Source organism: Camellia sinensis, chromosome 1 (genome assembly GCF_055761805.1).
Source record: "Camellia sinensis isolate YWXY chromosome 1, ASM5576180v1, whole genome shotgun sequence".
NCBI classification, from domain to species: Eukaryota; Viridiplantae; Streptophyta; class Magnoliopsida; order Ericales; family Theaceae; genus Camellia; species Camellia sinensis.
This window is the reverse complement of record NC_138961.1, coordinates 194,013,735-194,085,823: the sequence shown is the minus strand read 5'-3', so window position 1 is coordinate 194,085,823 and position 72,089 is coordinate 194,013,735.

The window sequence follows — 72,089 nt, the reverse complement described above, 5'->3', positions numbered from 1 at the left end:
AAAATGGAAGACCAGCCGCTTCCTTAGGCTTAAACCAGTCCAAAATCTCCAAGAACAAGCCCCTTATGCCTCAGCAACTAAGGTATGGTGTAATGGTAGGTGTTTGTGTGCAAAACTAAGACTAAACACACACACAACACTCAAGAGAGAGAGAGATATGGAGATAGAGTATGAACAAACCCTAACCTTAAAACTCAAAGCTCCGAAAAAATTTTCTAACCCTAATGGAGGGAGAAGAGGCTCCCTCTTATAGACATTCCCTCTTGTAAAGCTTTCCAAACAAACTAGTCAAGAGGAAGATCCCTCCATACACGTGTATGAAGGGAAGCAAAGTGTATGTTAGTTAGCACAGCTGGTATAAAAATATCTGCAAAAGTAGATGAACAGTGGTCGGCCAGCAAAAAATGCAATTTGACCAAAATAGATGGCCAGTTGACTATCTAGAGTGTCGGTCGGCCAAATATTTGGCCGATGGCAACAAAACACAGCCAGTGGCCTCAATCCATGGTCGGTGGGGTGTGGGAATGGCCAACGAGCCATTCCCTGCCTTCCAAGGCAAAAACACAAGTGTTTGGTGCAAAACCAAACACAAAACAGTTGAGTCGAGAGATCCTAAGGCAAGGCGCGTAGTCGAGACCTCCGGGAACTCAAGACAAACACAAACAAGGATGATCACCGAGTGTTCAAACGGTGACGTCCAAGTCTTGAGGACGGTCAAAAATAGGGTGTCTACACTATTTCATCAATTACAAGCATGATTACATCATGCAGTTCCTTAGCTCCAATCAATGTTGAATTCCAAACTTTTTACCGTGTGAATATATATGTGTATAATTGCATTAAATAAATATAAATTTAAGTTAATAAGTGATTTAATTAATTAATATAGGATTAAATTAAGACTATGTGTATAACAGAAGAGAGATAAATAGTCTTTTTGGACCAGGGTACAACAGTCTTTTGATGGATAAAGTTAATAGATGTTATAGAGTGCTGCTATTAGTACCTGCCAAAATTCTTTGGACCCCCCATTTTATAATTTTTTTTTATTACAATTATACCCTAAAGTACAATTACATTAAAAGACATTATTAAATGGAACATTCACCTATCAATAAGAACTAATACTCTATAATATTGGACACCCACCCCCAACTCCAACTCCAACTCTAACTATACGTATTCCATGTTTGTAAACCCTAAACCTATTACTTTTCATAACCAATTAACATAAACCCAAAATCTATTATTTTTCATATCATCTTAAATCCTGAATGTGTCATTTCAATCACCATCATCAACGCTATTGAACTTGAAAGTTTTGCTTCAAGTATAACGTATACTTCATCACTTATTTCACTGTGTAAAGTAATGGCGGACATGGACAACAATTCTAGTGAGACCGGCGTTCCATTGGTAAGTTTATCTGTCTTGTATTAACATTCTCGGTCGTTTTCGGTCGTTCTTGTTTCGTTCGAGCTGTTTGGTACTGGTTTGCTGACTGTTAGAATTATGTTTGGTAATACAGTACTGAACATAATCCTTTCGTTCAATACATAGGTTCCGAACATTAATGCAGATAGTCAGTACTGTTGAACCGAATATCATCATTATTTTTGTTACTGTTGAACTGAACAAAACCATTAGTTTCGGGACAGTTGAAATGAACATCATTTTCTCAATTTTGAAATGAACATCATTTTTTTTTTTGTAGCTCATTTTGGAGCCTGGTCATCTTATTCCACCCATAGCAACTAACTGGCGGAGGTACCATGACCCTTGTGTAGTAGGCTGAGAGGTTGCATACAGTTCCAGAGTGCAACATTTCAAATCACTCATCAGTCTAGACGTAGCCACAATCGAAACAGTAGACCTGGATGAGGACTAATGTTGTATGAGTGAGATAGGAAATAGAATTAGAACGGATTTCAATTATGTAGTTTTTTTGGTTAAACTAACTTAGAATGGAAAAGAGTGAATTGGAATGGATTTAAGTTATGTATTTTGAATGGATTTAATTCATGTTATTTTAAGTTGTGAATTGGAATGGATTCAAGTTACACAGTGATGAACAAATTTTGTTCGGACATACAATGCTGGCAGGATCATTATTGTTCGACAAAATAGTTCCGAACAAAATACATTTTTTCAGCTACACAATGGTGAACAAATTGTTTTGGGCTATATTCAGAATTCTGATGGCGATTCAGACAATGATTCTGTTTTTCCTCATCTTGTAAACGGTTATGCAAATCCCGTAGAAATTGGAGTATCTTCGATCGATCTCAACGATGACGAAGATACAAAAAGAAACGAAGAAGATGATGATGGAAGGATGAGAGAGGTTACTGATTCGGCGATACGGAGAGCATTTAGAAAAGATGAGAGTCGTCGGAATGCTCCGTTGACGGTCGAGATAGCGATGTGAGTGATGGAGGGTTGGGGTCCAAGAATTCTATACTGGACCAAAGCTCCAAACTCTGAAGATTGAGTGAGTCAGGGAAGGAGAGGGATGAAAAATTAGGTGGGTGTGCATTTTATTGTGAAAATATTATGAATATGGGTAGATTTGGTAATAAGTGGGGTGCCCAAAAAAATATTATTAAAATTTAGGATTTAGGGTTGGGGTTCGAAGAAATGGGAGGTCCAAAAAATTTTGATAGGTGCTAATAGCAGCACTCATGTTATATTGTAATTTGGTCTAAAACACGGAAAAACATGTGGAGATTCTCACAAAGAAAGTCCCATATTCTCACTCCAAACACCAGATTATCCTCACTCGCTTTCCATCAACAACAAAACCAAGACTTGGTCGATGAAATCACCACCATACTCAAGCGCAACAAATGGATCCACCTCTTGGATTTATCAGAAATACCCAAGAAGTTAAACCCAGATGTGGTTCGAACCGTTCTTCACCAAACCAGGTGGGTCTTGATTCCACACACATCCTCAATTTCTTCCGCTGGTACAAACACGAACTGGGTTCAATCAAAGATTTAGATACCATGTCAATTCTAGTCATTAATCTCTGTAACTCTCACTGTTATGGAGCTTCTTGTGGTGTAATTGACCGAATGATTAGGTCTTGTTCTACTTCTTCTTCACAATCCTCGACTTCTCACTCATTGTTTGTATGGTTAAGGTTTGGGCATGAGAGGCGATGGCCGGCGGGAAGTGGCTGGTGAGATGGTAGTGGATGAGATGTGTATGGAAAAATTGTGAGATGTGTGAGTGAGGTGGTGGTAGGTGAGATGGTAATTTTGTTAAAGGATAAAATTATGATTCTGAAAAAATTCATTAAGTGTGTGGAGTAAGGAAACTTGATGTGTGAAAATAGAATTTCCCAAAACGCAGGAAACTCTCTACCTATATTCAAATTGTAAGGGGTAAAGTGTTTCGAGCCTAAACCACAAGGGAGTAAAGTAAATTTTGAGCAAAAATTAAAAAGTCATTATAAGTTATTAAATTATTTTTTCTATTTTTTACACGTATTTTTATAAAATGTCAAAAAATTCTAAACCTTAACCCCCAACACAACTATGATTCTTTTTTGATGATGCATTGTGTTCACGAAAATCAACTCTATAATATCCTTCATGTTATCTATAGATTCCTTTAGTTGTGGTAGCTTTTCGTGAGAAATCTTACATTGGTTTGGATTATTATCGAAAGAGTATCAGCCTTGACAGATTGTTACAAAAAAAAAAAAAAAACTTTATTCTACCATCCTTATCATATCTTTTGCATTAATATATTATTATTTTATATTTTTATATCATCTGTGTTAACTTTAATTATTTTAAATTTGTTAAAAGAATAATTAATGTAATTATATTAAAATGTGATTTTTATCTGATGATACTGCGTGTTCCAGATGGAACGGGTTGGACTGATCCATGCTTCCCAAACTAGGGTCTGAATGACCAAGCCCACAGAGAAACCTGCACAAGAGTTCAACGGGGAACGGGGAGTCCCCCACCAAATCCTCCGACGAGCAAGTTAGAAAGAGAGGTGGAATATAGAAATAGAAAGCTTAACCTTCTTCTTGTCTTCGACGTCTGCTTATATCCTCTGGTAATCATTTCATTGTCCCTTTCGACCTGTCATCTTGGCTGAAAGTCTATGCTCTAGCTTGCCTTGTTCATGGTGAGGCCATTCTGTCTCGACGGGGAGGGGTTATCGTAATAAATGCTGTAAGGGACTTCATTAATGGCTGATGTACAGTGCAATAACTTTTCAGGACCTTTGTCTGCTTAAGTGGCTTGTCCTTCTCTTGTCACGTGTTTAGATGTCATTGTTTCTTAATGCTATGTTGAGCTCTAGCAACGTTGGGCTTTAGTATTTGAATTATGTATTGGGCCCTAAGTGGTGGGCTTGGGTTGTTCATGGCGGGCTATAGCCTTTATGGGCTTACCCATGTCAGTAGTCCCCCATTCTCGAGTGTAGATTTAGTCCAAGGAAGGGAATAATGAAGAAAACGATGGTTGTTAGAGACCAGCGGGGCGAAGACCGACCGAGAGGTGGGCTGACGGTGACGAGTGGCCGAGCGGAGGGGCCGACCATGATGAGGGGTGACCGAGTGGAGGGGCCGACCACGAGGAGGGCCAACCGCGAAGGGTGAGTAAGTGGAGGGACCGACCATGAGGAGGGCCCGACCGCGAAGGGTGAGTAAGTAGAGGGACCGACCATGAGGAGGGCCGACCGTGAAGGGTGACCGAGTGGAGGGGCCGACCATGAGGAGGGCCGACCGCAAAGGTTGACCGAGTGGAGGAGCCGACCATGAAAAGGGCCGACTGCGAAGGGTGACCAAGTAGAGGGGTAAGTGGCAGTGCGCGAGGCTCGAGGAGTGGCAGGGCACATAGTGATTTGAAGTGGAAAAGACAAGGTAGGGGAAGGGGGCAGTGGATTGTGGTTGTACATGTGACGGAATCCCGTGGTGGGGGAGGTTAGGCGTTGGGCAAGAAATGAAAGGGTAGGCTAACATAGGGTGTTAAAAAGGCAGTTTTGGCAGATTTTTTGAAAATTTTCAAGCTAGCAAAATTTAATTGTGACCCTTGAAATACAGGCAAGCCTTGGGCTTTTGATGTTATCCGCTTTACCTATCTTTTTGCAAAAAATCAAAACGCTCCAGAAGTAAACTCTTTTGTTTCCAATGACACACCTCTGCAACATTTTGTGAACTTTTTTGTGCCCGCGTCCGAAGCCATTCGCAGACACATAAGAGAATGGCTCGAGAGGATGCGCCCACCATGAGACAAGATGTGTTGGGAGACGATGATGCGGTGGACCTGGCGGAGCAATACAGGACGGAGAGGCGAGTAGGAAGCAAGGGGGAGCCGATGGGGCAACCTCATTCGTCCACACTAATAGAAACTGCGAAACCAATCAGTCAAGTTGAGCCAGATCACTAGCACACGAAGGCCGACAAGTCGACCGTTACTGTAGAGGAGTTGGAGGGTATGCGCGAGAAATATCAGATTCTCGCGAAAATAGAGTTGAAGCTGCCGACATCGAAGGAGAGGCCATTTGACGCCTGACCAGGAGAGTTTGCCCTCTACGAGGAGGCGTTGAAAGGAGGGTTAAGGTTGCCGCTTCCGCATGTGGTAGTGGACGTGCTAAACCGGTTGGAGGTGGCACCGGGTCAACTAATGCCCAATGCGTGGAAGATTTTACTGGCCTGTGCAAGCGCGTGGGCATAGGCGAATGAGGGGGCGACAATGACGGCAGATGAGTTTTTTGCATGTTACAAGGCTTCTGGCCAATAAGAAACTTGGATCACTTTGCAAGCGGCTGCAGGGAAGGGTCTGGTGGCGAGGTTGTCGTCGTCAATTAAGGGGTGGAGGTCGCGGTGGTTCTATGTGTCCGCAAACGGAGGAGTGGGAGTGCACACGGTGTGGAGAGTGCCCACCAAATCCGTGGAGCCAAAACTGGGGGCAGTAGCGGAGGAGAGGGTGAAGAAGGTGAAAGCATGGAGGGAGAAGGAGGGCGCCAAGTGGGACGACCTTGTGCAGCCCTCAGCTTTGTTTGCCTCAAGACTGGGCCCTCAGCCGTCCAGTGGAGATCTAGCACCGGCAGAACTAGAGGCGAAGAGAAAGGCACAAGAGGCGGAGGATAGGGCAATTTTTGCCAAGGCCAATAAATTCAAAGAAGCACAGTTAGGCCGTCCCCCAAAATCGATCGCGAGGGAAAGAATCCAACCGTTTCCCAAGCCGCTGGGGGCAAAGGACTTGAGCGGTTTTGAGCCACGATTGCCCCCAGTTGATCTGTTGAAGGAGAAAGGGAACAATGAGGTGGAGACTGTGTTGAAGAAGAAGAAGAAAAGAGTAAGGGAGAGTAAGGAGGGGCCAACCTTGAAAATGATGAGGTGACGGTGGAGGAGACCCCCGAAGTGGGTTGGAGGAGGCATCAAAAGGAATGGACAGTGAGGCGACTGTCCCTAAGGAGCGAGCAGAGCAGCAGCCCAAGGGGGGGTTTGTGCCCCAAGGAGAGGAAGAAGGGGTCTAGTTAAAGACTGCCATCTACCACGCTCCAACAGTGTCTGGGCGACTGGAGGGAGAAAGAGGCCCAGCCAGGACTGCTGCCGATCGGCTCTTGGGCGTCGTGGAGGACGCGGCAGTGCGTTCCATGGATAGTTTCACTGAGGCCGAACTGCTAAGGGGGTTGTGCTCTACCCAGATGGAGGCGACTGCCTTAGCAGGAGCCCTACTGAACAAGGCAGCGACTGTAAAAGGCGAAGTGAGGCCACTGAAGGCAAAGTTGGAGAAGGTGGAGGCCCATCTTGAAAGTTTGAGGAGGGAGACCGCAAGCTAGAGGAAGACTGCGCGGAGTGCGTGTGTTAGGGGGCTGGAAGAGGCCCAGAAAGCCAAGAAGATGGAAGTGTTGGCAATGGTGCAGGGCTATTCAGCTGACCGAGCTAATGCTGAGCTTCTCGCGACCAAGTTAGAGCTGGAGGCGGAACGCCACAAGGTAGTGTCGCTCGAGTTTCAATTGGGTGGCGAGCAGAAGAAGCTAGAAGAGGCCCAGAAGACCTGCACCGTTGCCAACGAAAGGTGGGATGAGGTCATGACCTACAACGAAGATCTGCATGCTTAGTCGATCAAAGAAAAAGAAGAAGCAGATCTGAAGATTGCTAAGTTGGAGAGGGCGCTGGTAGACGAGTGGGCCAAGTCAGTGGCGGAGAAGGCGGGGTTGGAGAAGGCCTTGGGGAAGGAAAGGGCCAAGTTGGCATTTGAGAGGGCGGCGTACCCCGATCTGTGTGTTGCAGCGATAGAGCAGTTCAAGGGGTCTGCCGACTTCCAGATGGCCATTGATGCTACCATCGCCAGCACCTTAGCGAGAGAGGGAGATAGGGGGGCTGGCCCGTCAGGAGCGGCAGCTAGAAGCAGGAGTGAAAAGGAAGTGATCCAGAGCTTCCAGCGGTCGGACTTCTACAAGTATGAGATGGCTGAGTTCTGGGACAACGGTTGGAAAACTTTCAGCCGCAAAGCAGAAGAGCTGTTCCCAGACTTGGACTTCAACAATGTAAAAATAGATGAAGACGACGTGGCCCAGACCTTCCTTGATGAGGGGTTGGATGAAGAAGACCTGGCCTCAAGCGAGGATGAGTGATTGATTGTAAAGAAAAATTTGTAAACAAATTTTTTGTTGTTTGTTGTTTGTTTGTTTTTTGTTGTGTAATTGCTATAGTGGACTTATGTGTAAGTTTGTAAATAAATAAAATTATGAGTTTGTATTTTTTCATGCTGTTGCCTTTATTCCTTATAGATCTGAAAAGAATGGTCACTCAAATAAGGCTTGTGTATAAATCATAGTAAAGGCTGAGAAGTAGGGAGCCAGTCTAACTCGGAAGAAAACCTCAACGCAAAGTGAAGTTTAAAATGTGAGAATGTTAAAAAATGTGAAGTTTCAAATCACGACCCAGTAGGGAGAGTGTTGATAAATGGAAGTTTGGGTTGGGAAATGAAAGTTAAAAAATGTAAAGAATGTTAAAAGGCGTAAAAGCATAGACCTGGAATTTGACTAACTATGGCAACTATGTCACAATCATGAAGTTGCAAGAATGGCCTTGGCCGGGCTCTTCATTCGTGCTCAGTTTGGGTTAAGCCATAATTGACTCAGTTTGGCTGACTCTTCAAGTAACTTAGTCTGGCTGAGCTCTTCACGCTCAGTCTGGCTGAAACTTTAAGTAACTCAGTCTGGCTGAGCCCTTCATGCTCAGTCTGGCTGAGGCTTTAAGTAACTCAGTCTGGCTGAGTCCTTCATGCTCGGTCTGGCTAAGGCTTTAAGTAACTCAGTCTGGCTGAGCCTTCGTGCTTCGTCTAGCTGAGGCTTTAAGTAACTTAGTCTGGCTGAGCCCTTTGTGCTCAGTCTGGCTGAGGCTTTAAGTAACTCAGTCCGGCTGAGCCCTTCGTGCTCAGTCTGGCTGAAGCTTTAAGTAACTCAGTCCGGCTGAGCCCTTCGTGCTCAGTCTGGCTGAGGCTTTAAGTAACTTAGTCTGGCTGAGGCTGCGAGTAGGGTGTTATTGAAATACCACACAGATAACTGAGATATAAGATTCTTGTCATTTAAAGTGCAGCCCGTTTGATCATAAATTTACACCATGTGAGAAGAGAATAAGAACATTCAAGTGTGTAGATTACCAAAAAGAAAATACAGCAACTGATCAATACAAAAATAGGGCTTTATTGAAAATAATGTTTCAAGTGCTCGGTGTTCCATGGATGGGGGAGATCTCGACCTTCCATGTCCTGAAGTCGGTAAGTGCCCAGACGAGGTCTGGCCTTAACAACGTAAGGTCCCTTCCACATGGCTGCCAGTTTGCCCTCAGCCGGATTTTTGGTGGCAAGAGTTGCCTCGTGCAAAACAAGGTCCCCCACGGCGAACTCCCTCAGTTGGACTTTGCGGTTGTAGTGTAGTGTGTTCTCATTTTTTGTTGATATGAGGCCCGCCTGACAGCAGTGGTCTCTCAGAGCTCTTCAATCAGGTCTAGGTCTGCCCGATACAGCTTTTCAGTTTGTTCCGGATTCGGGTGTAGGACCCTTGGGGTGGGAAGACCGATTTCCACTGGGACAACCACCTCAGCGCCGCATGTTAAGCGGAAAGGGGTCTCCCCAGTGGGGATTCGGGCAGTAGTGCGGTAGGCCTAGAGTACATTTGGTAATTCCTTAGCCCAGAGGCCTTTAGAAACTTCCAGCTTAGCTTGGATGATCTTCAGGAGAGAACGGTTGGTAACCTCAACTTGGCCATTGACTTGGGGATGACTGGGGAAGAAAAACATGGCTGGATTTGAAGTTCTGCACAGAATTTCCTGAACTTGGCATTGTCGAATTGTTTGCCGTTGTCAGAGACGATGGCCTGAGGGATACCAAATTGGCACACGATCGACTGTCAGATGAACCTGGTTATGTTACGCTCAGTAATTGTGGCAAGGGATTCCGCCTCCACCCATTTAGTGAAGTAGTCAATGGCGACGATTGCGAATTTTGTTTGGCCCCAGCCAGTGGGCAATGGGCCAACTAAGTCGATCCCCCATTTGGCGAATGGGTAAGGGCTACAAAGTGTGATCAGTTCAGTAGGAGGAGCATGAAGAATGTTAGCAAAGCGTTGGCACTTATCACATTTAAGCACGAATTCAGTGGCATCTTGATTGAGAGTAGGCCAGAAGTAACCGGTGCGAAGTATTTTGTAGGCTAGTGACCTGGCACCCGAGTGATTACCGCATTCACCTTCACGCATTTCCTTCACCACGTAGGTCGCTTGAGCAGGATTGAGGCATCTCAGGTATGGGTGTGAAAAGCCACATTTGTACAAGAGACTGCTGATAAGAATGTAGTTGAACAACCGGGCCCTGATCTTAGCGACCTGGTGTTTGTCGGCGGGTAATTCCCCATTTGTCAAAAATAGCTGGATATCTGCCGCCCATGGGATAGGTTTATTTTGGAGGAAGTGGACTTGCTGCTGTTGTGGGGAAATGGCTGGGTGGGCCAGGTATTCAAGGCGAACGCCATGACTGAGGTCTGACTGGTCGGCAGAAGCTAACTGAGCCATTTCATCTGCCTTGGAATTTTCCATCCGAGGGATGTGCTTGATGTGGAAATTATTAAAGAGGCGAGCAAAGGGGAGTGCAATATCCCTGTAAGCCCGCATTGTGTCTTCCTTGGCATCGAATTCCCCCGTGATTTGTCCGACAATGAGCTGGGAATCACTGAACACTTGGATATGGCTGACACCAATGTCTCTGGCGAGGCGAAGACCTGCAATCAATGCCTCATATTCAGCCTCATTATTGCTTGCGTCGAATAAGAAGCGGAGGGCACACTTGAAATAACCACCCTCGGGGGCGGTGAGGATGAGACCAGCCCCACTGCCTTCTTTGCAGGATGATTCGTCGACGTTGAGGGTCCAAGAGTGGGGGTGTTCTGCCTCAGTGTGGGATTGCAGAGGCGGATGAGCTGTGGTTGGAGTGGGATTAGTGAATTCCAGGATAAAATCAGCAATAGCCTGCCCTTTGATCGCCGTTCGAGATCAGTAGGAGATGTCAAATTGGTTGAGCTCGACTGACCATTGCATAAGTCTGCCAGACAACTCTGGTTGTTGCATTATCTTCTTCAAAAGTTGATCAGTGAGGACCATTATGGAGTGGGCTTGGAAGTAAGGGCAGAGTCATCTCGAGGCGGTGACCAAGGCCAATGACATTTTTTTCTAATAGTGGGTAATTTTGTTCTGCGCCTCTGAAAGCCGGGCTAATGTAATAAACCAGGCACTGAACTGAACTGTCCTCTCTGATGAGGGCCGCACTAACTGCGGTGCTGGATACGGCTAAATAGAAAAAAATGGGCTCACTCGTGAGCGCCTAAGAGAGTAAGGGGAGGTTGGCCATGCACTGTTTCAATTGTTGGAAAGCCTCTTCAGACTCGGTCGTCCACTCGAAAGCTTTCCGAAGATCTTTGAAGAAGGGGAGACACTTGTCCATTGCGCGGGAAATGAAGCGGTTGAGGGCGGCGACTCTACCAGTGAGCCTCTGAACCTCCTTAACCGTTCTGGGTGACTTCATTTCTATCAAGGCCTTGATCTTTTCGGGGTTAGCTTCGATGCCCCGCTGACTGACCATGAAACCCAAGAACTTCCCAGATCCTACGCCGAAGGCGCATTTCTCCGGATTGAGCTTCATTTGATACTTTCGTAGGGTGCCGAAGGTCTCTCGGAGGTCGGCCAGATGATCAGTGGAGAGTTTGCTCTTGACTAGCATGTCATCGACATATACTTCTATGTTCCGGCCTATCTGATGATGAAAGATGACGTTCACCAACTGTTGGTAAGTGGCTCTGGCATTTTTCAACCCGAATGGCATGACACGATAATGGTAGGTTCCCCGATCGGTGATAAAAGAGGTGTGTTCCTGGTCAAATGGGTGCATCAAAATTTGGTTGTACCCAGAGAAGGCATCCATGAAGCTGAGCATTTGATGACTGGCCGTGGCGTTAACAAGCAGATCTATGCGAGGAAGGGGATAACTGTCTTTAGGGCAAGCTCGGTTGAGGTCGGAGTAGTCGACACAGAGTCGCCATTTGCCGTTGTTTTTACAGACCAAGACCACATTCGACAGCCACCTGGGGTAGTCCACGTTTTTGATAAACTGTGCCTCAAGGAGCTTATCTACTTCAGAAGCAATAAGAGTATTGCGTTCCGGGTGAAAGATGTGCTGCTTCTGGCTGAATGGTCGGAAATGAGGCTTAATGTTGAGACGATAGGTGATGAAGGAGGGGTCAATACCCGGCATGTCGGAGTGGGTCTAAGCAAATACGTCGTTGTACTAAATCAGGAGGGTCGTAAGGTCGGCCATGGCCTGGGAGAACAGTTGACTGCCGATCTTGGCAGTTCTTGTCGGGTTGGTGGGATCGATGAGGACCTCGACAAACTCTTCCACTGGTTTCCCTCTGACCAGCTCGTTATCGTCTTTGACGTCGAGTCCTTCAATGATCATAGCTTCTTTTAGCTTGACCTCTTTAAGTAAAGCGACGTAACATTCTCTGGCCATGGTTTGCTCTCCCCTCACCGCGCCGACCCCAAGGTCGGTGGGGAATTTGACGGCAAGATGGAAAGTGGATATGTTAGCTTGGAAAGCATTTAGGGGGGTGTGGCCGAGGATGATGTTGTAAATAGAGGGACAGTCGACGACAAGGAAGGTGAGCAACTTTGTAGTCTGCTGCGGGTATTTGCCGATTGTGATGGGGAGATCAATGGAGCCAATGGAGGTCACCCGATCTCTAGTGAAACCGACCAATGAGGTTTGGAGAGGGGACAGACTTTCTTCCCCGACCTTGAGCTGGCGAAAGGCATTTAGGAAGATGATGTTCGAAGAACTACCGTTGTCGACGAGAACCCTTCTGACTTTGTAATTGGAGAGGAGGGCAGAGATGACGAGGGGATCGTCACGGGGGTAATGGATGCTTGTGCAGTCGGCCTCCGCAAAGGTGATGGGCTCCATCCACCACTTGGACTATTTGGAAGGGCGGTCCAATGTGGCAACTTCTTTGTCTGAGCCCTGCCTTATTCTTCTGAGTTCTGCCCGCTGAGCCGAGCAGGATGGTCCTCCATAAGCAAGCCCACCAGCAATAACTCTAATTTCTCCAACAAGGGGGGCGGGGTTACCTTGTGCTCGGGATTGCTGTGGAGGGCGATCATGACCTTGGTTAGGTTGTGTTGGTTGCGGGGGAGGGGTGCTCCGGCGGTTGTTTCTGATGGGTTTAGTCCTTTGCCTCTGCTGAAGGCGGGCGCCCGTGAAGTGACTGAGACGTCCCTGACGTATCAAGCCCTCGACCTAGTCTTTGAGGTTGACACACTCCTCGGTATTATGGCCGTGGTCCTGGTGAAAACGGCAGTATTTAGACTGGTCTCGCCGGTTGGAAGTAGACCGCGACGGTTGGGGCCATTTTAGGGGATAATCTCGTTGAATCTGGTTCAAGACTTGTTCCGTGGGAGAATTGAGGGGGGTGCATCGTTTAAACCGGTCGGGCGGTCGGGTTGATGCCGACCGGTCAGCTCGGGGTGGTCGGTCGGTATACTGAGGTGTTTGGTGAGTGTACTGGGTGTTTTTGGTTTCTGAGTCCTTCTTCTTCTCTCTGGGGGTCGGGTTTTTGGCTATAGGATCTTGTCGGGCGACTAGGGAATCTTCGGCGTTCATGTATTTTTGGGCTTTAGAAAGTAGGGTTGCCATGGGGGTCGAAGGGTTTTTGGAGAGGGAAAAAAGGAAATCAGATGATCGTAGACCGGCCATAAAAGCCGTGAGGATGACCTTGTCATCATTTTCTGCCACCTGTAAGGCCTCGTGTTTACACGGGTGACGAAGCTGCACAGTGACTTTCCCTCCGTCTGACGGATGTTGAGGAGTTGAGTTGCCGGACGCCGTTGGCGCTGTGCACCAATGAAATGGCTGAGAAGGAGTCACTCAGGTGCTGAAAGGTAGAGACAGAGTCTGTTGGGAGTTGACTAAACCACAGTCGGGCTGACCTCTTAAGTGTTACAGGGAAAGCCCGACATATGATTTCATCAGGGAATGCATGGAAGATCATGAGGGTCCTACAGGTCTCCAAGTGATCGACTGGGTCCGTTGTATCGTCAAAAGAGTCAATCGAGGGCAATTTAAACTTAGGAGGTAGAGGTTTGTCCCTGATGGAGGCAATGAATGGTGAGTTGGCTGTAGTTGATAGTTTATTCTGTATGTTCTGCATGACTCCTGGGAGCTGGAGCTTCATGGCTCAAAGTTCTGCATCCTAGAGAGGAATGTTGTCACCACCGGAAGGCAGCGGAGGCTGGACGCTACTGGCCTCTCCTTTGGGGGTTGGTACCGGGACTAATAGATATGGGGCCCGGGGTGGTAGGTTTATATCTGGGGGAGGGGTTCGCAAGCCTTCCAAGTTGGGTGGATGGGGCTGCTGGATAGTGTGGCTCAGGGCTCATTCTTGGTTGGGTGGGATATCTGGAGGTGGTGGAGGGGGCATAGGAAGGTTTCTTTGTAGTAGAGCGTTATTCAGGGCTTGGTTTTGTTCGACCAGGCGGTTAATGTTGTTGGTGAGCTCGGTGAAATACTGCGGTGGGTTGTTTGGATTGGGAAGGTCGGCTTGGTGGTCTGCAACATTGTGGTGAGAAGCCAAGGATCTAGTTGTGACCATCCACCTTGGTGGGTGGCAGGAAAGGGTTAATGGGAAAGGGTCTCCGGCGACAATGAGCACAATTGGGGCGCGGAACAAGGAATTTCTGACAGACGGTGCCAACTGATGATACTGCGTGTTCCAGATGGAACGGGTCGGACTGATTCACGCTTCCCAAACCAGGGTTCGAATGACCAAGCCCACAGAGGAACCTGCACAAGAGTTCAACGGGGAACAGGGAGTCCCCCAGCGAACCTTCTGACGAGCAAGTTAGAAAGAGAGGTGGAATATAGAGATAGAAAGCTTAACCTTCTTCTTGTCTTCGACGTCTGCTTATATCCTCTGGTAATCATTTCATTGTCCCTTCCGACTTGTTATCTTGGCCGAAAGTCTATGCTCTAGCTTGCCTTGTTCATGGTGAGGCCGTTCTATCTCGACGGGGAGGGGTTATCGCAATAAATGTTGTAAGAGACTTCATTAATGGCTGATGTGCAGTGCAATAACTTTGCAAGATCTTTGTCTGCTTATGTGGCTTGTCCTTCTCTTGCCTCGTGTTTAGATGTCATTGGTTCTTAATGCCATGTTGAGCTCCAGCAACATTGGGCTTTAGTATTTGAATTATGTATTGGGCCTTAAGTGGTGGGATTGGGTTATTCATGGCGAGTTATAGCCTTTATGGGCTTACCCATGTCATTATCGAAAGAGTATCAACCTTGATGAATTGTTAAAAAAAAAAAAAAAATTCTTTGTTCTACCCAATGTTTTAAAAACCGGACCGGTGAACGAACCGGAAAAGGTATCGGGTGGACGGGTCACCGGTTCAACCGTCGGATTGAACCGGAATCGAACCGTGACGTAATAAATATATTAAAATTATATTTAAATAAAAATATAAGTAATAAAATTATAAATTAAAAATATTAAAAATATTAAATTATCTTAAATATTTGTCCTAATATTTTTTTTACTGAAAAATATAATAATATATTTTAAAATATTATTAATTTCAATTTTGGAAGATGAAATCAAATATTTAATATTCCCTCCATATGATTTTAATTCAAATAATTTGATTGAAAGGAAAGCAAAAATTTTGGAGGGATATCAAAATTTCAATATTCCCTCCAATACATTTGATTGAATCCCACATGGATTTCTTGAGTTTTTTTAAAAGAGTTTTTTTCTTATAAATAGGTGAAGACTTTCACAATAATTTCATCAAACTCTTAATGGGATTCCTCATAAGAGGAGACCCTTGAAAAATAGTTTCAAATTAAAATTTTCTTATATTCTTATATTTTATATATATATATATATATATATATAAAATAAGAAAGAAAGAAAGGAAAGAAAGAAAATAAAAAAAAAACAAAGAAAAAATTTAAAAAAAAAAATTGCAACCGGTCCGGTTCGGTCAAACCGTGGCCGGGTCGACCGGTTCACCGGTTTAACCGGTGGGTTCACCGGTTTTCAATAAATAGGCCGGTTTTTACATTTGGCCGGTTTAAGGGGGCTGACCGGACCGGAACCCCATCCGGTCACCGGTTGAACCGGTCGGTCCGGTCCGGTTTTTAAAACCATGGTTCTACCATCCTTATCATATCTTATGTAGTAATATATTATTTATTTTATATTTCTATATCATTTGTATTAATTTTAATTATTTTAAATTTGTTAAAAGAATAATTAGCCTCCGTTTGGAAAGTGAGTTGGCTTTTTGACTTTTTGGTTATTTTAGTCTGGGCTAAAAAGTTTGGTTTGGAAAGGACTTTTTGGTTTTTTTGACTTTTTTGTGAGAGAAGAGTGTAATGATTATGAATTAGATGTGATATTTTATTTTTTGTGCCCAAAATAGCCTATCTTGCCTTCTATGGCTAAAATAGCCAAAAAAAGTTCCGTTTAACTCTTCCCAAACGGAGCTTTAATTGTACTAAAATTGTGAAATTTATTCACTATATTTGGTTTGAGTTTTCTGGATTAAGTTTTTTGAAAACTGACTTTTTGGTTTTCATGTTTTTTTGTTATTAGTGAATATTTTTTAAATTTTAAACATTTTTTTTTACTTTTTTAGATGTATCTAAAAATTAAAAAATTTGTGAAAAAATATTTTAAAAAATTAATAAAAATATAAAAATATAAAAAATATACTGAATTCTTATATTTTTTTTTGTATTTTTGGTACTTAGTGAAATTTTTTTACAATTTTTTTACTTTTTAAGTGTATTTATGTTAGATGTGTCTAAAAAGTAAAAAAATTGCTTAAAATATTAAAAAAATTCAGTAAAAACAAAAAAATATGAAAAATAAAAAGTAGAATTTTTTGAAAAGTATTTTTTGAAAAGTGAAAATAAGCAAGGTGAATAAGGTTAGTATAATATATTTATGTTAGTTTATTTTTTTTTCAAATATAAGGTTAGTATAATTTATTTTAATGGAACTTCTTTGTGGAGTTTTTATATTATTATTGGGCATGCTCTTTTGTGTCAATCTGGTTGAAATTGAAAAGTCTTATGCTATGACATGGGAAAGCTGTTAGATTATTTTTTCTATTTTTCTGCACGTAATTTTATAAAATGTAAAAAAATTTTAAACCTTAAACTCCAACACAACTATGGTTTGCCTTTGGAATCATAATTTTAAAGGCAAATATTCCGAGTCACTTTTCAAAATTTTCCGAAGTCAAAATTTTCAAATCATTTTTTAAAATTTATAATCAAACACACAACTTAAAATTATTCAAAACTAAATTAAAAAATTAAGTTCAAAATTCATAACCAAACGCACAACTCAAAACTCAATTCAAAATTCTTTTGATGATATAGTGTTGAAGATGATTACTGTTAGTGATTGGATTGTTAAATTATTTTTATAAAAAATCTAAAAAAAAATAATTTCTATATTTAAAAAATATCTAAAACAAAAATATATATATATATATATATGTATTTTCAAATAACAGATTGCAACTGCAAAAAAAAAAAAATTACACTCCGGTCAACCGACCGGACGTCTGAGAGGATGTTCGGGCAGACGACCGGGTAGACCTAATTCGCTCTTTTTGATTCTCTTTCCAAACTCAAGATGTTTATCCTCTTTAAGTTTGGATGGATATTAATGTATATGTGGTATTCTTATATATATTAGGCATTAATTTCCTAGATATATTTGGGAATAGCCATAGTCAAGTTTCTTATTGAATACTCTCTCTCATAGTTAGGTTTCTAATAAGATACTTTTTCTCAATCTATATATATAAGCATTCTATTATATAAAAACTTTATTCATTAAATATAATATATATTATTTACTCACTCTACTATTCTAACATTATCTATAGATTCCTTCAGTTGTGGTAGCTTTTTGTGAGAAATCTTACATTTGGCTTGGATTATTGTCGAAAGAGTATCAGCTTTGACGGATTGTTAAAAAAAAAAAAAAATCTTCATTCTACCATTCTTATCCTATCTTTTGTACTAATATATTATTTATTTTATATTTTTATATTATTTGCATTAATTTTAATGATTTTAAATTTGTAAAAGAATAACTAATGTAATTATACTAAAATTCTAAAACTTATTAGTATATATTTTTTTTCAAATATAAGGTTAGTATAATTTACTGAATTTATTTTGATGGAACTTCTTTGTCAAGTTTTTATATTATTGTTGGCATGCCCCTTTGTGTCGATCTGGTTGAAATGGAAAAGTCTTACGCTTTGATGCAGTTATTATATATATATATATATATATATACTAGCGTATACCCGTGCCTGAAGGCACGGTATAAATAATGTTAAGATTAGAATATAATTGTAATCCCAACACTATTTAATAACTTATCAATTATCAATTATTAATTTAATATAATTGTAATCCCAACCTTTCTTGTCTTAAAAGTAAATTATCAATTATAGAAATGAAATTATGTCTTCAACCTGAAAATTCCTGTTTTTATACCAAGAAAATGGCATAGGCAAACAACCATTGTTGAGCTTTGGTGACCCACCATGAAACAAACTCAAAAACATCTATCTAAGTTCACAGAAGCTGTGGGAGTTTCCAATCAAATGAAGGGATTTGAAATTAAAGTTTATAAGAACATATGCGAGTTTTCAAATGAAATTCAATTAAGGCCCAAATAGTTTTATTTTAGTTTAATTACGTGTTTATGCGATCTTTAATTTGTTGTTCTGTTCTTTCATTTACCGTCAACAATAAAGCAAAAAGTTTTGCAAGCAGGTAAAGAACAAAGTTTTCCAACAATCAAAGCACATCCAAACTCAATGTTTGAACTTTCAAGAAAGGAGAAAAAAAGAAGCTTGAAAACAAAAACCTATTTGGTAAATTTTTGGCAAATTTTCTACAGACTTACAAGCCTAGAAATAAAACGTCCACTGTTTAATTGAGATTTAGATGGGATTAAGTCCAAAATTGGACATATCTCTATAAAGTGACATGTCAAATAGAAGGCTGACTACTACAAAAGGGAAGCACTGTGTGCTGTACATGAAATCTTAAAAGTAATACAAAATATTATCAACCAACAAATCCAAAAAACAAATCCTTCAGGATTCAGAATTCAAACAACAAATCCAAACAACATAATCAACCAACAACAATGATCAAGAGCAGAGAAAGGGAAATTCAAGAGACAATGTAAAATACCTCTATTTTGGTGTTGAACGATGGGTCTTAAAGTCACTGTTGGGAAATTAAAAAACATTAAAAAAAAATTGAGTTATTGACATAGAATGGTAAAGCTAAAGAAGAAGGTCTATTAGTGTGTCTCAAATCTGGGAGTCTTTTGCATTATATATAGGACAATCAGTAGTGATGGGTCATCACTCATGTCCATCTATGTGTGTCCATATCTCACCTCATCCTTTGCCTTCTTCTATGCAAACATTTCAACTGTCATATTTGTAATCTCTCAATCTCTTCTTCTGTGTATCTTTGCTATTTTCATCTTACCCCTTCAAATGCCAACCACCAATCTTATCATCCTCTGTAATAATTTTTAGCATAATAATCTTGTAATTTAAACATCTAATTGATTGTCTTTTGGGGTTTGAACTATCCTTAAATCACCCATGCAAGATTATTATACATTTTTTGTGTGTGCATAGAATCCTAGTATCTATATATACACACACAGTGAATACATTGCTTGATTATTCATGAGGACTTCAAATTAGGGCACGTCGAAAGATTGTTCACTAAATAATTTGACCATTTCTATAATGGAAGTGCGATAGGATATGAGTTCCTTTTTTTGTGTGCTTCAATTACTTAACAATTTCTTGGAATTTTGTTATCTTGTATGTTATCTCATGAAAAGTGGATGAAGATTTACATTTATCAATTTGGAACTATTTAATAGTTTGGTTGAAACTAATTCTTTTATATTATACTAAAATTGTTGTAAATTAGAGGATGATTAGTCAGTTGCAGATTTCTGCATGGCAAAGCATGGGGTTGCCGAACCAAAAAAAATATTGCAAATGAAGGAGAGAAAAAAAGGTAAGTGTGTGCATGTTTGATTAGCAAGCCACAAAATTAAATACAGAGACATAGTTAGCAAAATTACTATTGAAGGGTTTTGACACATGTGTATACAACTAACCAATGATGAGCTTGGAATGTGTCCTATGCATTCACAAACACTGGAATGTAGCCCATGCATTAATAGAGGGAGAAGACCAGCAAGAAAAGTTTATGGGATGAAAAGTTTCTGCAGCAAGAAAAGTTTCTAGGCAGATAAGAAAAAAATAAAATATTACCTGGGTTTCTTTGTAAGGCTATGTGCTTTATTGCGAAGGAGGGGCTTTGTTTGGAGTTTCAAATCCTTAGACTATATCACATCGCCACAAATAGCTTATCGTATCATAACCCAAATAAAAATGCTAGATTCTCACACCCTCACATTTACACAAATCATATCACATTTTACACAAATAGAAAACCCAAATAAAACTCCTTGATTCTCACACCCTCTTCCAAAAAAAACCTAACCCAACATGGTACAAATGAAAATACAACGGAACAATAACAAAAGAGGGGAAAAAAAGTGAGAATTTAACCTTCTACCTTGGAGCTGTGTGAATTGAGCTGTATAAAGGAAAGTCGGATGGTGCTATTGTGGTAGAGAGGGAGAGCTTGGGAAGAGGAAGAGGTGTGGTGAGAATGAGAGGAAGAGGTGTGAGAGAGAATGAAGTTTCAAATTTTGAAATGAAAATGAGGGTGAAAGAGAGAAGATGTCTGTGACATGTGAGAGTTGAGGCGTGTTTGAGATGTGAGAGACATGAGAGTTGGTGTTAACCCAAATAGCTAAATCTAGACCATTCAAACTGAATAAAACTGATCTCAACCATTGAAATGTCCCAATAAAACTCTTCTTAACTGTATTTAGGCTCTATTTGAAAATTGCTAACTTAGTTAATTTTCTAATTTTTGACCCAAAAAAAATCTATAAAAAAATGATAAAATATTTTATAGTGATTTTTAAAATTTTAATTAGAAATTATAATTTCGAAACAGACTTTAAATTTTTTTTTTTTTACACACCCACCCCAAAGAGCTAAAGGGCCAAGTCGACTCAATTTTTTTTCACTCTCATTCAAACCATAATTCTCAAACGGGTTGCAAATCATAATTCGATTAGAAGCGGGTGAGTTTTTTTTCATCCGATCTTGTCAAGTCGGTCGACCAATTGATGGTAAAATTGAGGCTCAACTTGTGAACTATACGTAACACAATACTATCTTAATTAAAAAAATGTTACATGAATCATCCAAAAGCACACAACATAGAAAAACCAAAGTAATGAAACCCAAGGATCTAAAAACTTAAAAACAGGTTCTAATTGCTTCTTTGAAATCAATGTTAATGGAAAAATCTAACTAAAATTAAACCCAAGGTTCATTAAATAAAATTAACTGTACTATTTTTTAAACAAAGATTACAACCAAATACTTAAGCATACATCCACATATATGAATGTTTCATAAGGGTAAAGTTTTGTCAAGATTTGGGGTTAGCAATTCAGATTATACAAAATTAGAAGTGAGCAACCAAACAAACCCCTAAGAAGTGAGGCAGTGACTTGAAGAATAAAAAAAGGTTTCTAACAAATTGCTATCAAAATGGTGGGTTTTCTTACCTATCAAAATGATGTTGAGGTTTTCATTTTCTAGAGTTCCAAGAATTAAAACCCCATAATACCTTTTGTGGGTAACAAAACAGAGCAGAAAGAGAAGGAGAAAGAGATTACCTTGGTGAGAATCAGTTCAGTTCCTGCTCTAGAGTCGGAAATTTCTGTTTGGTAACTGGTAAAAACAATGAAATCAAAAATGAAAGAGGAGCGAGGAATTTCAAAAATTAACAATTGTATATTGCAATGAAAGGAAAGAAAAATTTATATAATATCTTAAAACAGGAAAAACAATTCACACCTTAATTAAAAAAATAGAAAATAAATAAACCTCTATCATTAAAACAGGTAAAACAATCAAACAATAGATCATTGAAAAAGAAAATTCTTCTATCATTAAAACAAACATTGCAAAATCAAGAAAACATTGTGAAGAGGAAAGAAATTTTTTTATAATATCTCTCCTCTATGACATGAAAATATTACTTCAAACCCCAATGACAACATTTTGAGATTAATGTTGGGATGACAGTTGCTATAAAATTGATGTTGGGATTAATCCCAATATCTCCAAACATTTTGTCCCAAGATTAATCCCAAGATTAATGTTGGGATGACAGTGTATACCCGTAATAAAATTGGATAGGAGAAGATTGGATAGGAGAAGATTAATCCCAAGATTAATCCCAAGATTATTTCTCCTTTAGCAATGAGAGGATAGAAAAATTTATAAAATATCTTAAAACAGGTAAAACAATTCACACCTTAATTTAAAAAAATAGAAAATAAATAAACCTCTATCATTAAAACAGGTAAAACAATCAAAAAATAGCTCATTGAAAAAGAAAACTCTTTTATCATTAAAACAAACAGTGCAAAATCAATAAAACATTGTGAAGAGGAAAGAAAAATTTATATAATATCTCCTCTATGACATGAAAATATTACTTCAAACCCCAATGACAACATTTTGAGATTAATGTTGGGATGACAGTTGCTATAAAATTGATGTTGGGATTAATCTCGAGATTAATCCCAATATCTCCAAACATTTTGTTCCAAGATTAATCTCAAGATTAATGTTGGGATGACAGTATATACCCGTAAGAAAATTGGACAGGAGAAGATTGGACAGGAGAAGATTACTTCTTCCATGTGGTTTTGGTAGAGGCAAAAGTAAAAACAACGGATGAAGGCAAGAGCAGAGAAAAGGAAAAAAAAAATGTGAACACAGTTTACACAGTTTAGACATTCAAAAATCAAAACACATTTAGAAATGAAACCCATTTCACATTTCAGAAATCAAAAATGTTTAATTTTTCCAACACAAACACAAATACAATTTCAATTTAGAACTTTGTATATATTATTCTTCATTAAGCTAATAATATGTTACCTGTAGCTCAATGAGGGAAAAACATCTAAAATGCAGATATCAAAATCTAAAACCAAAGTTGGAATTCGAAAATAACTTCATAATTGAAACAATAAACGATGGGGGAAAAAATTAAAAATTAAAAATCATACTAATGGAGAATTCTAAGAAAATAAAAAGACCTTCGCTAATGAGATTAATTAAAGCTTGAACAGTATGATGGTATACTCGATATACTCGATACTCGATATACTCAGAGGAGTCAACATGAGAAGAAGCAGCAGCACAAAAACAAATTGACAATATCAAAAAATAGTAAATTTATGTTTCTATACTAAACACAAAACTAATTAGGTAAATAGAAATCAAGTCCATTACTCGGTTCCATGTGCAGTATTGCTGATGTGTCCAGAAGATTGAGGTATTCAGTTATGCAACCACCCTTCAATCCAAATTACCTGCTTCAAATAATTAAAATGAGTTTCAAATTTAATGTTATCTTGTTACCTTTCTAATACAGATTTCACTTAGGTATGCTACATCTGGTTGGCGTTAAACAAATGCAAATCAAATGGTGGAATCTTAAAACTAATTCTAGGGTTAAAAAGATTTAGATGTCAGCCAAAACTTTGCTGTTTATTTACATGTGCATCATTTCCTGTGGAGTACACATCGATAAATCAAACAAATATTTTACTCAGATAAATTGACAGCAGAGTTGATCAGTCTTGTTAGGCTTACATATCATGAAATGATGAATGTGAAGTATATGCCTAACAAAGAACCAAGTTTCAATTTCAGCTACTCAACTCTTCCTTCCTGTGCTTTCAATTGAGGCGTGGAAAATAAATGGTTTTCATTGATATGTTCTACTAACGGGAAAAAATAATTTCACTGATGGCCATGTAAAACTTACCATAATCTCCTAACGTTCTCCATTCTTAACATGATGCAAATAAGAGCATCTCCAATTGTATGCACAACCTCACGCCAAAGCCAAAATTTGGGATTTGAGCATAGAAGAAGAACCGCTCCAATGGTATGCCAAAATTTGGCATTGTATTATATTTGGGCACCAAGTGTAGCAAAATGCCAAATTTTATCACATTTGATCAATTGACATTTTGTCTAAAATTTACAAAGTTGTTATTTTTCCAATTTCAGAATTTACATTTAGACACGGTTAAACACGTTGTACGGTGTAGATTGAATCATATGGTGGTTAAAAAAAAAGACATTTGTACCATGTGGCAATAACCATTGGAGATGCCACACTTGTGTGTAGCTATTATATACCTGTGTGTGTGTCACTTCATCAAGATATTATGATTTGGGATTAGGTGGAAAAAACTGAAATTCATTCAGAAGCTAGAAAATAGGCTAAATTCATGTTCAAAGCCAATAAAAATCTTAACAAATCACAAAAGAGAAAAAATTTACATTTAGAAATTGGCAATATGAGAAGAAGTCAACATGAGAAGAAGCAGCATCACAAAAAAAAATTGACAATATCAAAAAACAGTAAATTTATGTTTCTATACTGAACACAAAACTAATTAGGTAAATAGAAATCAAGTCGATTACTCGGTTCCATGTGCAGTATTGCTGATGTGTCCAGAAGATTAAGGTCTTCAGTTATCCAACCACCTTCCAATCCAAATTACCTGCTTCAAATAATTAAAAAGAGTTTCAAATTTAATGTTATCCTGTTACCTTTCTAATACAGATTTCACTTAGGTATGCTACACCTGGTTGGCGTTAAACAAAAGAAAAATTTATAATAACAAAAGAAAGGTAACGGGATAACATGAAAAAGAAAAAAATCAATTAACAGAATTTGAAAATCAATTAACTGAAAAAGATTCAAATCCTAACAATTAACAGAATAAAAATTTAAAGCCATGGTTGTCTAACTTGACCATACAAATCCTAACTATTAACACATTCATTCATCAAATTGTTGGTATGATTTTTTTTATTTCATCATTAACACATGACACATGACCAAAAAAATAAAAATGAAAAGTATTTTTATTGTGTTCAATCATATACCTACAAATCATACCTATAGCAAGCATGATGGATGATAATTTCCTACAAATCAAAATAGTTTATGGATGAAATCACAACCACTCCAACCACAGAGGATATCAATCATATACCTACAAATCAACAATTTTATGGGAAGAAGAATACCATGGTTGCAATAAGAGCAATGAATTTCTAGTTGATAGTAGAAATCAAACACATAAGAATACCATGTAATCCTCTTAATCATCAAATGTTATTTCATATTTATGTGGGTGTGTTTTGAGTTATTGACTCCTAATATTATTGTTTCATACAAATTTAACTAAACCTATCAAATCCATTTCAAATTATTAGAAATCAAAACCCATCAAACCCATTTCAGAAATCACAACCACTCCAACCACAACAATTAAAATAGTTTACACCGAATTAAAGTTAGAGACTTACAGTTTCACCATCTCTCTGCGTTTACTTTGGGAAGACAAATTATTAGAAATTAGAAATCAAATTATTAGAAATCCATTTAACTTCGAATTTCTGCGAATTAAACCCTTCAAACCCATTTCAAATTTCAGAAATCAAAACCCATCAAACCCATTTCAGAAATCACAACGTACTCAATTTTCAAACAGATATAAAATGCATGACACAATGTCAACCAATAGCTAAAGGATCAACTATGGAATAAGTACAGAGCTAAGCACAAATTTCAACTTATTGTTTTGTAAACCTTTTGGCAATCCTAGAATAAAAATATATGGGAGAAAGAAAAAGAATATTACACAGTTGCAGCAACTGGGTTCCTTGGCAATCACATAACTAAGCCAATTAAGTATTACCTAACGGGTCAATTCAAAAACTCATCTACAAAAAATAAATGCACAAATAGATAAATAAATAAATAAACTTTTAAAGGATATTAGACCTCATTTGGAATAAGTTATTTTAATAATTTTTAATTTTTTTATTAAAACATAAGGTAAAAAAATTAATATATTTTGAATAACTTTTTAATTTTTTATAAAAAATTGTACAAAATAGAGAGAAATTTTTTTCTTTTTATTTTTTTGTATAGGTCGTTTACTTTTAAATTTTTTTTTTTTTGATTTTTTAAATTTTAAGCTAAAATATTGAGAGCTAAGACAATGAAATTCTCATTTTCTAGTCAATTACCATGAAATCAAGAAAAGACCTAGATCCAGACCCATAAAACACTATCTGATCATGTAAACTTAATTCAAAATTAAAGGAAAAATGAATAACTCCATAGAATTGTTCAAATCTCTAGTTACAGAAGCGAATTTAAATGCCAAAGAATGAAAATCAAACCTAGAAATGAACGAATCTAGTTGATCTTGAACCACAAAATATCTATAAAATTCAATCAAATATCTATATATGTACATACGATCTCCCTCTTTGTATTAGTGTGTGGGTAGTAAAGATTAAATCATGCTGCATACTTCTAAGCATATCTTCACACAAACTCACAAGGTACTATTGTTGACTTCCTCATTGACTTGTTACATTTAAAAACAAACACAGGTTTTAATCTCTGCAATTTCCAAATCAAAGAATATGCAGAGCAATCCCATTGCTATATTTTCTTTCTGTCAACAGGCTATTTACAATCTCAATTATGCATGATTATAGATTTTTTCTTTATATAGTGAAAAATTGAACAAACAAAACAATACCAACAACACCACCATCAATCCAAATCATCAATCGACTAAAAACACAACAATTAGTTACCTTACCCGTATTTTCTCTGCCACGTTTTCCTTGTCGCTCTTCACCATCGACAGTTACCTCTGTTTCATGAATCTTCTTCTCCAACACACGTTCCTTTTCCTTTGAATCCTTATCTTTTCGCCCCAAATCTTTTTCAGACTTCCGCTTCGACTCAACTTTGCTGCTACTCTTACTCTCCTCTTTCTCTCCCACTAAACCCACACTTTCCTCTTTCTTCTCACCACCACCACCAGGGAAAGCACGATTCTACTACTTTTACTCTTCGAATCAACCAAAGCTTTCGACTTTGAAGTCTTATCCCCGTCGATCCTTGAACTTTCCACTTTCATCTCATCCCCACAACTATTCCACCTATCCAAATCGGCCTTCTCTTTCTAACGCTTCGAACCGACATAATCTTCCGAAGCATCACCATTAGCGTGACCAGACAGATCTTTACGCTTCTCGCTCGAGACCGAATCCCTACAAACCGTACCTAAACTTTCCTCTTTGCCATTCCATTCTTTCATCTTCACATCCGATTCTGATTCCAAGTGCTCTCGAGCGTCTCTCGAACTGTGTTTGCTCTGTTTGTGAGATTTGTGGCGTGAACTCTGCGTCATAACTGTGAAATAGCAGGAATAGAACGAACCAAAAAACGATAATTCAAAACCCTTATTACCGAGTCCCCGCGGACCAAGTTCATGGCGGTCTTCGATTCGGTTGATGCAATGCGGGACCCGATTCGCCCCCGAATCAATCAGAATCAATGGCGAAGTAGTTTCCGACCTGCACCAAGCGAATTAGAGTTCGTCGCAACATCACCTATACATACACATATATAATGTTTGCATGTTGTAATGCGAAGGAGAGAGAGTGAGAGAAAACCCTATTTGAGAGAGAACCCTATCAATTTCACCATCTCTTTGCGTTTGCTTTGGGAAGACATGGTGACGGCGAAGGACGATTTGAGATCTAGGAGGGAGAGGAGGTGAAGAGTGGCTATCGGTGGAGATCGGAGGCGGCCCAACGGTGGAAGCGGAGCGGCAGTGGAGAGGAGGGAGAGGAAGAGAGAGAGCACTTGAGACTTGAGAAGTTGGAGAGAGAGAGAGAGTGTGTGCAAATAATGATTGGGTGCAGGAGATAGGATTGTTTTGGGCGGGACGTTGAAAATATTACAAAGCATCTCAGCCATTCATGCTTAAAAACAACTCATCTCAGCCGTTAAATTGAAATGTATCTCTGATACATTTTCATACAAATTCAAAAACTCTTCTCCCTTATTATATAGATATATATATTTTTGTTTTTGTACATTTCATATTTATGAATAATATTCAGTGTATTTGGTTTGAGTTTTTTGAATTAACTTTTTTGAAAACTGAATTTTTTGATTTTCGTATTTTTTTGTTTTTAGTGAATATTTTTAAAATTTTAAACATTTTTTTTTTACTTTTTTAGACGCACCTTACTTAGATGTATCTAAAAAGTAAAAAATTTGTGAAAAAATATTTTTAAAAATTAATAAATACATAAAAATACAAAAAATGTATTGAATTCTCATATTATTTTTATATTTTTGGTATTTAGTGAATTTTTAAAAGATTTTTTTCAATTTTTTTTTTTACTTTTTAGGTATATATATGTTAGGTATGTTTAAAAATTAAAAAAATTGCTCAAAATATTAAAAAAATTCAGTAAAAACAAAAAAAAAACGGAAAATAAAAATTGAATTTTCTAAAAAGTGTTTTTGAAAAATGATAACCAAGCATAGTGATTTTCTTTTTTAGTGAAAAAAATAAATAAATAATTTGCTAAAGAAAATATATAGTGTGTAAGGAGGACCCACATGCTGGTTCAGGCCCACGACCAAGGATACTCATCTTCTTTAAGGTATCAATTCTTCCAAAAACTTAAGCAAAGAATATAAATGGGACCGAAGGAAGATATTTGAACTCAACACTTTATTTGTTCTATTAAATCACAAATTGTATTAAAAATTAAAATTATTGCAAATTTTGTCTAATAATGGCCTTATTTGGGAAGTTAGTTATTTGATTTTTTGACTATTTAGTCTGGTTAAAATAGTTATGTTTAGAAAATTGTTAGTTAGTTAGTTGGTTTGTTTGTTTGTTTGTTTGTTTGTTTGTTTGTTTTTTTTTTTTTTTTTTGTGTGTATAATTGATTTAATGATTGTCAAGAAAAAAATAAAATAATTATGAATTGAATGTGACATTTTACCTTATTTACTATTTTTGTTTATTTTATCTTTTAATAAGCTATTTTAATTCAACCCTCCTCACAAACCCTCAAACTATCAAGTTATCTATTTTTTTGTTTTGTCTCACTTGACTTCTCAATCTAATGGAAAACCTCTCTATTATAAAGTTTTTATAATCAATTGATTTTTTTCTTAAGTTTTTTTAGCAAAAAATAAAATAGACAAAATAAGGAAGATTTTTTTTCCTCATCATTTCTTTAGTACCATTGTATTTTCATTGTAAACTCACTTTGTCCCTTAACTTTCAATTATGTCACCCAACCTTTTATACTTCATATAAGTTTGTAATGTCATCTTTTCGTTCATCTATTACTACTAAGGAGGTTGATGAAGATTTTATTACAATTGCAAAGATTAAAGTGAGATTTTGACAAAAAATAGAAGTGTTAATAAGTTTAAAAAAATGTCGCGTTTAACTCATGTGAATTTTTTTTTATTAACGATATAGATCAAATGTGATATTACAACTTGAATTTAAAGAGTGAAAGATTAATTGTCACAATGAAAAATTAGACACTCAGGTCATAAGTTAATTTTTGAATCTTTTGGGCTATTAGGTCCAAACTCTAATCTCTTTAGGCCAACAGGACACAATTTGTCTAAAAAGATAATTATCTGTTATAAATCAACCTATTTCTCTATCGGTTTGAAATTTACCAAACTAATTATCTATTGAAATATGACACATGTCACTCCTTCAACAATCTATCTGTTGAATATCATATATTTTTCTACGTCACAACTACCACCTGTTGCCATTGGCCGTTGCTGACTTTTTCTAATGAAATTTTTTTTGTCCTTCATCACCAAATAATATTTCTGCAATGGTAGAGGGCCACAAAAATAGTGGGTCAAATGGTTCAAAACTGCCAAAACGACGTTGTTTTGGGCGCAAAACCTACCAAAACGACGTCGTTTTGATAGTTTTGAGTCATTATTTTTATGACCCTCAAACATTTTTCATAATATTTTAAGTTAGATATAATATCTTAGGCCATTCGAGATGAACTTTTTACCAATTTTCTCTTAAAAATAACGGTACCAGTTCTGTGTTTCATTGACTTTATTAAAAAAATAAAAAATAAAATAATATAAGAGTGTTACAAGTGTAATTAACCTCAATTTATAAACATTCTAATTCTCTTCAGTTTTGTTATAGTTTCTCACCAAATCACAATTACCCCCATCAAAACCATAGTTCTAAATATCGGCCGATACGCTACGTATCGGCCGATACGTATCGGAAAAATGGGGTGCCGCGACGGATACATGCCGATATACCACTGAGATTAAAAATCGCAGGAGTATCGGCCGAGTCCCGGTACGTATCGGCCTGTAAGCGTTACACAAGCCGCGACGGGCCGATACTCACCGGTTCAGACCGGTACGGGAAAGAAAAAGTTGAAAAACCTTTGAAATGATTTTTAAAATTTCACCACCGCGACACCCGATTCCCGATACGTACCGATCGATACTACCGATACCGATACTCCGCGATCGATACCGTTACGTTACCCGATACCGCGATTTAGAACCTTGATCAAAACAGACTGTATTGGCGGCCGGCCTTGTAATTCTCGAGGACGATGAGCAACTGCGGAAGCTCGCGAAGGTAATTTACTACCAAGAAGCAGAATCCATCAAAAACATCAAATTCAACTCCGAACCCGAACGCGCCAAATACCTCCGAGAATGCAAAGCAAATTACGAACCCGTGCTGGGCCTTTTAAACTCCGGCGGAGAATTAAAGCGCAGGTTCGGGAACGACAACGAAAGGGCTCGGTCTTCGGTCGCCAACGACATCTACTCTTACATCTTGTACTGTATCAACAGCGCACTCCAAACCGTGCGAAACTACACTCTGAGAACCAAGTATTTGTGTAAAATCGGCGAGCATGTGAGGTCGATTGTGAAAGCGCTGGAAGAGCTGAATATGGTTGGCAACGATGCGGCGACGAGAGTTGCGACTCTGGGAGAGGAGCTTTTGCTGTATAAGAACGCTATGTTGAGGTATGTGAGGGAGCATCGGAGCACTGCGTCGAAGAACTTCTCCAGGGGGATCAGGGAGAGTGGCTTGGAGCTTGAGGATGTTGTAAAAAGGTTAGTTTGTCACTCTCCCCTAATAAGTATATTACTCCTGCTATCCACATGTATAAATAAATAATTAAAAATTAGTTTTAAAATTAAACAATAATATAAAATTTATCTAAAATATATAGGAAAAATAATTTATAATCTATTAAATTTTATTTATTTTTATTACAGTTATATATATTTATGCCAACGTGACATCAAATTTGTCTTGGTCTATGCCCAACTTATGAATTATTTTATCTATTTATTTTATAAACTGATAAATAAATATCTATAAGTATTTTTTATAATAAAAATAAGAAATTTGAACATATTTTATGCATATCTATTAAAACAATTTGAATTTAGGTAAAAAAAATTGTATATTTATGTTAACACTATGAAATAAATAGTTACATATATTCATATATTAAAAAATTATCTAGCTATCTTAAATTAAATGTCATATTTTACTTTTAATCTTACACTTAATCTAAAAACTTTACAGTTAATTAGTAAACATTATGTATAAATTATATTATAGTTTATCAATTCATGACTAGTATGAGTTAGTTTAGGGATTCAAATATTGAATTAGGCTATGTTTGGTATGTCCATTTGGGCTAAAATAGCCATATAGGACAAAAATGGCTATTTTAGCCAAGGAAAAATGCCTCAGAGCTCGAATTTTTCATGGCTTGAGTGGCTCGAATCCAAAACGACGTCGTTTTGGATTTTTTTTTCTTTTCCCTTTTTTATATCTAAAGCAGAGGGAGGGGGGAAGAAAGAGAGAGAGAGAAGGAAGAGAGAAGAGGAAGAGAGAAGGAAGGGAGAACAGAGAGAAAGAGACAATGAAGAGAGAAAAGAGAAGAGAGAGGGGAACATCACCGGCGCCCGCCATCCTCTGTGTATACACAGATAAATCTGTGTCTGTATATACAGATCTGTATCTCTCTCTGTGTGTATATCTATCTCTCTCTCTCTATGTGTGTGTGTGTATATCGCTCTTTCTCTCGTTCTCTGTATCTCTCTCTCTCTCTGTGAAGTCTCTATGTGTGATGATGATGATGTGTTGGTTGTTGATGATGATGATGATGTGTTTGGTTATTGATGATTTGAATCTCTCATCTTTTCTTCTTTCTTCTTCTGCTTTCTTCTTTTTCTTTCTTCTTCTTCTTCTACGAGTTATGGAAAGGATGAAGAAAAGAGGGGGGGGGGAAAAAGGCTAAAATGACGTCGTTTTAGGATTTCGGGCCACTTGACCCTCTAATTTTTTGAGCTACGTAGTGGGATTGTTAGCCAAATAGGACAAAATATCACATCTAAACCATAATCATTTCATTTTTTCTATCACAAAAGCCAAAAAAATCAAAAAAATTCATCCGAAACGAGACTTTTTAACCCTAAACTAAATAACCGAAAAGTCAAAAAGTCAATTAACTTCCCAAACGAATGCTAAATATTAAAAATGAGACTAAAAAATTTAAAGGTTGTTTGGGGTGTCCTAAATAAGTGTACTTTTTGACTTTTTATGAAATATAGGTTGTGTATGGGTTGGGTTTGAACTGATATGATAGAGAGGTGGTGTGACTTAAATAAGATGATGTGACTTAAATAAAATAGTGACTTTTTGACTTTTTAAATTTTTTTGAAGATGTCAAACTTGGCCTTAGTTTGAATTGATTTTTTGCCAATATTTAAAAGCTTTGACACCGTTTTATCTATCTTCGCATTGAAGCCAACAATCATTTGTTAATTAGCATAGAAGTTGAAGGAAGCATCTACAGAAGGAGCTAAAGACGAAGCCTCAAAGAAGGCTAAAATGAGACCGAAAAATTAAAAAAAAAAATTGTAAGGGATACTTTTTTCATGTAAAAAGGAAGCAATGAAAAATATGTTAGAGATCTTCTTAATTTATAAAAAAGTAATGAGACGTGTTTCCTATGTTGGTTGTTCATTTTAAAAAGAAAATTTGAATATTCTTTTAAATTTGAATATTCTATATAGGTTTCTTAAGTAAGTTTGTTTTTCATTTCAGGGAAAAAATTCCTTAAATCATAGATATATATTATAATTATTTTGTGGACTAAATGTTTAAATTTTATATTTTAAATTTTAAACTCCTAAATCATTTGTGTATATTGATAAATGTTACTAAAATTTTAAATTTTATTTTATATTAACCAATGGATGCTTCTCTTTTTTTAAAAAAAAAATAAAAATAAATATTAGAAGTCAACAAATTTAGTTTGAGCCTTTAGAGGTCTCACAATTGAGTTAAGAGTTTGAACTATAAAGAAGTCCTATTAATGTTTAGTGTATATGAAAATAATGAGGTTTGATATATACTTAATGGCCATGGTGAAAAAAAAATAAACATGTTACGAAATTTTAATTATATAAATCATTTTATGCTTTATGATGAAGAATTTAAAATATTTTACAACTTGAGTGTGTGATTTATTATTATTTTTAATTGGAAAACTCCTTCAGTTTTGAGTATTGAGTGTGTGATTTATTAAAAAAAAAATTAAATTGGAAAACTCCTTTTTGTTTTTTAGTGTGTGATTTATTAATTATTTTTTCTTAATTGGAAAACTCCTTCCTTGTTTGATTGTAAGGAATAAATGATTTTAGGAATAAAAAATGCATTCTTTGTTTAAAAAAGAAAGTGTTTGAGTGTACGATTTACTAATTATTTTTTAAAATTAAAAAATCAAGAAATTTAAATTGAGCACTTGGTGTTCTCTTAACTATTCTCACTAAAATCCCTATTTTGCTTTTATAATATATATATATATATATATATATATATAGATAGATAGATAGATAGATAGATGGATGGATAAGTCTGCAAGATTAAATGATAAATTTAAATTAAAAAAAAGAAAAAAATTATTTAAGTGGAAGGTAGAAAAAGTATTTACAACTATTGTCTGAAGTATTTTCACATAAATTCAAGCCTAAAAGTTAGACGCATTTTCTAAACTCAGTGATGTATCAAGACGATAACTAGTTAATAATTAAATATTCTTTAATTATCAATCAATTATTTTCTTGACACGTTATTGGGTCTAGAAAGCGGGTGTTTACATCATTTTCCTTTAAAATATTCTCATAATTTTTTATTTATATTTATTATTATTATTTTATACTAGTCATATTACTTAGGTTGTGCAAAATATCGCATAATCTACACTGATTTGTCCAATTTGCACCGATCCGGCTGCTAGCTGTAGGTTAGTTTGAGCGGTTTGAAATTTATAATTCGCCTTCAAAACCACTTTGACTCGCCATAGTTAATACATATGTTTTTTTACCTTTAATGAAATATTAAAGTGAACAACTCTGCTGGGGACCCGAGTGAGGGTGACCCCCAGTGACCCCCCAGTGCCACGTGTTGGCCTGGGGTTGGCTGGAAAAAAAAAAAAAAAAAAAAAAAACTATTTTTTGGGCCAATCACAGGAAACCCCCAGCACCACCACTGGGGGTCTCAAGCTTTATTCTAAAGTGAAAATCATCGTGAGAGATATTTAAGATGTGAAATTTGTTGTAAATTAGTAACATATACATAATATTATGTCAAATTAGTTAGTGTTACATATATAAAAAATATTATGCAAATTAGTATTATATATGTATTATGTAAATACTTAATAATTATTTGAGATTATTCTTTAGTTAACTAGCAAATTAAAACCGCTCAAACCGTCCAAACTGCGATTTGATTATTTGTCAATACGCCATTCACAATTTGATTTATAATTTTATCCTCAAACTATACTAAACCACACCGCGCACATACTTACTACGATAAAAAATGACGTGTCTCTAATCTTATTATTTTTACACATTCTTACATAGTTTTTAAAAAATAATATATAAATTTACTTTCTAAATCCAATGATGTGTAAATAAGATGATTAGTTGATAATGAAAGAAAACATGAGAGAGAAAGAGAGAGAGAGAGTTACCTTAGATGTTTTAGTAAACTGCCCATTAAACTTGAAAAATGTATTTAATTTTTAGATTAAAGTAACACTAGTCATACTTTTTACACCTCTACCAAATTATTGACATGCCAAAAGGTTTTCATTAACATTTTCTTCATCTTCATTTTTTAATAGGATTGGATTTCTCTTCAGTTGAAGAGAAGTTCATTCCAGTCCAATGAAGTCTGTCTGGTACACTACAAGTCTCACTCTATGACCTACATTGTTCATTTTTTAGGTCCTATGTCTAAATCATTTATGAAAAAAAATTAAATTGATCCGATAATCATAATTATATGATTTTATTAGATTTATATTTAACAAATTAATGAAAATATTATTTTTAAATAAATTGCTCATTTTTTCTTAACACAAATCTAACATGATCATAAAATTACTGTTTTTTCCTTCTAATTTATGTTTTGCATTTACCATTTAAACATACATGTTTATGTACCACGGAGTTCCCATTTGCTTTGGGCCAATTACATCACACATGCATGCATATTTTCTACTTGGAAAATGTTTGAGAGCCACAATTTTTGTGGCCACAATGGCTCAAAACTACCAAAACGAAAACGAAAACGACATCGTTTTGATAGTTTTGAGCCATTGTGACCACAAAAATTGTGGCCCTCTAGCATTGTTGTTTCCACCTTAATGGAATCTTGTATTCCCAATTGGTGCATGAATACAAGTGATGCAGGTACCAAAAGGAAAAGCTTAAAATTGATGGACCTTTCAAAGACCTGAAAGATGAACAAAAACTAGACGTAAATGGCCCATCAAATTTGCAACTTCGCTTAACAACAGTTTTGAGCCCTTGGAATGGCCCATCAACAAAAAGGGAAACGGTTGTTTCCTCATGATTACATCATAGTCCAGATCTAGGCCCATTTAATAAGTTTATGTTTATAAGTTTTTTTTTTTGGCTTATATTTATAAAATATTTGAAAATTATTTGGTGTCTATTTTTACTTATGAAAAATGTAAAAAAAGTTTATAAATTCTGCTATTTGTTTGAAAGTTAGCTCACTTATTGGCTAAAAATAAGACAACAAAAAAAAATAGTTTGTTTGATAAATTTCTAGATTTTTGACTTTTGTAAAAAAATAAAAATAAAAATAAACATATGCAAATTTGATTAATCCGAGCTTTTTGACGGAAAATAAATTTAGTAGATCACTCATGACTTTTTTTTGATAATATGAAAATAATTTTTTTTAATCATACATTGACTTCTTATGAAAAGTTCATTTTTAAATAATTTGAGAATTTTTTTTTGAAAATAACCGTTGTCAAATGAAACCTAAATTTAAAAAAAAAATATTAAAAAATGTACTTTTTTTGATTACTTTGAAAATAAAATTTTTATTCTTTTCTTCCACCCCAGCCCAATTGGACCATCTCTAATGAGGACCCCCACCTCCAGCCGCAACTTCCAACAAGTCCTCGCACCTTCAACAGCCAACCACAATTTCTGATCATTGGCAATGGCAACCTTCAGCTACCACCATCCTCCTCTCACTTTTTTTAAAAAAAAAAAAAAAAAACACGTGTACACTAAATATATTTTTATTTTCATTTTAAACCCTCACCCCCCCCCCCCCCCCAAAAAAAAAAAAAAAAAAAAACCAGCTTTCGTATTTGCTTTTTCACAGATTTTGACATTACTACGCGTGATGTAGGTGTATGAGGCAATCATTGAGGCATCCGGACGAGGAATAGATGCAACGAAGAAGATATCAAAGGCCTTGGGAAAGATGCCATTAAAAGTTGCTGGCATAGCAGTGTTCCTTTTCTCTGCAGGCATGATGGTTTGGGACATATTTTCATCTGATCACATCATTCAAGCTGCAACACATGAAGCTGTTGTGAGTGTAGCCTCAATGGGTGGTGCAGAGCTTTTTTATTTTCAAAGGGAGAATTGACAGTTACAAAACTGCTTTTCAATGGTATTGTAGTTTGGGAGCACCAGAAACACTAAATATATTATCATTCACTTTGACTATGTAAAACTGAACACTATAGAAGCCATATTACTTGCTTGTTCACCAACAAGCAAGTTGCCAATGGATCCAAAGTTTGGGATACTGTGAAAGTAGATTACTAGACTTTCATCACTAGGAATGCACATTTGAATCCTGCTCTGAACCTTCAACCATAATAACATGGACTGTGATAATATTCTCTTCGGAAGAATTTACATGGATTGTGATAATAGCACACTAACAGGTGCAGTTATGCTTACAGCGTAGTCTTTCTACAGCTGAAATGTTTACAGTCAAAGAGAGAAATTTAACCCAAAAAAAAGTACGAAGTATGTATATGTATATAAGAAAGGATACCTTAATGCACCCATCACCGTCACCAGATGCAATGGTTGACTCTGTCAAGTTAGTTATTCGATTGGCTTCACCCCCTGCAGGTAAGATTAAACTGAACGTTGATGGCTGCTCCAAAGGTGATCCGGGACAAGCTGGCTATGGTGGGCTGTTGCGGGACGAAACCGGCATATGGATCTGGGGCTTCTATGGAAAGTTGGGCCACTGTTCAAGTCTTGAAGCTGAGTTGTGGGCTATATATCGTGGCCTCACCATTTTATTTCAAAAAGGCACTACAGGAGTAGAAATCGAATCCGACTCTGAACTTGCTATTGACCAAATACAGAACGGTCCCAATACCAACTCTCCATACAAAGCTCTGATTGAAGATGCAAGATTCCTGCTGAAAAGATGCGATTGCCTTCTGCGACATACACTACGGGAGGGCAACAGATGTGCTGATAAGCTTGCAAGCCTAGGTGTGGAGCAAGGTGAACATGTGGTGCTGCTGGAGGACCCTCCTGAAGAGGTGAAGAATCTGGTCATAGCAGATATGACCGGCGTTAGTGTCCTAAGAGACTAGTTCTTAGTTTAGCTGTTGTATCTGTTCTTGTATCTGTTGTTTCTGTCTTTCTGAACTTCCTTTGAATCAAAAAAAAAAAAGGGTGGTGCAGAGCTAGGATCAGTTGTTTCAGCTGCCTTGACATCTAGATTGGTCGGTGTTGCTGCATCGGCTTTGTTCGTGACTGTGACAGGAATCGTATGTAGCATCGTAGGCGCCTTTATTATTGGAGCATTTGCTGGTTGGTTCATCGATTTGGTTTCTAGCTCGGGAGGCAGTGCCCCCTTCAGCACTGATGGCCATCGGTGCTACGTTGCACCGTTGCCTGATGGGAAGACTCTGGCTCGTCAAATTGCCCATCGTACCAAAATTTCAAACTAGTCGTTGTTAGTTATAGCAACATCCTTTTTAAAAGGTTTCACCGCAAGGAACCACCTCTAAGTTATAAATTCTGTAATTTTGAATATTTATAATTTGTATAATAAATGTGATCAATAATAATATTATAACACTAGTCGGTATATTAGTGTGTATACTAATTGGCGCATGTAGCACCACCATTATTAGTAGTGGCACATGTGAATTTTTTTGTGTGTGTTAATATTCATAATAATATTAAAATATTTAAATTGTATTTAAATCATAAATTTTAATAGAAATTTAGAAAAAAAAAAAATAGGAAAAAGCGAGGGAAATAAAAATAAAATGAATATATATTTTTTTTTCACATTTTATTTTTGCTTTTAAAACCCATAATCTAAACGCATTGTCTTGTTATTATTATTATTCTATTTTTATTTTTTAATGCAATCTTGGACTTCTTTGAACAACCAAGACAATAATAATGAATGATATTAATATTAGAGTTACCGATTAAAGGTGTATGTAACTCTAATATTAATAAAAATCACATAGGATCGGAAAGAAAAATATAAAACCTCAAAATTTCGGATTCGTAATACATTAAGGCCATGTTTGTTTGGATGGATATGAGCTTGAGATTGGACTAATAGTCTAATAAAATTATTAATCTGATATTTGGTTAAACAATTGAAGTACGGACTAATTATTTTAAACTTGACTATTAGTTAAGATAAGATACATAATCCAACGGATTCGTAATCCTAAGACTATTAGTCATGGGATGCTAATCCAGTCCGCCTAAACAAACATGGCCTAAGGCTAATGTAATTATTTGATGAAAGATATTGTCAATCATGCAAATGACAAAATGAAAGTAAAATCTTTGAACATATATAGGAAGCAAACCTAGAAACAGCAACATAGACATTTGGCTAAACATTCATCAACTGTCCTTAACCCATATAGCGTAGCCAATTTCCATGGAAGAACACATCCACAAATGTACGTGTACATGTATTTTAATACTAAATATGATGATTTTAAATTCAGTTCAAAAGGATTGATGGTTTCAATTATACAGATAACATGGCATTCAATAAACAAACTTGAGTCTCTTTTTTTTAAAATACAAGAAGAAACAATCAAACATAATTCCAATCAACATCAAAATTTATTCAAAAAATAAAGTTATCAAAATAGAAAAAGTATAAGAGTCATTAAAGCTTCATCTCAATTATAACTCCATATACTCTTGCAGAAAAACATCAGTAGCCAAATGCCACTACAACAAATGACACTTTTATTTAAATAAATAATTAAAATCATACTTTAATTTTAATTTTAATTTAAAATTAAAATTAAAATTATTCTTTTATAACACATATTGTACCATCTAATATTTAAAAAAAATAAAATAAAATAACACATGCATTACACGGGTCAACTGCTAGTTTACAAGTAAATAGAACATTAAGAGAGGTTATTTCTGGAATAAAAAAGTGTAGAAAACATCATCCAGTCTTTGCTCTTTTTTAATAGTAGTAGATAGTAGATAGTGGATAACTAAACCGTGTTGGGAGCTATCATGAGTTTTACTTTGATTATTCAAATCGTTATTTTTTATATCACAATGTGTAGATCGTTTATGAAAAAAATAAAATCTATTCGACAACCATAGTCACATTAATTTATTACATTATTATCTCCCAAAAAATGAATCATATAGTTTTCAAATAATATTTATTGTTTATTTTTTAGCAAATCTATTAAGCTTGGGCTGGGGTTGGGTAGGTTTGAGCACTACTGGGTTGGGCCTAGGTAAGTCTTGAGCCCAATCCAATTCTCTGGACTCATACTCAGAGTTTCATGCACTCTGAGAATAAATTTACTGTGAATAGTGAATATTAATCAGTTATTTTTATTCATTGCAGATTTGTGAAGGAAAACAAGAAACGAAAAAGAATTTATTTTCTGTTCTCTAAATTTTTTTTCGTCTCAACAAATTCTAACATCTAAAGACCATCTTCAACACAAACTCAAATCTTTCATCCAATTTAAATTTGATGAAAACAATGTTTCAACCGTTTCACCAAATTTGTATCAAATAAAGGAAGCCCTATTTTCCCATCAAATCAAAGAAACATTTAACCTTTCATCGAATCTCGCAAGTCAGCATTGGTAGACGACTGCATGGATGACCGGTCGGACAAGCGGATAGACGACTAAATTGGAAAAAATTTAAAGAAAATTTACACTAGGCCAGACCACCGCTCGAACATTCTCCTTATCGTCTTCTCAGTCGATCGATTATTTAATGAAAATTGAAAATTTAGCGTTGGAACACTTGGTATCAAATGAAGCTTTGAATCTAAATTTTCACTTAAAAAAAAGAAACTAGAGATGTTCTAAACACAGTTTTTAATTACTAAAAGATATCAAAGTGGGTATGATGTCATGTGGCCCATTCAAGTACCCAGCTCTTTAGGGTTCTTCAGATTGCCGGTCTCATTAACCACATGACATTACTATTGGAAATAAAAAAAATTAGACCTAATTTTTAAATTTAATAATGGGACAACCAATTAAAATATTAAAAGTATTATTCGTTTTCATAGATTTTCTAATTATCAATCAATTATATTATTTATACATTATTGGGTTTAGAAAATAGGCGTAGAAAGTGAGATTATATATCATTTTCCAAACTACATACATAGCATTTGATTAATGACAACGGGTGATTCTATTTGCACTTAAATAATAATTCAGTATGTCCAACTAAAGTTTTGAGATTTTAGTTCTTATTATACCTTATTGTAAATTTACTAATAAGGACAACGTACATTAAATCTTAAAATATGTATGTATATATTTTTTTTTATGGTACACCTAAACTATTTATACGTATTTTTCATATTTAACTTTCTACATATTTTTTTTTAAATTTTAATTATTTTCTCTTCATCTTCTCCCTCATTTCAAAATTTCAATCCACTCACCAAAACTTACCATTATTATCATCGTTAGCCTATTTAGGCATCGTTTGGCATGCGAGTGCTTTATCCTAAAAGTCAAAAAGTAACTAAAAAAAATTAAAAAGCTAATAACCTATACTAAAAAGTCAAAGATTCTATTTTATCTCCACTTTTTGCACATATTTTCGTAAAATATCAAAAAAATCATTTTAAACATACTAGTTTTTTTTTTACCTCATATTTTAGCTAAAAAAGTAAAAAATTACTAAAATAGCATGTTCCTAAACGAGGCCTTAGTTTCACTTTTCTAGTTAATTTTCAAAAAAAAATTTCTAAAAAATGTTTTTAGAAAATGAATTATTGTTTGGTTGTTTCAAATTTTTTTGTAGGGTAAATTACACTGACACCCACTGAGATTTATGTTTATTACAGTTCTCCCCTCACCTTTTGAAAATTACATCTCCTCCCTTGAGGTTTGAAGTTTCATTACAGATTTCCCCCCTCAGCAATTTAATTTTTTTAAATACCAATTTTTCCCTCATTGGGCAAATTACATTGACACTCCTCACATTTTAGAAATTACAAACCCCTCTCTAAGGTTTAAAGTAGCATTACCAATTACCCCATCGGTTAGTATTAGTTGAGAAAAAAATTCATTGAAATTGAAAACAAAAATTAATTGAAAATTTTTTTTGTTACTAAAATTTTAAAATTTTTATTTAAAAACCAACGTAAATTCATTTTTTGAATATACAATTTTTCCTCAAATTTATAAACTAAGACAACCATTTATAAACTAAAAAAATTATCAAACAAGTTTTTATGATAGTTTTTAAAAATTTTGTAAATATAAATTGAAATCTGAAAACGAAATGATTACCAAACATGCCTCAGATGGTAAAAATGTCGTAAAATTAACAAATAATTAAATAAGTTACTAACGCAAGAAATGACTTGTGAAAAGATTCTTAGGCTATGTATGGTTTGATTTTTAGAATTTTTTTTTAAAAATTAAAAATTAATTTGGTTAAGAAATGAAAAATAAAAAATAATTATCATTTAAGGGTAAAAAATAATTATCATTTTAACTTTTGGGCAGGTTATATACATACGTATAGCTGTTTCAATTTAATTTGTAAAAAAATTATTTCTAACCAGTCGAAAGATAAAAAATTATATAAAAATGATACTTATTTTTTATTTTTTATTTCTTAACTAAATTAATTTTTAATTTTTAAAAAAAAATTCTAAAAATCAAACCATACATAGCCTAAGAATATTTTGTTAAGTCATTTCTTACGTTGGTAACTTATTTAATTATTTGTTAATTTTACGATATTTTTACCATCTGAAGCCTGTTTGGTAACCTTTTCGTTTTCAGTTTTAATTTATATTTACAGAAATTTTAAAAACTGTCATAAAAACTTGTTTAATAATTTTTTTGGTTTATAAATGATTGTCTCAGTTTGTAAATTTGAGGGAAAAAATGTAAATTCAAAAAATGAGTTTACGTTAGTTTTTAAACAGAAATTTAAAAATTTTACTGACTAATTTTTTTTTCAATTATTTGTCTTTTCAATGAATTTTTTTTTTTCAACTAATACTAACTGATGGGGTAATTGGTAATACTACTTTAAACTTTAGGGAGGGGATTGTAATTTCTAAAATGTGAGGGTGTCAATGTGATTTACCCATGAGAGCAAAATTGGTATTTAAAAAAATTAAATTTTTGAAGAGAGAATTTGTAATGAAACTTTAAACCTCAGGAAGAGATGTAATTTTTAAAAGGTGAGGGAAAAACTGTAATAAATATAAACTTCAAGGGGTATCGGTGTAATTTACCCTTTTTTGTACGTTGGAACAAAAATTCAAAAATTTCTTCCAAAATAATGTGGTGCTTTGGCAAATTAGTAAAAAGTTAGTTTTTTGGATTTTTTACTTTTTTTGATGACTTTTTTTTTTTTTTTTTTTGGTAAAAAATTGGATTATTTTTGATAAAAAAGTTGACTTTTTGGATTAAAAAAATCGACTTTTTAATTAAAAAAAGTTAAAAAATCTGCATTTTTACCAATCTTGCCGAAGTGCCCCAATGACTCACTGGGATGCTTTGGATTTTGGGTCTAACTCACAACAACCAATCATTCAGCAATAAATAAAGGCTCCATTTGATTTAGTATTGAAATTCATTTTGGAAGATAAATTTTTGAAAAGAATTTGAAAAAATTATTTAAATTTCGTTTGGCATTCGTTACGGTAGTCAATTTTTTTATGTTAAAATTTTTTTAGCCTTGTTTAGTTTTTGTTTTTGGATTTTTTTAACTTTTATGAGATAAAAAGTGTAATGATTATGATTTAGATATGACATTTTATCTTATTAGTTTATATAACTTATTTTGTCTTTTTGTGTGTTTTTTTAGCCCTAAAATGTTTACCAAACCAGAACTTAATTATGAATTTTGAAACTAGTTATTTGAGTATTAAATTTTGAAAGTTATTTTTAGAAATTTGTAAATTGAAAACTTGTTTGGTTAAGAATTTTTAAAACTAATTTTTAATTTGAGCCTTTTTTGTCTTTTTTTTTTTTTTTGTCCTTTTGTAGTCAAAACTTTTTACAATATTATAGTCAATTTTATTTACTTCTTTTACATACATAGTCAAAACTTTTTACAATATTATAGTTAATTTTATTTTTATTTTTTATCATTTTATTTTTATCTATTTTTTTTTATATACGTAATCTAAATATACTTTGTAACCAGGTCTAATATAATCTATTTGACAAAATTTCATACGTACATATTAGTTTGTAAGAACGTTTTTAAAATTTTAAAATTGCTTTTCTCAATTATATCAACTCAATCCAATCTAGATAACGTTTCATATTTATTACATTTGTTTTCCATTTCTTTATATTTTGTTTATTATTTACATATATTTTTATGATCTCATATATATGTCTAAAACATAATAAATTATTTGGCCAATATTTAGAAAAAAATTTACAAAAAAAAAAACCAAAATCACTTTTCTTTTTAGGTAAATTACAAATACACCCCCAAGATTTGATTAAAATACAAATCACCTTTGTAGTTTTAGAAATTACATTCTATCTCCTGAGGTTTCTAATTTCATAACAAATTGTCCATTTTATTAATAAAACATGAAGTCAATTAATAGTTTTTAATGATATTAAAAATATATTTCAATTAATAATTTAAGATAATTTTATTATTGTATAAGAGAGTAAATATGAATTTTATTTTTTTAGTTAATTCTGTTAAGGAAAAAAAATCTGACAAGGGGACATTTGTAATTTTTCAAATTATAGGGGCAATCTATACTTTAAGCAAACCTCAAGAGGCGTATTTGTAATTTACCTTTTTTTTACTACACACTAATCAATCATTTTTTTTTCTCTCCTCTCTGTTTCTCAATTATTTTTTCTCTCACAAGTTTGGGAGGCTGCTGCGCACCATGCACAGCAGTGACTGTTGCGCAATCCATGGGGTCTTTTGTCGGATCTCATTCCGACGATCTAAACCGTTCAATTTTTAGAAGACATTGAGTAGAATATGTACACAAAAATTCAAGTTGATCGGACTTTGGTATCCCATTCATCCAGGCATGTTTGTATTCATATTTATACTTAAAATTAAATTTACCATTCAATTTTTTAGATACAAATATGTCTGGATGAAAAGGATTCCGATCTCCGATTAATTTGAATTGTCACAAGTATATTCTACTCAATATCTTTTAAAAAGTGAACGGTTCGGATCGTCGGAATGAAGGCCAAACAAGGCTCCATTAATTGTGCAACAGTGACTGCTACATATAGTGCGCAGCAGTCTCCCCAATCCGTTCTCTCACACTTATCTATTCAATTACAAAAAAATATCAAATCATTAGGGGGCGGTCACGGATTGGTTTTGGATGGTTTGGTTTGCAATTTAGACCTTTCTGCATGTCTGCGGTTTGGGAAAATTGAACCCATAACTGCCCGCAGTGCGTGTTGCGATTTATGTAGATAGGATTCACGGATATATGGGCGGTTTGCGGATTGGTCTTTTTCCTTTAAAAAGAAAAACTTGGGCAAAATATTTGCACTACTTTCAGTCTATGAATTTCAAAATGTCGAGGAAAACATAGAACAGAGGTGAACTTCGTCTTCAAAGCCAAAAAGGCAGAGCATAATTGAGCAACTCCCAAATGCTTTAACCAGAAGTTCAGCTTCTTCATGACTTTCACATAAGCCAAAGGAACAATGCCTGGTTGTCTAAGTGTACGTTAGACTACATTAAGGAAAGGAATCTCATTAATTCACCTTTTAGCATTTCACAGTTGTTAAACTAGAAACAGAATACAATTACAATCAGAATATGTGAGATATGAGAGGAGAGACAGTCCAGGTTCTTTTAAAAAAAAACATAAAATTGTTTAGTGTAGGAGGGTGTTTGCGGGTGTGGATGAAACCAGCAATCGGCCTGCAACTGCTCACAACCTGCAATGAAGGAATAATCTAAATTGCACCCGACCCTACTTACATTTGAAACTGCCTATTTGTATGTGGTTCAGATCGGGTTGGCACAGTTTCTGCAGGTCAGATAACCATATGTCCAGCCTTACATATCATCCTAAACTCTAAAACTATTTTCAAAATATATAATCAAAATTTTGAAATTCTATTCAAAAAATTATTTTTGAAATAATATCTCAAAACATAAACCAAACGAGGGCAAATTTAAAACTTATTTAGTTATTAATTTTGAAAAGAGTTTGAAATTTTAAAACTTGTTTAATTATAAATTTTGAAAGGAGTCTTAAAATTTTAAAACTTGTTCACTTATGAATTTTGAAAAGAGTTTTCAAATGGTTGAGTTGAATATAGGTTTGAAAATCCAAAACCAAATTACATTTTGGATTTTAGACTATCAAATTGTGATTTGAAAAATAAACCAAACAGAGTCAGAATATTTTTATTTCTAAAGTGCATCCAGAAAATTGAGTTTTGAAATTCCTTGATTTTTTGGATAACCAAACATGAAGTCTAAATTTTTCTAAAAAATTTAATTTCAAAAAGCGAAACCAAACAGGCTTGTTTCTCATTACAGTTATTCTTTTAGAAAGGCTTGTAACCCAACAGTCATGGCCACAGTTTCAAGATTCCCTTTGATCTGCCGCCCATTACTATCTTCCTCTACAATCCTCTTGTTTCTTGTCTTTATTAATAATGCACAAGCGTGCGTGCGCGCGCGCACATATATATATATATATATATATCAGATATATGTATGTATATATATCATATAGATATATTCAATTGTTGCTCTTGAAAGCTACTGCCATATTCCTTGAATGAAGCCATCTTCCATGATTGCTTTGACCCTATAGTTGGTGTTTCTTTTAGAATTCAATAATTTTGATTAGATTTACATGATTAAAAATTTAGTTTTGTTATTTTTAAATGTCTCAATTAGTTCCTGAATGTTATTGTATATTTGTTGAATAAAAGGAATAATAGTAATGCGAAAATTATTTAAGGGTATTTGAAAAGGCTTTTGAAAGTGGTGTAATTTGAGTTCAAAAAAATAAAATAAAAATGGTGCAATTTGAGATTTTTGATTTATTTATTATTTCGTGTATCTTGAAGGATCATTTGAGAAAAAACATAGGATATGTTGAGAATATATTATAAGTTTAAATAATTTAATAGAATACTATTAAGAAATTGAACGTACTTAATACTTTTTTAAGTGTAAATAGAATTGTCCGAATAACAAGTGACCACAAACATTTAAAATTCTTTTGCACATTATTTGGGGTTTAGAGTTCAAGCTAAACTAGGGGTAGGCTAGTAAAATCAACCAAGTTATTGGAGTTTAATTTCTGTTTGACTTATTAAAAATTTGTTTGAGATAAGGGTTGGTTTGGAGAGTCCTAAAAAAATGCACTTTTTGTCTTTTTACGAAAAGATGTGCAGAAAGAAAGAGAGGTGATGTGATGAAAAAAAGATAAAAAGATGGATTATATAGTAGATGCCAAACCAACCCTAATTGTTGTGTAAATAAACTAAACTTAAAATATATTTTAGAATTTGTTAAGTTTCAACAACTTACTTCTTATCTTAATCCGTTTATATGTAATACAAAAAAATAAATTACTCAAGCACAACTTTTAATTTGGTCAATTTAGAGTTTGTTTAAGATCTATTTGAACGATAGTTAGATAAATTAATATTAAACACATTTTGAAACACAGTAATTTTTGAAGTCAAATTTATTCTATGCTCATTTAAAACCAAACCAATCCTACGCATATATAAGCATTTAATGCTCACCAACTTGAGGTTTTTGTCTAAATTTTTATAATTTGGATTTATCTAAGGCAATATGAGACTAATAGATTGACTTAGTGGATAAAGTGCCCCTTGCTGGAGATGATTTCTATCGTGAAACTTTCTCCTTAGTTCATATTACCTCGTTATAATTCTCTACTTTGAGTTAATAAAATTTCTCATTTTTTCATTGATGAAAAAAACAAAAAAAAAGCTTCAATTTAAGTTTCACCATTTCAGTTTTTTGTCCTTTATTTCTCACCTGCTGAGTGTAAAATTTCAAAACAAATTATTGAAGACAATGTCAAGTGCAAACTTTCTATAAACAATTTACTGAGTTTTCTATGAACAATTCAAGTTTCACCATCGTAGCTTTTTCATCTCTATTTCTCACCTACCGACCATAAAATTGGAAAGCAATTTATCGAAGGCAATGTCAAAGTTCCAAACTTTGTATACTTATCAAAATCTCAAGTAGACATATTTAAATCCCATAAATCATATATTAGTTGGACTTATGTGATACGTTAACTCATACCATTATTGCCATTGTCTTGACAATGACCATGATATGATTTTTTTCCATTTTATAGATATGGGTGGTTCATGGTCAATAACTCAAGAAATAACCCAAAAAAGAAAACAATGAAGGACAAGAACAAGAAGAAAAAGTAACCACACATGTATGGTTGGTTTATCCTAATTAGTTCATGTTTGATCAAACCAAACCAATTACTTTGTATAATGCTCGATGCCGGTCTTCCTTTCCATGTTGCATTTTGAAAATGTAAGTGAACCATTGCGTATAATGTTTAATTAATTGAGACATTTATTAGCTTTGTCAAAATTGTGGGATTGTCTAAAAAAATTATCAAGGATTTTTTTTTGATAGGATCAAACACACCCTGAAAAATTATCTCACACACACAGAGAACACAATATTTACGTGGTTCGGCCCAATGCCTACATCCACAGACAGAAATGAGAATTTTCACTAAAATGGAGCAAAATACAAATACAGAGAAGGAGATGAAACTCACTCAACTCACAGCTCTCACTCTCCAATTTCTGATATATCTCTATCATCCTCTCCCTCCCGTCTCTATTTATACATAGAAGGAGTAGGAGGGAGAGCCTTCCCACGTTTTTCATGCATGTGGGTTGGTGGCTGCCAAGCTGGACTTGGTTGGTTGCCTTCCCACGTTTTTCATGCATGTGGGTTGGTGGCTGCCAAGCTGGACTTGGTTGGTTGCCTTCCCACGTTTTTCATGCATGTGGGTTGGAACAACAATTCTCCTCCTCCATACCCATATGCATGACTGACTTCTCACTTGAAATCCATCCCGGCAATGTCTCTGCAAATTTCGAGTTTGTCTCTCGAGACCACCTTTGTAAGCATGTCAGTTGGATTCTTATCTGTGTGGATCTTGATCAGTTCCAATAACTGCTTGTCCATCACTTCGCGTATCCAATGATACCGAACATCAATGTGCTTTGTGCGAGAATGGTACATCGAATTCTTGCTCAGGTCTATGGCACTCTGACTATCACAATGTACCGTGAACTTTTCTTGCTTTAATCCCAACTCTTGGAGAAACCGTTTCAACCACAACATTTCTTTCCCGGCTTCCGCTGCGGCAATATACTCTGCCTCAGTTGTGGATAAAGCAACACACTTCTGCAGCTTGGACTGCCAAGACACAGCTCCCCCTGCGAAGGTGAACAGAAATCCTGATGTAGATTTCCTACCATCAAGATCGCCTGCCATATCTGAATCAGTATAGCCTTCCAAGACTGGTTTAGCATCTCTAAAGCACAAACACATTTTTGTTGTACCCTTGAGGTATCTCAGAATCCACTTGACTGCTTCCCAATGCTCTTTTCCTGGATTGGAAAGGAATCTGCTTACAACTCCAACCGCATGAGCAATATCTGGTCGGTTGGACACCATTGCATACATCAAACTCCCTACAGCGAATGAGTAGGGAATCGCCTCCATCTTTTGTCTTTCCTTCGTAGAGGAGGGACAAGAATTCTTGCTCAGCTTGAAATGATTAGCCAGCGGAGTACTGACTGGCTTGGCATCTTTCATGTTGAACTTCTCAATCACTCGTTCAACGTACTTCTCCTTTGACAGCCACAACTTCTTGGCTTTCCTGTCACGCACAATATTCATGCCCAAAATTTGTTGTGCAGGGCCTAGGTCCTTCATGTCAAATGACTGTAATAACTCCTTCTTCAGTGATCTGATTGTTGTGGCATCTTGTCCAACGATCAACATATCATCAACATAGACCAGAAGTATGATAAAGTTTCCACCGGGAAATGTCCTGACATAAACACACTGGTCTGCAGCAGTTCTCTTGTACTCATGACCTACCATGAATGAGTCAAAATTCTTGTATCACTGTCTCGGCGCTTGTTTGAGGCCATAGAGACTTTTCTTCAATCTGCAGACAAAGTTTTCTTTCCCTTTGACTTCAAAACCTTCTGGCTGCTCCATGTAAATTTCTTCCTTCAGATCCCCATGGAGAAATGCTGTCTTCACATCCATTTGTTCAAGTTCCAAATTCAAACTAGCTGCTAGTCCCAAAACTACTCAAATGGATGTCATTTCACAACTGGTGAGAAGATTTCATCAAAATCAATACCTTTCTTCTGCCCAAAACCTTTGACAACCAATCGAGCCTTATACTTGACTAGCTTTCCGCTGCCATCTTTCTTCAACTTGAACACCCATTTGTTCTACAATGCTTTTCGACCCTGGGGAAGTCACTACAAGAAAAACGTACTTTAGTGGCACTACACTAGTGACATATTTTTAGAAAATGCCACAAAAAATGATATTTAGTGGCACGTTTTTGAAAAATGCCACAAAACGACAAACATAAAAGGCTCTAGTGACATTTCAATGAATAAGTGTTACAAAACTACAACAAAAACATACTTTAGTGGCACTACACTAGTGGCATATTTTTAGAAAATGCCACAAAAATGATATTTAGTGGCATGTTTTTGAAAAATGCCACAAAACGACAAACATAAAAGGCTCTAGTGACATTTCAATGAACAAGTGTCACAACACTACAACCAAAACATATTTTAGTGACACCATAGTAGTGGCATGGTCTTAAAAAATGTCACAAAAAGAATATTTGGTGGCATTTTTTAGAAAAATGTCATAAAGCCACAAACATACAAGGCTCTAGTGGCATTTCAATTAAAAAAAGTGTCACTTCACTGCAACAAAAATGTCACTACAACAAATTTACACTTTAGTGACACTACACTAGTAGCATGTTTTTAGAAAATGCCACAAAAATAAAAATTGGCATTAAATGTTTTAGAAAAATGTCATAGAACCACAAAACATATAAGGCTCTAGTGGCATTTCAATAAAGAAATGTCACATCAATTTTATGACATTTTATAAAATAATGACACAAAAAATTATGTTCGTGACATTTACCAACAGATGCCACTAAACTTTAGTTGCAATGGCATTTTTTAAAAAATGTCAGGGCACTAGGTAGGTGCAAATTACTTTTTATGGCACTTAGGTGAAAAGTGCCATAAACAAATATTTTATAGCATTTTGAGAAATGCCACTTAGCCAAAAACTTTCCAAGCTTATAATGACATTTTTGGAAAAACAAAAAATGCCAATATATTTTCTAAATTTTTAAAATGCAGTAAATGATTAAAAATAAATGAATTAAACTCAATATACACTACAGGAAAAAGTATATTCGGCGACTAAATTTTCTGACCAAAAAAATTTGGTCGCTGAAAGCTAAAGTATATTCGGCGACTAAATTTTCTGACCAAAAAAATTTGGTCGCTGAAAGTATAGCTTTCAGCGACCAAAACAGCATTAGTTAAGCTTGTTGGCGACTAAACAATTTTATTAGCCAAAAGTCTACAATTGGTGACTAAAACTAAGTTTGGTCGCTGATTATATGGGTTTTAGTGACTAAAAAATTTTTAGTAGCCCAAAGTAAAGTTTTTTGGCGACTAAGAAAATTTAGTAGCCAAAAGTCTACAATTGGCGACTAAAAATAAGTTTGGTCGCTGATTATATGAGTTTTACCAACTAAAAAAATTTTAGTAGCCAAAAGTAAAGCTTTTTGGTGTCAAAAAAAATTTTAGTAACCAAAAGTCTACAATTGGCGACTAAAAAATAAGTTTAGTCGCCAAAAGTGGTCATTTTTAGCGCGGGAGAACTAAAATCCTAAGGGGGAATAAAATTTTTTGGTTGCTGAAAGTGCATCTTCGGCGACCAAATCCGATTTTGGTTGACAAAAGTTAAGTTTTTTAGCAACTAAAAAACAATTAGTAGCCAAAAGTATAGAATTGACAACTAAAAAATATTTTTAGTCGCCAAAAGTGGTCTTTTTTTTTATTTTGGTAGTAAATAGTTTATTTTACATAAATTATGTTCAATAAAATAATTATGTTTATACATATATTTTATATTAATATGGATGTATGTACTATATAAATAATATATGTTGCATATATAATCATGTGGTGCTATAGAGGTGTAGTGGGAAGAGTGTGGTGTATAAGGTTTATGGTGCGGAAGGTTGGCGGTTCGAGTCTCCGCAAGAGCGGATCAAATTGTTCTACAACGAATTATCGTCATGAATGGCACTTGATAGCGTCACGAATAATGCCTAACATGACGTTAAAGTGTCACTGAAAGGTTTTAGTCTTGATGGTGTAATGACACTTACAAGTGTCACTAACTCTTTTTTTAATGGCGCTTGATAGTGCCACAAATAATATCTACCATGACATTAAAATGTCATTGAAAGTTTTCAGCCATGATGGTGCAGTGGCACTTGCAAGTATCTACCGTGGCACTCGTATCTACCGTGGCACCGATAGAAGTGGCACTTGTTCAAAATGTCACAAGACCAAAAAATGTCATTAGAATAATAGTTTTGTGGCACTTTCAAATGTCACTAAATTAAGAAAATGTTATAGTGAGTTTCACCAAATCATAAGTCTGATTCTTCTGCAAGGATTGCATCTCTTCTTGCATAGCTTGCTGCCAGCTACTCTTCTCCTTATGATTTTGAGCTTCTTGAAAACTTTCTGGCTCCCCCTCATCGGTAAGCAAAATATACTCAGAAGTAGGATATTTGGTTGACGGCTTAAATTCTCTTGTTGATCTTCGTAACTGTGGACCAACAGTCTCTGGTAGAGGGGGTTGTGGCTCCCCCTACTCAACACCCTCTGCTTCTGGATCTTCTTCTTCTAGAAATCCATCATGCAACTCTACATCATTGACTGCATGCTGCGGTAACTCTTCTTCATCAGTGGCATGCTGTGATGGTGCAGGGTTTGGAATAATTTCTGAAACATCATCAACTTTGGGTTTGGCTGGTTGCCCAAAGTCTTCAAAGGTCTGGCCTTCTTAAAACACCGCATCTCGGCTTCGAATGACCTTTTTGTGTTTCGGATCCCACAATCTGTATCCAAATTCTTCATCTCCATAGCCAATAAAGATGCATGGAGTGGCTTTGTCATCCAGCTTCTGTCAGTGCTCCTTGGATACATGTGCAAATGCTTTGCGCCCAAACACTCTCAAGTGAGAGTAAGAGATCTCCCTTCCAGACCATACTTCTTCTGGAATCTGAAAATTCAGTGGAACTGATGGCGATCTGTTGATCAAATAGCAAGCAACACGAGCAGCTTATCCCCAAAATGGCTTTGGTAGCTTTGCCATTTTGAGCATACATCTGACCTTCTCCACAATGGTTCGGTTCATTCTCTCGGCTACACCATTGTGTTGTGGGGTTCTAGGAACAGTCTTCTCATGCCGGATGCCGTGAGTAGCACAGTAGGCTTAAATTCCTTTGACGTGTACTCGCCTCCATTGTCTGTTCGGAGACATTTCAGCTTCTTTCCAATCTCCCTTTCCACCATAAGATGGAATGTCTGAAAATGCTGGAACACCTCAGCTTTGGTCTTTAAGACATAAACCCATACCTTCCGTGATGCATCATTAATGAACGTCAGAAAGTATTTTCTACCACCCAAAGATTCCACTTCAATAGGACCGCAAACATCAGAGTATACTCTGCTCAACAACTCTGATTGTCTTCTGGATGATGAATGGAAAACGACTCTATGATGCTTCCCAAACAAGCAGTTGTCGCAAGGATTTAATTTTGCATCTTTGGCAAAGGGAATAAGTGACTTCTTTGCCAAAATCTGTAACCCTTTCTCACTCATGTGACCCAGCCTTTTGTGCCACAAATTTGGTGACGTCTCATCTTCTGCTGCGTTGAGGCTATTTGAATTCACCTCCACATGAGTCTTGTATAGTGTGCCAATTGCCTGTCCTTTGGCTACCACGAGAGATCCCTTTTTCAACTTCCATATACCTTTGCCAAAGTAGTTCTCATAGCCTTGTCGATCTAAGGCTATCCCTGAAATAAGATTCAAGCGTAAATCGGGAACATGCCTGACATCTTTCAACACCATCGTGCACCCAACTTTGGTTTGGATATGAACATCACCAATTCCCACAATTTTTGAAAAACTGGAGTTACCCATTTTCACTGTACCAAAATCTCCAGCTTGGTATGTACTGAAGAACTCCTTCTGGGATGTAGCGTGGTAGGAAGCTGCTGTATCTACCACCCACTCGGTGTCGTTGTCTGACATATGGAGGCATTCTTCTTCTTCAACAGAGAATAATGCAATATCCTCTGAGATAGTAACTGCAGTGGTCCCATCTTCGGTCTTTGGCTGTCTATTACCTTGTTGTTGTTCTCCCTTCAAAGCATAGCAATACTTCTTTATGTGACCCTCCTGGCCACAATGGTAACATCTGAACTTTGGCCGGCTCGTACCTTCTCTGGATTTCCCTCTGTCTTGAGATCTTCCTCTGCTGTGTCCTCTACTTTTGCTTCTTCTCCTACCCCTTGTAGACGTCCCCGAACGCCCTGGGAGGGTGAGTCCCGGTCTGTTCATTTGGGGTTCACTACAGTTCGGACTCTCAAATTGTCACGGTTCTAAATTTGAACCAAAGAGTCCAAATCCGACAAATCGTTTTGAGAAAACGGATTTTGAAAGAAGTGCCAAACATGGACTGCTTTGCCAGACACAGAGTCGCCACCTAAATGTTTTATTTTGGGAAATTTAAGAAACCCTGACTCGTTTTCCTAAGGCCACGTGTCCATCATCACCAAAGTTGCCTCGGCTCGGGAACTTGGGTACGATTGGGGAAGGTCACTTCGTGAGCACCCCCGCTCGCCCGATCAAAGATCGGCCTCTACTAACCATGATATCTATTTTTGAAAACATTATGTGTTCTTATTCCGGTTATTAGCCTAGATTTACTATGTGATGCGCACAGCATACAAGTATAGACTGGATCGCCTGAATTGGAACAAAACATTTCATGTTTGTTTTTGAAAGATGGTTTGCTACTCGCAAGTAGGCTTAAAATGCAGATTTTGCCACCCTCAGGTGGGCTTAAGAAAAGATGGTTTTGCCACTATCTAGTGGGCTTAAAACTCACAGCCAATGATTTGTTCCAATTTAAGTAACCCAACCTTCACCCACAGGCATTCAGGCAGTTATATCACATAAGCAAATAGCCTCATGGTAAGCATGCTATTCATGGCAGTCACTCACACGCATACAAGGATGCTAAAGCATAAAAACTCACCGAGTACTCCAAGCCAAAACAAAAGCTAATTAGAAATCCATGTATGATCCTAATTATGCAGAAATGCCTAATGCAGCACATGCAAAAATGCAACTATAGCAGGCTCGGCTATTCTAGACATGGCATATGAAATGCTACAGCTAACATGTATTCAATTTGGAATTGAAATACAAATGCAGTTAGTATGATGCGCCGAGCCCGGTGCATGCAAAACAGATGAATGAATGCAAACATGCTATCATACTGTAGGCTAATTGAAATATGCCCTAATCTAACCATCATAAGCGGATAAATAAAAGGGAGAAAGACGTGGGGTTGGAAGACATACATCACACACACACACACTTATTACAGTTATGCCCTCGCGTAGAGGGTCCGAATAAATATACAGTCCCAAATAAATAATTACAGTCCCGAATAAATACAAAAAATCCTAATTAATTTACAAATTAATCTAGGAAAGCTATAAACTGGCATGCAAGCCAGGGACTGCCTTGACTCTGATGAATTATGTATGTTTGGGCTGCCTTGCGCGGAAATCCACTAGGATGCCCCAATTAGCCTCTGTTTGCAATTTATTCTTGGAAAGCGCGCCAAGCCCTGGAAGACTGTTGATTCTTGATTTGCTGCAACAGAGAGCAGGAAAAGGGGCATAGCAATGTATTTTCACAAATATATGCATGCCTCGATCCTCGTACCACCAATCACGCATCTCGATGCATGATGGCCGAGGAGTCGATTCGCATTACTCAATATAGAATGAATGCACATGAAAACTCAACTAAAACCTAACTCCATCATGGATAGTCCGGAGTGTCGGTGACTGGGAATTGAGACACGTCCCGTCACTCGGAATACGAAACGTACCTCGTTTCCCGTGCTCGGGCTAACTCCTATCCCAAGCACAATGCGATATGCATGACATGCATGAATGCAACTAATATACAACCTAGCATGCACAATGCTATGAAATGGCATACACGATGCACGAGGTAACATGGCATACACAATGCTCTAACATACAACCTAGCATACGCAATGCTATGAAATAAAATGGCATACACAATGCATGAATGGACTTACACTAACACAAGTGGACCTCAGCCACACTCACATAAGTGGCCATTAGATGAAAATGAGACAACTCGAGATGCGTGCACGCATGCACGCAAACCGAGAACCGACCCTAAGGCACCAAATGCCACTCTAATAAGACATGGCAAGGCATGAAAAATGGCATTCAAACATGCAAGTTTCAGCAGCAAAACATGACCCAAAACAGCCCCGAATCATAGGAATATGGCACCCGATGCATGAAATGGTCCCGAAATGCAAGATTAAGCTCATGAAATGACTTGTAGCTACATCAAGCCTGCATTATTTGATCATGACATGTGAAGACAGATTCAAGGCAGCCCCAAAACAAGCATGTTTACAGTTCTAAGCGAGGCCAAACAGCAAACACAAATAGGGCAAAACTAGCATGCAAAAATAGCCCTAAATGTGAGATAAAGAAGCAACTCACAGCTACTGACCCCAAACAGATTAGGGACCTCAACAATGTTGAAGAGGGGCCCAAAATATGATGTTTTACAGTTTATGGCAAACCACAAAAACCAACACAGGTATGGCTAAGCTCTCATGCAAGAAAAGGGCCAAAAGATGGACAAAGAAGCAAGTAGTGGTTGCTGGCCTTAAACACAAAGGGGCCCTTCAACAATGTTGAAGAGGGGACAAAAATAATACACTTTACAGTTTATGGTCGGACCCAAAACAGTATGCAAGAATGCTCAAAATGCTATGCAAAATAAGGCCAAAAATAGGGATATAACACAAAGTATATAAAAGATGCCTCAAACCATGAAAGACCCTTAATGAAACATGAAGAGGGGGTCAAAATAAGACTGTTTTCAGTTTTGAAAAGAGACCAAAAACAGAAGCATCCGAGGCTAACAAATCATGCAAAAAAAATGGCCAAAAGAGAGATATAATGACAAGTAGTAAATGGAGGCCACAAACAGCAATGAGCCCTTCAATAATGTTGAAGAAGGGCTCAAAATAAGCAACTCTTCAGTTTATGACATGCCTCAAAACAGATTATACATAAGCCTAAAATACTACGCAAGAAATAGGCATACAAGAGGGATAATGAAGCAAGTGCAAGATGGGGATCTCAAATGACAAAAGTCCCTTAATGAAACATGAAATAGAGCTAAAAAAAAACACTACTTTCAGTTATGGCCGGAGCTCAGATATACAAGAAAGAGAGGCTAAGAAATGTTGCAAAAAATGAGCTAGAAAGAGGGAAATGGTAACTCACCCTTGTAGACCAATCTTTAGCAACTTCTTGGACCAAATTTGCTACCTCCTAGCCTCTGAGAAGACCTCCAAGCTTCTGGAAATGGAAGTGGTGGTGTGGTGCTAGGTGATGGTGTGTAAAAATGGTTAAGAACTTAAGGGGTTTTGAGGTTTAGAGTAGAGAGAGAGAGAAATTTAATGAGAGAGCTCAAAACCAAAATTTTCTAACCCTCCAACACAGCTGGGAGCTGCTGGTTTTATAAGAAATAGAGTTGGAAAAGAGGGGGAAAAAAGGGGGGGAAAACAATTCAAGTTTCCCCCCAAAAAAGGCCAAAAAGTGGGATATAAAGGCAAGTGGTAGCTTCTGGACCCAAATGGCCGAGATCCCTTCAACAAAGTTGAAGAGGGGCTCAAAACAAGACACTTTGTAGTTTATGACCAAATCCGAAACAGCTCACAAGTAAGCCTAAAATACCGTGCAAAAATAGGCCTAAAAGAGCATTCAAGAAGCAAGTGATAGGAGGAGATCTCAAATAGCAAAAGGTCCTTAATCAAACATGAAAAGGACCTCAAAATATGACTATCCCAAGTTTGGGTCGGAGCCCAAAAATGTAGAATGAAGGTTCGGGAGCCAAAACACGCAGTTCGGGGCCCCGAAAGTGGGCTGTTAGGCACCGGAAGTGATGTTCGACCACGAAGTTGGTCTCTCGGACCACCGTGTCCCTCAAAGGAGAGCAAATAAGATGTATGCCAAAAATTGGGGCAAACAGAGGTGGTTAGGCGGTCCCGAACCGAGGCACACGGCCAACGGCTCCGAAAAATCAGAAACCGGGCTCCAAACGGGCAAAATGGCCTACGACCACGAAGCGTAGCCTACGGCCACCGAGAGATGATCTACGAGACCTCTCCCTCCCTTCGGTAAGAGAAAACAAAAAAAATAGAGCCTGGTTCGCAAACCAAGGCAAAGCGCAAAAGAGCCCGGAAGTCCGGAGGCAAGGCTCGCAGCCGAGACTCTGAAACTTCTGAGCAAGCACAATATGCAATATCACCGAGTGCTCAACTGGTGACGTCTGAGTCTCAAGGTCGGTCAAAAATGGGGTGTTTACACCCTTGCCTCTATCTCTGCTTTTATTTTCTGTGACGAGGGCATGAGATTGATCTCCACCCATTTCTTTCTTTCTTGCCTCTTCACTAAATAAAGCATCTGTAACCATGCTCATGGTCAGTTTCCCTTCTGGGGCAGAGTTGCTGAGGGACACCACCAATGTCTCCCAACTGTCTGGCAAAGAACTGAGCAGCAATAGGGCCTGCATCTCATCATCTAACTCCATTTTGACAGTTGTTAGTTGGTTCACCAAATTTTGAAACTCACTGGTGTGTTCAGCAACAGAGATACCGCCTTTCAACTTCAAATTCACAAGTCTTCTCATCAGGAGGGCTTTGTTCCGAGCAGTCTTCGACTGGTACAAGCCTTCTAACTTTGTCCAGAGAGCATAGACATCAGTCTCCTGGGCGACATGGTGGAAGACACTGTGATCAATCCATTGTCTGATCTGGCCAATGGTCTTTCGGTTCTTCCGCTTCCAGTCTTCATTTTTTTCCGTTGGTGGTTTAACTCCATTAAGCTTAATGAGGTCAAACAAATCTCGGCAATACAAGACATCTTCCATTCTGGGCTTCCAAATGGCATAATTGGAAGCATTTAACTTTATCATGGAACCTGAAGTTGACGTTGATTCCTCCATCATACAAAAATGATCTCTGGCTGAAAAACAGGTTTTGCTGTGGAGTCCGGACCGGTCAAATTAGCCGGAAAAACACTTCGGATTGCCAAAAGAAAGATGGCAAAATTTTGAAATCTGATTTAAAAAATCTGACCATACGGATGTGTCCGGAATATTCCAAATAGTTGGAAAGCACTATTGGATCACCCAAATCGGACCTCAAATGGCTTAAATCAAGCCAAAACAGATTGAATGGTTCAGATCGGCAGAATCTGGTGCGGCTACGAAGCACCAGATTATTTCTCGGCTTCGGCTGGCGTCGGACTGACGTCAGCGGCTCAGTCAACGGCTCGGTCAGCGGCTTTGGCTTCATCCCAGCTCGGCTTAACGGCTCGGCTTCGATCGGCTTGGTCAGCGGCTGGAAGGCTTGGTCAACGGCTCAAATTCGGCTCGGCTTAGCTGATGACGTCGGCTGGCGCACGCGCGTGCAGCGCGTGTGTGCTCGTGAAATCACGCTTCTTCTTCCTCTAGGAACGCGTGAGGCGCGTGTGATGGTGGGGGCGCGTGGGAACGGCGTCACAGAGCGCGTGTGGCGCGTGTGTGACCGTCCGATCTCCGTTTTCGACGTGGTTTTCACCTCTGTGCTCGTCTTGTCGAGGGCTTTAAGCTGGTGTGATCAAAAGTGGATTTTGACCACTTTGATTTCTGGGCATTTCCGAAAAATGCACTATGTTTTTCCGAAAAAGACTCAACCAGCTCTGATACCACTTTGATAGGATCAAACACACCCTGAAAAATTATCTCACACACACAGAGAACACAATATTTACGTGGTTCGGCCCAATGCCTACATCCACGGACAGAAATGAGAATTTTCACTAAAATGGAGCAAAATACAAATACAGAAGAGGAGATGAAACTCACTCAACTCACAGCTCTCACTCTCCAATTTCTGATATATCTCTATCATCCTCTCCCTCCCGTCTCTATTTATACATAAAAGGAGTATGTGGGAGAGCCTTCCCACGTTTTTCATGCATGTGGGTTGGTGGCTGCCAAGCTGGACTTGGTTGGTTGCCTTCCCACGTTTTTCATGCATGTGGGTTGGAACAACATTTTTTTCCTTCACAACAAAAAATTAAGGTTTTAGAAACCAAAATTTCGGGACAAAATTATTTTTTAGGGATCAAATATTTTTGTTGCGAAAAGTGTTGTTATTATATTTTTAGCAACAAAAATTAGACATTAGTAATGAATTATTATTTTTTTGGGACCAAATTTTTTGTCTAAAAAAATAAACCATTTTGAGATCCAATTATTTTGTCCCAAAAATCTATTTATTAATGACATTTTCAAAATTTTGTTGCTAAAAGGCTTATTTTTAACTTCTCGGTATGACCTTTTAGTGACTATCCTTATGACGATAGAAATTGGTCCCTAAATGTCTTTTGCAACAAAAATTTCACTTTTAAAGACCAAAACATTTGGTTAGAGATTTCACTACAGGAAATTACACTTTTGCCGACTAAAAATTTAGTCGGCAAAGGCCATTTTTAGTCAACAAAAATTTTCCACAACTAATTTTTTTAGTCGCCACTTTGGTTGCCAAATGAGGGTCGGCAAAAGTAATTTGGACTAAAATATTTTTTAATCGAGAAAAGAATATATTTACCGACTAAAACTTTGGTCGTTGAATATATAATTACCGCGACTAAGCCATTTAGTAGCTAAAAATCGTTAGTCGCTAAAAGTACTAATTACCAACTAAATATATTAGTCGCCAATTATGCCATTCCCCGACCAAAAATGTTAGTCGCCAAAAATAATGCTTGCGCGACTAAAACTTTAGTCAGCAATAAACCTATTCGCGACTAAAACTTTGGTTGTCAAAATTAATAATTTTACCGACTAATTATTTTTTTTAGATAAGTAAGTCATATTATAACCAAAAAAGAAAAATATACAATGAAGTTCAACACACAGTTTTTTATGGGAGCACAAAAATAAACAAAATAAACTACTCCATCAAAAAACAAATTGAGCTTATAGAAAACAAGCACAACATTCCCAACAAAACAAAGATTCAGAATTTCCTTCTAGCATTCTTCAAGTCATGAAGTTTCGCTTTAAGTTTTCTTCTGTTATCCTCTTTTGAAGTCTCCCCATAATTAGGATCACTTGGAGATGGACTCCCACTAACCGACTAATTATTTAGTCGCTAAATGTACCTTTTCGCCGACCAATATTTGAGTCGTCAAATATGAGTGGCAAAACACCAAGTAATTACTTGATCGCCAAAAAAAAGAAGAACTAATTTGAATCTTAGTTGGGCCAAAAGTTGTAGGCTCTCCTAAAAAAACAATTTCGCGCGACATTATCAGTGTAGTTCAAAAGCTCTGCACATTAATAGTTCACTTTAGTGGTTATTTTGAGTCATTTCACTGAGCAAGGATCCTCTAGAGTGATTTTTTCTTAAAATTTCCTAGAGTGCTACATTGTGTGGTTGAGATTTACTAACAAGTCACATCAATTTTTCTGATGTGACTTGCCAGTAAATCTCAACCACACAATGTAACACTCTAGGGCCCCGTTTGTTTCCAGAGATGAAATGGAGGGGATTGATAGTGAGGGGATTAATAGTGAAGGGATTGTTAGTGAGGGTCGTTTGTTTTCAGAGATAGAATGAAGGGGATTGATAGTGAGGGGATTGTTAGTGAGGGGATTGATAGTGAGGGGATTAGTAGTGAGGGGATTAGTAGTGAGGGATTGTTAAATTATTTTTATATAAAATAATAAAACAAATAAAAAAATATAAAAAATTAAAAATTATATTTTTAAAAAAATTTCCAATATAAAAAAAATAAAAAAATTTCTAATCCCCTCACTATTTTTCTAATACCATCTCTACCTCCTCACTATGAATCCCCTCCTCAAGGGTATTAGTAATACCAAGGTATTAGTAGTACTCTCCCTATCTCTCAAAACAAACAAGGTATAGTAATATTAAGGTATTAGTTAGTCCCAAGGTATTAATAGTTCCTAGGCTATCTCTCAAAACAAACACCCCATATACTAATCCCAAAGTACTAGTAATCATAATCCCCTTGCTATAACCCAAAACAAACGGGGCCTAGAAAATTTTAGGAAAATTTCACTCTAGAGAATCCTTGGTGCATTTGACTACAAGGAGGTTATGTTATGTCAGACTTCTGTTGATTAGGTGTCGTTTGGTAACACTTACGTTTTCAGTTTTCGGTTTATATTTACAAAAATTTGAAAATTTGAAATAAAAACTTGTTTGGTAAAATTTTTGATTTATAAATCAGTAGTCTCAGTTTATAAATTTGGCTAAAAAATGAAAACACAAAAAATGTGTTTCCGTTTTGAGTTTTGAGTTTTTTTTTTTTTTTTACCACCCAACACTAGCCACCACCCGTCACCATTTTCCACCACCGTCTTCCGCCACCACCACCCACCCCCCACCACCACTCACCACCCACCTGCCACCACCACCCACCACCTACCACCACCACCCACAAGTCACCACCCACCTGCCACCCACTCGCCACCACCACCCACCCCTCGCCGCCGCCACCACCACCACCATCACCCACCACCTACCTGCCATCCACCCACTACCCGCCACTACCATCTACCGCCTGCCACTACCACCCGCCACCTACTTGCCACCACCACTCATACCCACCTGTCACAACCAGCCACCCACCACCACCACCACCACCACCACCACCCATCCCCTCCCACCACCCACCACCACCACCACCACCACTATCACCCACCCGCCACCCACCTGCCACCACCACTCCCCACCCACCACTACCACCACCCACTCGCTACTACCTACCATCCGCCACTGTCACCCACCCACCCACTACCACCACCACCACCACCACCACCTGCCACCTACCCGCCATCCGCCACCCACCTGCCACTACCACCCACCGCACACCACCACCACCACCACCACTCACCACCGTCACCCACCCACCCACCATCACCACCCACCACCCACTCGCCACCACCCACCCCCACCCGCCACCGTCACCCACCCACCCACCCACCATCACTACCCGCCACCACCACCCACTTGCCACCACTCGTCATTCGCCACCCACCTGCCACCACCACCCACCACCTGCCACTCGCCACCACCCACTCGCTACCACCCACCACCGTCACCCACCCAACCACCCACCGCCACCACCCACCGTCACCACTTTCCACCGCCGTCTTCTGTGGCCACTTGCCACCACTTGTCATTTCTTACTCTTTTTTATATTTTTATATTTTTTAAAACATTTTGTCAATTACCAAACGCGTTTGTAGCTTATGTTTTTCTAAAAATAAACAAAAAATAAACAAAAATCAATTTATAAAATTTTTGTAAATATAAACTGAAAACGTAAACGTTACCAAACACGTTAACCAGAAGGACTCTATTCACGAAATTTGTGAGGTAATTTTGCATAACTAATACGCTGCCCCCCGAGCAGGAAATAAATCCATTAACGCAACTACTGACTTCAATCTGAAAAACATAGTTTGGTTTAGACTTTTTAAAGTATACAACCTATACAGCCACCATCTAGATTTTCTTTCATGGCTTTTGTTTAGGTAATATTAAAAAAGATTTAAATATATATAATAATATTAAATTTTTGAATATTTAAATTTTTCTTACTAAAGACATAACATTTTTTTACATATATGTATGATATATTATTTTATTAATATAACCAGTAAATTGGACTATAACTAGTCCTTGGGTTTTTCTTTTGGTGTTTGTTGTTTTAGAATTCTGTCATATATTAAGCTGAGTAAAATGTTTACTGATATTTATTTTTTTCTAAATATATAATATTATTGATGACTGATTTTTTTTTTCTTAAAATCCTCTTCTTTTTTTTTTTCTCCAAACTAGTTTCTAGTTTTTTTTTTTTTAGATTAAAAAAAATAATCTAAAAAGTAAAACCAAACAGAGTGTTTTTTTATTTTCAAAATCTGACCAGAACAACCACAAAAGTTAATAAAAAAACAAAAAAACATGAAAGGAGAAGAAAAGCACAATCCAAAAATTATTCAAGAAACTAATATGATTTCAAAACCTAGCCACAACAATCACAAAAAATACCTAAAATATTGAGAGAACTAAGTTCTACTATCAAAGAATCTAACTATTTTTTATTAACAAATTAAGCTCTTCAAAGGAGAAAAAAAAAATATTGAAAATCACAAATCGGAGAGCAAGAGAAAGAGAGCATGAGAGTGACTGAGTTACTTGAGGGGGTAAAGCTAGCGGCTGATGGTGGAAACGGTGGTGGCTGAGAGTAGCAGTAGCATTGCGGAAAAAAAAATGCTAGGGTTCACAAATTAGGGGTAGGAGAGACCATATGTAATGCCCCCAAAATATAATCACAAGTTAAACCCAAATATATATGAATAACTGCATGAATCAGAGTGTAAAGTCCTTTCATTTCATAACTTAATAGTACAAAAGAGTTTAACATGAATAGGTGCCTTAAAGGCTTACACATTTCTAAGTCTTGACTTGGTTACAATAAAAATGAGACTAGCTCATACAATTAAAGCCCTAAGCTATACAAAAATGAAACAAAACAAAAAAGCTATTGCTTCCCAAAAGTCCCTCTAATGCTATTGTCTTGGTGGAGACATGCCAGCATTACCTGAAAATGTTGTTCCCAAAGAGGGTGAGCTACAACCCAGTAGGAATAATCTAACACAATATATGAGATTTAACAAAGGTATAAGTACAATATGCATAAACAATGTCTGTGGCAAACATTCACGTTTTATATAGCCATGAGGTGCCAAATCCAAATCTTAATCCATTTCCATTCAATTTATTTCCAGTTCATTTAATCTTCTCAATTCATGAGTCAAGTCCATTATCTTTCAACAACCAAACTGAGACTACAACTCAGTGGTTTTCCAATCAAACAAAACACACATAAACACTTTAATTTGCCATTTTACGAATATTTCGTCTGCGAGATCGACACCCATGTATAAGTTTCGGGACTTTCACCCAGAACACTCCGACCAACTTAATTATAATGGAGCCCATCCTTTTTTTCCTCCCAAACAGTGGAGTCCATCCATTTTTCCTCCCAAACAATCATATATATACAATGTATTCAAACACATAATCACATATGGAGTACATCCCATTTCTCCTCTCAAATAATCATACATATACAATGTATTTATACATGATCATATTCAATGATAACCAACCATGGATTAGTTTTAATTCACCTAATCCTCATACAATTTCTACAACAATCATAGCTATCCTCCACCAATTGTCCAATACAGTTATTTCTAAACAGATATAAAATCTCAATACAGATAGTTTGTTCAAAATTTCCAAAGGTGTAAGATAATACATATCCAATTCCACCATTATATTAACAATTGCCCAATTTCACATTTTTCCATGTCAATTTCAATTATTTATACAAAATAACAATTTGACCCAAATAGGGCAAAATTTCCCTTTTCCAAATATCAACCCAAGTTCCAAAATCAACCATTTTGACACAACATGATCTCATTTTCAAACCCCATACCCATTTATTTCACATTCACCAAAAATCCCTCTTTCCATTTCACACCCAAACCCTAGGTTTGCTCAAACTACTCCCAAATCTCACTATTGTTACACAATGACAAATAACTAAGTTAAAAACCATATTAAAGTCTAGAAAAATCCCTACCTCAAAGAGAGAAGACTAGCCAAGCAAAATTGAAACTCTAAAGACACCGAAACCCAAGTTTGTTTAGATCAAAACGAAGATCTTGAGAAGCTCTACCTTTTTATCAAATGAAGTAGGGTGGAGAAATCACTAGATCTAGATGGAAAAGTAGAGATAAGGTAAGTTTAGAGAGAGAGGCTCTTGGTTCTAGGGTTTTGAAGTAAATAGATCTCAAAAAGTGGTGTAAAAAGTCATTTTTGCGATCGGAAAGACGCACAGTCTGCTCAAGCGAAAGATTTGACGCTCAAGCATCAGACACAAAAAGTAGTTCCACTTGAGCGTAAGAAAGGCCGCTTGATCACCAAGACACAATGAACGCTCACCGCTCGAGCACAAGAATTTGCCGCTCTAGCATAGAAAACACACATTCAAAAGTTTTGCAGACAACAACCCAACACTCGAGTGCAGGAAGAGCCACTCAAGCGCCCACCCGCTCAAGTGTAGGAAACACCACTCGAGCGTAAAAAACACTCTCCTAATAGTTTTGCAGACCAGCAAAACACTGAGAGTTCACAAAGCTCACTCGAGTGCTAAAAGTGCTGCTCGAGTGGAGGAGTAAAGATTGCAAAGCCCGCTCGAGAGCAAGAATGGTCGCTCAAGCGGATGAGTAAAAATCTGGGCAACAAAGGTTTGGAAAAACAAGTAACGAACCTGTTTCGAACGCACAACTACAATCCAATAATCAAAACAAGAGGGGAGACAAAGGAAACAAGATATAAATCACCATTCAAAACTATATAAACCCGAGTCCGGGATACAACAAGTGACGGGTCAAAACTGGAATAGCTATAACCTCCCCCCTTAAAGAATTTTGTCCCCGAAATTACAAATCAAGTTCAAAATCAACATTAGACCATTCATAATAATATTGGTTCTGTTTGGTGTAGCTGTTAGAACATATTATAGATTATACCTTAACAAATTATAGATTATGACTTTAATCAGAAGCTGTTAATCTGTTTGGTATAGTTGTTGGATTATAGATTTAAGTTGCTGAGTAGTGTTTGTTAAATAAACTGTGAAGTAGCTTTTTCAATTAACTTTTATTTTTTATTATTCACTATTTGTCTGCATTTCTCATAAAAAATAATAATAATATTCTATAGTCTATTTGGGTCTTTTTCTACTTTTAAAAAAATAAAAAAAATAAAAAAATCTAAGAGCATAACCGTAAATTAACATATCCACAGCAGAAGCTGAGAATCAGAAGTAAGGGGTGAGCAACTTCTCAGAATCAGCTTTTTTAACTTAAAATAAATTGTTAGAATCAGAAGCTGTTTGAAATAAGTTTAACCAAACAGTCCAAAATAACTTTTTAAAAGTTAGAAGTCATAAGTTGGCTCAAAAAAGCCCCACCAAACACCCCCATTATTCTCACAAATTTAATACCATAACCCATTCTCCGGTCATCCATTTTCATCGGCTCGATACACAAGTCCCATATTGAAATGAAATTTATAATTTTCCCAAAACAGTTACAACGTTTAATCAAAATCCGAGTTTTTCAAAAATTTACACAGCATATACAATGCTTCCAAAAGTGATACAACACTCACAATATTCCATATTCTCAAAGTATATACATTACTCATATTGAATCCATGTTCCCAAAATGCCCATAACATATACAATGTCTTCACATTTTGTTTACACAATGAAAATCTCAATATAAAATTAAACATTAATAAATAAGTCCAGATATTTTTCTCAAACCTCCAATTCACGTTCCCAAGTTGTTTCCTCAACTCCATGATGTTTCTACAATACTTTAACCAAGGGTTGTCTTGCCTCGCAAAACTTGATCCCGAGTATCCAAGACTCTCACTGGTCTTTCTTCATACGAGGCATTTTCATCTACCTCTAAGTTGGTCCAATCAAACACGTGTGATGGATCCGGCTTATACTTCCGAAGCATAGTAATATGAAATACGTCATGAACTCCAAAAAGTTGTGGCGGTAACGCCAAACGATAAGCAACCTTCCCAATCTGCTCAAGGATCTCAAAAGGGCCAATAAACCGAGGGGACAACTTCCCACTCTTTCCAAATCTCATCAAACCCCGCCTAGGTGATATTTTCAAAAAGACATGATCTCCCACCTCAAAAGACAAAGGTCTCCTCCTACGGTCGGCATAACTCTTCTGGCGACTCTGAGCCATAACCAATCTTTTACGAATAAGTGTTACCTTCTCTGTCATCTCCCGAACCAACTCTAGGCCCAACAAAGGTGCATCACCCACCTTGGCCCAACACATTGGGGATCTACACAGTCGGCCATACAAGGCCTCAAATGGTTCCATGCCAATACTTGATTAGAAGCTGTTATTATAGGCAAACTCCACTAAGGGCAAGTGCCTCTCCCACGACCCTTTAAAATCAAGGACATAACCTCAAAGCATATCCTCAAGGATCTTAATAGTATGCTCAGACTACCCGTCAGTCTGAGGATGATACGCTGTGCTAAAGGTCAATCTAGTGCCTAAGGTACTCTGCAAGCTCTACCACAACCGAGCTGTGAAACGCGGATCTCTATCCGACACAATCATCACAGGGATCCGTGCAATCTCACTATGTCCCTCATGTAAAGGTCGACCAGATAGTCTACCGAATCACTCACCCGGATAGGTAGAAAATGTGTTAACTTGGTCAATCGGTCAACTACTATCCAAATGGCATCACTATCTCGTTGAGTCCTCGGAAGGCTCACAACAAAATCTATCGTGACATGCTCCCATTTCCACTCAGCTATAGGCAAGGGTTGCAACAAACCCACTAGACTCTGATGCTCAGCCTTCACTTGCTGACAAGTAAGTCATTTCGATACAAACACAGCTACATCCTTCTTCATACCTTTTCACCAAAACTGGCGACTCAGATCATGATACATCTTTGTGCCTCCCGGATGCACCGCAAGGCATAAATGGTGAAACTCTTGGAGTACTTCCTCTCAGCAAGACTCCGGTACGAACAAATGGCCACGGTATCTCACACTCTGGTCGGGATATACAGTCAAGCCTCTTTCTACCTTCCCATTGGAAATCTTCTCTCAGAGCGTTTCTACTTCAAGGTCACCCTTCTGTGCCTCCATCACTCGGTTCACAAGTGTAGGTTGGGTAACTACCGTAAATAAAGCCGCAAATTCAACAGACTCGTCCAGGTGCAAGTCAAACTCACCAAGATTACCCAATATCTCCCATTCTCTAATGGCAACACAAGCCACACTGTTAATAGACTTCCTACTTAAGGCATCAGCCACTACATTGGCCTTCCCAAGATGATAATGCAACTCAAAGTCATAGTCTTCTATAAACTCCATGCACCTTATTTGCCTCAAATTCAAGTCTTTTTTAGTAAACAAATACTTCAGACTCTTGTGATCAGAAAATACCTTGAATTTCTCGCCATACAGGTAGTGCTTCCAAATCTTCAAGGAAAATATCACCGCTGCTAACTCTAGATCATGGGTAGTGTAATTCCTCTCATGTGTTTTCAACTACCGTGAGCCATAGGATACTACATTTCCCTCTTGCATCAAAACGCAACCCAAACCTTCCTGTGAAGCATCACAATAAACTAAGTAATCCAAACCCCTCTCCAGAATAATTAAGACTGGAGCAGTGGTAAGCCTAACATTAAGCTCTTGAAACGACTTCTCACAAGTCTTACTCTACACAAATTTTATTTCTTTCCTTGTCAATCTAGTTAACGGTGAAGCTAATCTAGAGAAATCCGTCACAAATCTTCGATAATACTCGGCCAACCCCAGGAAACTACGAATCTCAAAAGCATTCTTAGGTTGTGCCCATTCCTGCACTGCCTCTATCTTGGATGAATCTACAGTCGCCCCTTCCCCGGATACCACATGGCCTAAGAACTTAATTTCCCTCAGCCAAAATTCATATTTCCCGAACTTAGCATATAGTTTATGGGTTTTAAGCAACTCAAACACTACTTGTAAGTGTTCCTCGTGTTCCTCGTGTTCCTCTTCGAAGGGCGAATAAATCAAGATGTCGTCCACAAAGATGACCACAAAACGATCTAGAAACTCACGGAAGATCCGATTCGTCAAATCCATAAACACAGCTGGAGCATTGTTCAGCCCAAAAGGCATCACTAAAAACTCATAATGGTCATGCTGTGTACGGAATGCCGTCTTCGGGATATCCTCCTCCCTTACCCTCAACTAATGATAACCCGACCTCAGGTCTATTTTAGAAAAATAACAAGACCCCTTCAACTGATCAAATAGATTATCTATACGAGACATTGGGTACTTGTTCTTAACAATTACCCGGTTCAACTTCTGATAATCAATATAAAGTCGTAACGCTCTATCTTTCTTTTTAGCAAAGAGAGCTGGTCCGTCCCAAGGTGAAGTACTGGAGCAGATAAAATCCTTATCTAGCAGTTCCTGGAGTTGAATCTTTAACTCACTCAATTCAGTCGGTGCAAATCTATATGGAGCCATAAAAATCGATGCCGTGCTAGGCACTAAGTCAGTAGAGAACTTGATCTCTCGGTGAGGTGGTAAACTAGTAAAATCCTTAGGAAAGACATCGGGGTATTTACAAATCACCCTTAGCAACTCAACCTGGCCTTCATCACACTTACTAAGTTCACTCCACCCACGCAGATCGTACACTGGTGATAAAACTCTATCCACCCGGTCTCCCAAGAAATAAAAGTAATCGCTGCTCAAAGTACATACAGTAACCCTCTGACAGTAACAATCAATAATAGCCCAATATGACGATAACCAGCCCATATCCAAAATAACATCAAAACTAGTCATATCAAGCAATACAAATGAAAAAGGTAATCGACGACCGGCAACCTCGATGTCACTACCCTAACACCCTTGTTTTAAGATAACCTCACCACCAATAGGTGACTCTACAAAAATAGGAGATGCTAACTGCGCCAACTCCAATCCCAAAACTAAGGCAAATGCAGACGAGATAAAAGAATGGGATGCACCCGTATCAATCAACACATTAGCAACTGAATTGCAAAACAAGAAGGTACCCCTCACTATAGAAGGTGCTAGTACAAGATCTGGCGCGGTAACAGTGTACATATGCCCAGTAGGTCTCTGCTCAACCTGCTCACCCCTCGGAGCATATGCTTGATGCACTGACTAAGCCAAAGAGGCTTCCTGATTGGCCCTGGAGGCCTGTGCTAACTGTGTAGGCTGGTGACTCTGTGTCTGCCTCGAACCGGACACACCAGATGTGCCACCTAACTGTAGAAAAAATCTCTTCAGGTGCCTCGCTTGTCCACACTGATAACAAGTGGGTGGCTGCCATCTCCCTTGGCTCTGGCCCTGAGAACGAGCCGAAGACGATGTTGATCGCTGCCCTCCTCCTCTCTACGAGCAAACTAGAGACTTGTGACCCAACTGACCACATTTGAAACAAGTGATGTCTCCCTGACCACCCCTCCTAGAACCCGAACTCGGCACTGGAAAGGTAGACTTCGACTGTGCTCCTTGGGACTGCTGAGGGTTAGAAACCCTCTGCCTCTTACCATCCATTGACTGTCCTAACTCCTCTAGAAGCCCCCCATCCTCTCCTCCTCTGCCTACATAATGGTCTCAAAATAGCATGCCGCCTCTACAAGGCACCCATAGTCTCTAATCATGGATCCGACCACTTTAAGCATGAATCTGGTCCTCCGTCTCTTCTTAAATTCCAGACAACGACGCTCCTTAGTCGCCACCAACTCAGGTGCAAACCTACAGAGGCTAGTGAATGTGGCTTCAAACTCAGTGACTAGTGTATTCAACTGCACCAGCTTAGAAAATTGGTCCCTCAATTTCTCCCTAATAGTGGGAGGCAAAAACTTCTCCTGGAATGCGTCAACAAAAGCCTCCCAAGTCCCTCCAATGCGTTCTCGCGCATACTTCTACCATTGACTCATGTCTCCCTTCAACTGGAAAGACGTTAAGGTCACTCTTTATCCCCCGTCCTCGATGCCAAGCATCTCAAAAGTCTTCACCATCTGCTCTAACCACTTATCCGTTTTCAGTGGTTCCTTAGGATCACCCAAAAACTTATTCGAATTCAATCGGAAAAACTCCCTCTTCAGAAAGGATGGCCCTACTTTAGCAACCTAAGCTTGGACTTGATTCTCAACTCTGAGAATGTCCATAGATTCCTACAAAGCTCCAGCCAATTCACAGGGCGCCCATGGCTTGTTGACCTACTGGCTCGACCACGTTGGCCTGACTAACCCC